Source organism: Equus quagga, chromosome 4 (assembly GCF_021613505.1).
Source record: "Equus quagga isolate Etosha38 chromosome 4, UCLA_HA_Equagga_1.0, whole genome shotgun sequence".
Classification (NCBI taxonomy): Eukaryota; Metazoa; Chordata; class Mammalia; order Perissodactyla; family Equidae; genus Equus; species Equus quagga.
The window spans coordinates 2,905,825-2,977,913 of record NC_060270.1 but is presented as its reverse complement, the minus strand read 5'-3'; the positions used below and the strand labels follow the sequence as shown (position 1 = coordinate 2,977,913).

General features: G+C 37.5%; 2 protein-coding genes across 2 annotated transcripts in view; both read right to left on the bottom strand.

Annotated features, from left to right (window-relative positions):
• Window positions 1-13,258: 13,258 nt before the first annotated feature.
• Window positions 13,259-51,990, bottom strand: ARL6 (ADP ribosylation factor like GTPase 6). The gene is made up of 8 exons (XM_046659602.1): window positions 51,739-51,990; window positions 48,703-48,852; window positions 43,025-43,086; window positions 42,533-42,601; window positions 37,863-37,957; window positions 23,020-23,149; window positions 19,207-19,262; window positions 13,259-14,095 (listed from the first exon to the last, which is right to left on the bottom strand). The coding sequence occupies exons 2-8, from the start codon at window positions 48,823-48,825 to the stop codon at window positions 14,070-14,072; spliced, it is 561 nt and encodes a 186-aa protein (XP_046515558.1). The 5' UTR covers window positions 48,826-48,852; window positions 51,739-51,990; the 3' UTR covers window positions 13,259-14,069.
• A 14,635-nt stretch (window positions 51,991-66,625) lies between these two features.
• EPHA6 (EPH receptor A6) overlaps window positions 66,626-72,089 on the bottom strand; it is a 721,750-nt gene continuing 716,286 nt past the window's right edge. Inside the window, exons 16-17 of the mRNA XM_046658947.1 lie at window positions 67,742-67,891; window positions 66,626-66,740 (exon numbers count right to left, since the gene is read on the bottom strand). Coding sequence (XP_046514903.1) covers window positions 66,626-66,740; window positions 67,742-67,891 — 265 coding nt within the window. The remainder of the gene's footprint in view (window positions 66,741-67,741; window positions 67,892-72,089) is intronic.

Genomic DNA, 72,089 nt, shown 5'->3' with positions numbered 1-72,089 from the left:
CTGCTGATCTGTGTCTCCAAGTTCACTGCTATTTCCTCTGTCATTTTCATTCTACTATGTCTATGCAGTGATTTTTTTAATGTGATATATTTTTCATTTCTAAAGTTTCATTTAGTTTTTTCTATTTTCTATTTTTCTTCTGAAAAGTTCTATCTTTCATTTATTATAAGCATGTTTTCCTGTGCCTCATTGAGCTGAGTAATTATAGCTGCTTTAAAATCCTTATCTGATCCTTCCATTTGAGTCATCTCAGTGATGGCCTCCATTGTCTTTTCCTTTGAAAATGGGTCACCATTTTCTGGTTCTTCATATGTCAAGTAATTTTGGATTGTCGCTTAGATATTTGGAATGCTATGCTGTGGAGACTATGGATTCTATTATATAATTCCAAAGAGTGTTGCCATTTTTGTTTTATAGGGACATTGAATTACTTAAACTCAAACTTCAAACTTGGCCTTGCTTGTTGTGGACATCAGATCAAATCTCAGTTAATTACTTCAGTCTTAGCTGAACGCTGCTTTGAGTCTGCCCTGTTTGTTCCCAGTCTGGGCCTCAGCCAGAGCCTCAGGAAAGCTTATGCTTAGAATGTTAGACTCCCATTCTCTGGATCTCTCCTTACTGAACGCTCCTCCCCTCACACTGCAGTGATTTTAGTTGTCCCATGCACTGTCCTCTTTTCTTTGGGCCAAAAATATAGCAGGTTTTCTGCCAGTATTTTAGCCACCTGTGCTGTAACTGCAGCCTTCCTCAGGCCAAAACGTCCTCAAAATAAGGAACTCAGCCCGTGCCAGTGCCTTCTTCTAAGTTTCAGCTCCCCTCCAAAATATGCCTGCTTCTGTTCATTTTCAAGAACCCTCAGGTGGTTGGACTTTTTGATGTTGCCCAGAGTTTATAGTTATCTGTAGGAGGGTTGGGCTATTAGGAATTTATCCCACCATCCCAGAGGCAGAATTCGGTCTACACTTATTCTTAAAACAATGAAAAGGAACACATACTACTACCTCATGGTTAGAAGCTTAAGAATGTCTTTAGGAATAGAAGTTGAATGAACACATAATAATAGTTAATTACTGAATAATTTAATATTTTATTTAGATTAACACAATCAAATATTAATCTTCACTAAAATTCCAATTTTATTTCTTTAATATGCCCCCAAAATCTGTGGACGGGGGAAAAAATTACATATAAGATTGGCTTACATATTCGTTCATTCATTCAACAAATATGGGCCTAATATGTACCACGCAATGTTCTAGGCACTTGGGATGCAGTGTGTGAATAAATTCCCTGCCCTCATAGGGTTTATATTCCAGTGTGAAAGAGCAACAATCAATACACAAATATACATAATATCAGGTTGTGATAAAATGCAGTAAGAAAAGTATAGCAGGAGAAGAGAACAGGGTAGGAGGGTGAGTTTGCTGGTTTGAATACGATAGTCAGAGATGATAACTCTGAGGAAATGACTTGAGTGAAATGAGGAAGTGAGACATGCAAAGATCCAGGGAAAGGCATTTTGGGTAGAGGAAAGAACAGATGCAATGGTCTTGGCATGAGCAAGGGCTTGGCTCATTTGCAGAATAGTAAGCTGGAGTGCAGTAAGTCAGGGCAACGGTGATGGGGAAGAAGGCTGCAGATGCAGCCAGAACATCTGAGGTAGTGCCTCTTGGAGGCCCTAGTAAAGTTTTGGATTTTATCCTATGTATGATGGGAAGCTAAATGAAAGTTAAGGATAGGAGAGTGATATGTTTTATTTAAAAAAAAAAAATGACACTGCTTGCTGTGTAAGGAGAACATTGCCGTTGGGGGAGAAGGGAGGCAGAGAGACTAACTAGACTAATGAGGAAGTGAGACTAGAGATCCAAACAGAAGTTTATTGTGCTTTTGACCAGAGAAATACTAGTGGAGTGGGTGTGAGGTCACACTCTGGAATTTCTTTTTTGAAATAGGATTTGCTGATGGATCGCAAGAGGGACATGAGAGAAGAAATTATATCTCCTCTTCTTATTTTGTTAGCAATTTGATTATTGATTTTTGGCCCATATGGTATCATTTTGATTATTTTACTTTGCTATCAATGAACCCATTTTTAATCAAAGATCTCTTACTTTGATTGGCTAAATAAACTAATGCAAGTTGGTACATATAAAGACAGGATCTTCTTATTACATTTATTTGCAAAGTGAATGGAGTATTGACTATAATGGATAAGTTTTTTTTTTTTTCAAAGATTTTATTTTTCCTTTTTCTCCCAAAGCCCCCCGGTACATAGTTGTGTATTTTTAGTTGTGGGTCCTTCTAGTTGTGGCATGTGGGATGCCGCCTCAGCGTGGCTTGAAGAGTGATGCCATGTCTGGGCCCAGGATTCGAACCGGCGAAACCCTGGGCCGCCAAAGCAGAGCACGCAAACTTAACCACTCGGCCACGGGCTGGCCCCAATGGATAAGTTCTTTTGATTTTGACATGCTTATATAACCATGAACAGTGTGATTACTCAATTCTCCCACTTTTCTTTACATGCCCTACTGTAAATATTAGGATGGGGTACAACATGATGCCTTTTGACGTTTATTTAACAGCAGGAAATGAAATTATCAGTAGTGTTGAAATATAGCCATCCCAGATTTCCAAAATGTACATCTGTGAAACAAAAAGCACAAAATTTTTAAAATTTTGGAGACCTGAATAACAGTTTAAAACATATTATCTTGATATTTTCAGTGAGTGAATGTTCTATGGAATTTTAGGGTGCCACTCATAGTAAGTTATAATTTCTAAGTGGAAATAAAACATTTTTTAAAATTAATTTTGTAAAAGATCACCTATTTTTTGAGAGTCCTAAATTTGTCTTGATTCAAACACACATACATACATATGCATTTCCATAGGTATCTATACACACCAAGTTGTCAGAAACAGTAGGAGAATAAGAAATAATTCAATGCTGCTGTTTACTATCTAAATCCAGTTCTTACATCTAACTTCTAAATAGTTCATCTTACCATGGCCCGTCAAGGCCCTAGAATGTCCCCCGATCTCCCAAATACTGATTGGATGCCTCACAAAGCTGGTTTTACAATACAGAGCGTCTTCTGTCTCCAGTAGTGATAATTATGTAATAAGTCAGGATCAGCCAACAAGAGAATAAGTGAATCAGAGCAGGTCCATCCAAGGCCTAGAACCCCTTTCAAAGCTATAGCAGTTTTTCTTTTCCAAGTAACCAGCTTTTCCTTTCATTAATTTTCTCTCTCGTTTTCAATTTCATTGGTTTCTGCTCTCATCTTCATGATTCCTTTTCATCTGTTTGCTTTAGGTTTAATTTGCTCCTTTTTCTATTAACATAAAAGCATAATTGTTGACTTGAAACCTTTCTTATTTTTCGAATTTAATGTGATATATTTAATGCTATATATTTCCCTTTGAGTTGTGTTAGCTGCACCCCACAAGTTTTGATATGGTGCATTTCCATTTTTGTGTAATTACAAATATTTTCTAATTTCCCTTGATGCATCCTCTTTGACCTATGGATTATTTATTTTTTGAAGATTGGCCCTGAGCTAACATCTGTTGCCAATCTTTCTCTTTTTTTTTTTTTTTACCTCCCTGAAGCCCCAGTACATAGTTGTATATCCTAGTTGTAAGCTCTTCTGGTTCTTCTATGTGGGGTGTCGCCACAGCATGGCTTGATGCCTGGTGTGTAGGTCCACATGCAGGATCTGAACCAGAGAACCCTGGGCCACCAAAGTGGAATACACAAACTTAACCACTGTGCCACCAGACTGGCCCCTGACCTATGGCTTACTTAGAAGAGGATTGTTTAATTCTAAGTGTTTGGAGAGTTTTTAATTGAGGTAACATTGGTTTATAATATTACATAAATTTCAGGTGTACATCATTATATTTTGATTTTGGTGTTATGTTAAAATTGTTGTCTTCTTGGTGGTTTGTCTCTTTCATCTTTATGTGATGCCTATCTTTATTCCTGGTAATTTTCTTTGCTCTGAAATCTACTTGGTCTGATGTTAACATGGTCCCTCCAGCTTTCTTTTGATTAGTGTTTGCGTAGTAAATCTTTTCCTACCTTTTTACTTACCTATATCATTATATTTGAAGTGAATTACATGTAGTGAGCATATAGGTGGTAATGCTTTTATCCAATCAATTTCTTTCTTTTAATTGGTATGTTTAGGCCATTTATATTTAATAAATTATTGATATGTTTGGATAGGTCTACCATTTTGTTTTGTTTGTTCCCTCCAGTTTTTGTTACACTGCTTCCCCTTTTGTGCCTTCTTTTAGATCATTTGAAAATATTTCAGTATTCCATTTTAACCTATTTATTATGTTCTTGACCATATTTCTTTCTATAGTTTTTTAATGGCTTCTTTAGATATTACAAAAACACACTTTTCACAGTCTACGTAGAAAGAATATTTTTCCACTTTATGTAGAAGGCACCAAATTGGACCCTTTATTTTGTAGTTGTCTTACATATTACACCTGCATAGATTAAACCCCCATAACACAATGTCTCCAACTGTCAAACATGTTTCCAGAACACAAGATGTTCTTCACGTTTCCTTCTGGTATCCTTTCCCTTCTGTTTGAAGAACATCCTTTAGCTTTTAAAGCAGGTTTGGTGGCAATAAATGCTCTTGCTTTTTAATTTCAAGACTGTGTTTATTTCACCTTCATTCTTGAAGGATATTTCTGCTGGATAAAGTATTCTGGGTTGACAGTTCTTTTAACACACTTTAAAAATGGTGTACTTCAAATATTTGTCATGCTCCTTCCTCTCTCCTCTCCTTCTGGAACACTGATTACAGGAACGTGGACTTTCTGATATTATTCCACAGCTCCCTAAGGCTCTCTGCATCTTTCTTATTCAATCTTTCTTTCTGTTATTCAGATTGGATGATTTCTATTCATCTACATTCAAGTTCATGGAGTTTGCCCTCTGTCATTTTCATTCTTTAATTGAACCCATCCAGTGAGTTTTTATTCCAGTTATAGTATTTTTCAGTTTTACATTGTTCATTTCTTTGTCGTACCTTCTAGTTCCATGCTGAGACTTTCTATCTCCCCATTTGTTTCAAGAGTACTCACCCTTACTTTGTGCATTTTTATAGTAGCTGTTTTAAAGTCTTCATTAAATAACTCCAACATCTGTGTCATGTTGGCATTGCATCAGCAGCTTTTGCTTTTCCCATGTGAGTTTTTCCTGGGTTTTGTATACTTAGTAATTTTGGATTGCATCCTGGGCATTTTGAATATTATGTTATGAGAGTCTGAGTCTCATTTAAATTCTGTGAAGACCTGATAATTTTGTTTTAGCAGGCATTCAACTTGGTTGGGCTCAGGCCAAAAGTTCCAACCAGCCTTGTGGGAGTTGTAGTTTCGATGTTATTTCTGTTTTTTCTGTTATTTCTGTTTTCAAAAACCTTTGCAGTTTTATTCAGATCTAGCTCATGTGTGAGCCACCATGGCCAGTCTTGGACTTGGGCCATACTCAGTCCTGTAGTTCAGTTCTCAAAGTCTGTGCACTATTTGCACTCTAACCCACCCTGAGGGTTAGGCTGAGAGTCTATAAAGAACCTTTGGAGTTGCTTTGCCAATCTCCTCCCTCTCCCAATCTCCCCCATACGTTCCAGTTCTCTGGGGCTCCGTTTTTGACCCTCCAGCTAGAAAGCTAGTGTTTTAAGTACCCTAATCTGCCATACACTTCCTGTGACTCTGCCCCTATCTGGGGCCAAGTGGTGGGAAGACACAGAGAACAAAATGAATAGGGGTTTACCACATCCTCTTGGGAGCACAAGTCCTCTGATTATAGAGGAAGTTTCCCTTTCCTCAGAATTTTAGCTGCTTGTAGGTTACCCACAGGTGATGCTGATGCCCTTGGATTGCTTGGGGCTGGTGCACAAACAAATATAGAAAAGAAAAATGGAGTATTTTCCTTAACTTTCACTGATCATTAGGAGACTCCTTTCTCACTCTTTGAGCCAGAATTAGAGGATTTCTCCTGGAGCCCTTTCTGCAGCGGTGCCTACTTCTGGGTTTTAAGCAGCCTTAAGCCCAGGTAGAGGGGATACCAAAGGGGAAAAAATGGGCAAACTCACTGCTGGTCTGATGGCACATTCAGTTTTGGTCTTCTCCAATCTGCCTGCTACTATTTACTGCTCAGAGTCCTTCAGTAGCTGGTCCATGATTCAAACAGTCTATGCAGGTTTTAGTTGCCTTCAGTGGGGAGACAGGGTGGAACGTGCTTACATCAACTTCCCCAAAACCAGAACCCCCAAGGTAGCATTTGATTGACTGATTATCACTATGCTTACTTGAGGTGACTTTTATGTGCTTCAAATCCCAGGGCACTGGGATGTGGATAGTGCGGGAGCCCACGTCTATGTGAGGGTAGGAGGACGTGGGAAATCTCTGTATCTTCTGCTCAATTTTGCTGTGAACTTAAATCTGCTCTAAAATCTATATTAAATCTGCTCTAAAATCTATATTAAAAGTGAAAAAAAGGGGCCAGCCCAGTGGCACAGCAGTTAAGTTCGCACGTTCCACTTCAGCGACCTGGGGTTTGCGAGTTTGCATCCGGGGTGTGGACACTGCACTGCTCAGCAAGCCATGCTGTGGTAGGTGTCCCACATATAAAGTAGAGGAAGATGGGCATGGCCAGCAAAAAGAGGAAGATTGGCAGCAGATGTTAGCTCAGGGCTAATCTTCCTCAAAAAAAGAAAAGAATAGTGAAAAGAAAAAAATCCTAGGAGAGTGCTTCCCAAAATTTAGAGGATGTATTTTACCAGAGGTGATTCTGATAAAAATTTGAGAACAATGTTGGATACAGTTTGGGTTCCTCAGAAAGCACTGCCAAGGCAGAGGGATTGTGCGCTATTACTTTTTTAGGGAATAAAGTATAAAGCAGGTTAGAGAAAAGGCAACACAAAGAGGTGTCACTGAGCTGGCCGCTGTAAAGTATGACTAATTGATGAATTCAGAGGAATCATCCCAGAAGCTATATATAGGGAGTCTCAAGACTGTCCATGATAGATGGGAAACAGAGGGAAGAATTTATTCACGGCTCCCGTCCCCCACTGGCCAATGGTTCCCCTGCTGAGGTGTGTGTGTTTTGGAATGGTAGTGGTGCGGGCCTGGGAACAGAAACAGGAAGCTCCAAAACAGGAAATGAGAGATGTGGGGCACTGTCAGGTTGCACCTACACACAGTTAGCCAGAGCCCACAAGCAGCGGCAGCTGAAAGAAGAGAGGGTGAGCCTGAGACTGAAGTGGCTCATAAAATGTGTCTGAAACAATAACTTAAAAGTTAAGAAATCTCTCAGATTTTTGGCTTAGTTTGAGGCATGGGACTATAAAGTATCGTGGCCAAATTTTTCACCACAGGTTCTTTTGGGGCCTGCTACCTAGGTATTCCCAATTAATTTCTTTGGCCCTTACTGAAGAATTAAGCCATTCATGTTTCCAGGTGATCTCAACTGAACCACATGAAAGAGCTATCATTCAGTCACTTTGGGCCCACAAAATGGCAATGTCATATGTCATATGTCAATGTAGTACATTATGTTACGACTTTCCAGAGGGAATCCCAGGAACTGATACCCCTATTTAGAAAACACTTAAAATAGAAATCAGCAGAGAATAGGATCCTGGACAATGAGTGGATATTCAAAACAAGAGTGACTAGGATGTGCAAAAAAGGAAGATGAAATACATCTGCTTCCTCCATAAAGGAGCATAGTAAAGACTCAAACGTTCAAAGTATAATTGTTGCCCCTGCAAAGCAAGCTCATGCACACCTCTCTAAAATAAATATGAAGTCCAAGTCTGGAATAATTTTGAGGAAAACAATACCATTTTTCTAAACATGATATAGCCTGGGAAGAGCTTTACATCAGTATGCAGAGCTTTGTCATTCCCAATGTGTTCATTCTGGCTTCCGGCCTGTGCCCCGGGCCGACTGGAGTAAGCGAAGGTACTATTAGAGCCGTCTACTCACTGACGGCTGCACAGACTTGGAAGCGACCCGGAATCATGACTTTTCTGAAAGCTGGCCCAGATCAGAGTTTCGTCCAGGGCACCACTGCCCCCTCCCACTCCATACTGTTCTAAGAAGGAAGAGAAGGATTTGGGTTCCTTCTTTAAAATTAGAGTTTACACTTGTAGTTAAACTACTGAATTATTTTTTTCTGATTGCAGTGGCTTAGAGGATTATCTTAATTAATGCAGATACATTATTATTTTAGGCATTTTGAAGAACAATTTGAAGTAGGGTTAAAGAAAAAATTTAAAAAAAAAACCCACAAGTTAACTGAATAGCCTCAGGGTTTCCTTGGAGTGAGACACTCCCAGCATTACGGCTTTTCGTTTTGTTACAAAGTGACCTTAGGATGCAGATACGCTTTCTCAGTTTGCTTCTGGGAAGTAGACAACATAAGACAGATACTTAGATAAATCTAATAAAAATAAGGATGTAATTAAGCTAAATACAGAGTACTGTATAATCTCTAAGCCTAAATAAGGTCGTCTTTGCACTGCTAGTAATTCTGCTGTTATATTAAAAAGAGATATAATTGTAGGCTTCCTAAACAGAGTTGCTGCTTGAATGTTATCCTACTGGAGGGCAAGCCCTATTCATGGAAAGACCAAGAAACTGCCGACTTAGTATGGAGTGGAAGCCTCAGGCTTGTCCTCATCTCTTTTGAGAAAGAACTGTAGTCCATTTCTTAAGTTTATACTCATTTCCCACATAGACAAGTTCTGTGATGAGTATTGAATATCTCTGCTTATTCTATCTGAAGATCTAATTTAATTAACAGCAAAATACTGCCTCTTGCCTTTATAGAGACCAACACCCCCTTTTAATGAGCAAACCTATCATTAACATTTAAAAAACAGTCCTGTGTTAGATGTATCTCATATTAGAAAAACAAATTTTAACATTAACAAGATACTACATTGATATACGGTCTTGGAAATCTTTTTATTTATTCTTTTTTTGTTTTTTGGGTTTTTCTTTTTTTTTTGGTTTTTGAGGAAGATTAGCCCTGAGCTAATCTGCCACCAATCCTCCTCTTTTTGCTGAGAAAGACTGGCCCTGAGCTAACATCTGTGCCCGTCTTCTACTTTATATGTGGGACACCTACCACAGCATGGCTTGCCAAGCGGTGCCATGTTGCCACCCGGGATCCGAACCAGGGAACCCCAGGCTGCTGAAGCAGAATGTGTGAACTTAACCACTGCGCCAGTGGGCCGGCCCCTATTGATTCTTAAAAAATCTTGTCCTATTATGCATAACTGAAATGAAATTATTCACAGTATGGGGGTTTTACAACATTAAAAGGGATAAGTGATATTTTGTGAATCTACTAACTCACTGAATTAGTGGACAGTATTTAAATCATTACTAATCCAGCATCTAAAACAATGCCTTAAAAACTCTATCAAATAGATAATAAAGTTTCCAGAAATGGCAAGAGCTGATGTATCACATTTAAGAGTTACAAACAAAAACAAAATAAAAACCCCAAAACATGGTAAAATAACATATTTGCAAGGTATATCTATAAATCTGCCCAAGAGAGCCCCGGGGAAAAGTTAGTGATCACTGAGTGAGCGCATCCTGACAGACACACTCCACGGAGCCGACGAAGACAGGGTTTAACGTGAAGTTGGCTTCAACTCCAGGGTAATGATCTCATTTAACTGGAAGAAACATAAACCTATTTAGTGATCTTTTACTACAACACTATGGTATTTCGTAAAATTCTTGCAAGAATTTACACACTTGGCCAAGAGAGAATGAGAGAGAGGCTGATTTCTGGGCCTAGTCCTTTATGGAGGACATGCTATTCCACCAGTCAAATGGCACAAATTTAGAACACTGACACATAACCATGAAATGCATGTAATTAAGAGAATGTTTTTAGTTATAGCTGTTACTTGTGGTCTCAACTGAAAATGCAGATCCACAAATTAAATGGTAAATATTTGCACATTTTACCACACACATTTCAAGACTATCAACACTAGTTATCATTACCTCCAAATATTGGTAAAAGTCCCCGGGAAATCGGGAAGTCCAAGCCAGGTGCTTGGGGACAGTATGTGTGTGTGGTCACACCTTAAAATATTAACATGTCTGATGTTTCAGAATCTGCCCCTCTGTTGCCACCCATTTAAAGAAAAGGAGGGAAGAAGACTTCAGAAGGCCAAGACATCAATCTCACTGGGGGAAAAAAAAGGATTTCAAAGAGCATTACTTTTCAGCCATTTGCATCTAACTTTTCATCTTTAATTATTTAAGAAATACGTAATTTCAAATTGTTCTATTCCATTTCAGAATAATCTTTAGTGTCTTGAGAAGCCTGGTAGTGGTTAAGAACACAGATTCTGGGGCCAGAGTGTCTAGATTTAAACTCGAGGGTCCTCTGCTTATTTATAATACGACCGTAGGCAAGTGATGTAACCTTTCTCTCTCCACGTCCATCATCTACAACAGGGGTCAGCGAAGGTTTTACGTGAGGCCCTGACAGTAAATAATTTAATGCTTTGTGAGCCACATACAGTATCTGTTGCTCTTTTTCTTTTTTTTTAAATAACCCTTTAAAAATGTAAAATCATTACTAGCTCAAGGGCCTTACCCAAACAGACTGGCAGTCTGCTGAGCCCTGATCTATACAATGGAGGTAAGAGCATCTTCCCCACGGCGTTAAGGAGGGCCGATGAGCTAACACAGTAAAGTGCTTAGGAGGCGGCTGCACGTTGGCGTTGAGGAGGGCCGATGAGCTAACACAGTAAAGTGCTTAGGAGGCGGCTGCACGTGGAGAAAGCTCTAAGAATGTTTATTACTACTACTGTGTTTCTAACCAAACTTTATTTTCAAAATACCTACTATTCTTCTATGACTTCTAGCATTACTTGTGACTTGAAATTTGGAGAAGGATTTAATTTGTCCTTCCTGGTTTATTTTAAGCCACTAGAAAAAAGTTTAATACTACATGTTGGTGAAGCCTTCAGGTATGGCATCAAATTCGTGTGAGGAGAGGGAAGAGTCAGTAATGGTCCTGAGTCAGTCCTTGCAAACCCCAGCAGGAGCATCACTACGAAAACGTACTAAGTTACCTGAAACATTCAATTAAGCACAACAACCATGTCTCAATCATTATAGTATTTTTCTCCAGCCAGAGAATGGACAAACCTATTTTAACATTCATTTAAGTCAACTTTTAGTATCAATTTTATTTATTTTTTAAACTAAGAAGAGAAAATCATCAGAAAGCAGAAAATATGCACAAAATCAGTTAAAATACTACAGTATTTTAATGTACCAGTTACATGCAGGATGTATTTGCGTTAAGTACTCTCAAGAGTAATTGCATATATTTATGGAAATTACAATGTAGTGTGCCAAAAATTCTAAAGGAAAAATATAACTTAAGCAATCAGGACATAATTCATAATTTTTAGCAGACAACCTGTAAATGAAAAATAAATATATACAACTCAGCCCTTTTGAGATTTACAAGGCACAGGCTGAATAGGGCCACATGTAAATATTTAAATGCAAAACATACAACATTTTATCATGTGTTATAGTGAAAGGTAGAGCTTAATGAATTAAACTTTGTAACACAGTGATGTCTAAACATGAAAAAACACTTGCTTCAGCTTTAATGCAATAAATTCTAATTGCATAATATGTTAATTATGAATGCAATAACTTCAGCGTATACACACTTACACGGTACCGTGGGACCACTACAGCCCGACCTGCTTCTACATGATCTCTGCATGAAAAGGTAGGACAGGAATGGATGTTTATAGACTGTAAACGAGACTTGGAATCACGGACACAAAGGACAAAGTCAGTACGTTTCTCTCTTTTCTTTGCATAGGTATGAGGTACTGTGGTCAATGAGCAGAATACTAGTTAACTTAGTGTCAACACAGCTGTAAGAATTATTGTCATCATACTCATTTATGCCCAGAGTTTAAAGCTTGCAGTGTTACTAGACTTAAAAGAAGCCAAACGACACAAGCAGTAGCCCCGTCTCTGACCTCCTCCCGCCGCCGGCCGGTCGGCACCAGCGAGAGCCTCTTCCGTCCTTTCAGCCACTCTCCCGGCAGACAGCTCCGTGCTTCTACCTGTAAGACTCTGGTCTCGTCAATCATCCGTTTTCAACAGGTTGTTTGATTGTGAATCCCAGCACCACGTTTTACTAGCTCTGTGACCTTCAGCAAATAACTTCTTTAGCCTCAGTTTGCTTGTCTATAAACACCAATAGTAGAACCTACCACATAGGGTTACCCTAAGGATTAAATGATGCAAAATCCCCTATGTGTAATAATATCCTGCTTAAAATACAGTGATCATAGATGACAGCTATTATTATTGTTATGTTCCCAATGGTAGATGAGGATTTGAATTCTCTTAAAACACCCCTTTCTCCATCCTCGTAAAATACAGTATATCAGTTTTTTGTTAAGTTACATTCAGTGCTTTCATCATCATGTTCTTTTTATATCTGAGGCAACTCTGGATTAATGAGCCTCACTTTGTATCCACATCAAAACAATGTATGAGAAGCTGGCAAACTAGCTAAAATGCTGCACCACTGGAATATTCTGGATAACTTTCAATTTGCTAAATTCTAGGGATTTCTGGACTAAGAGAAACTGGATTATATCGAACTTTTACAGTTTTAAAATTATTTTATTCAAATCTTTGTGAAACATTCCACTACTGCAGTTACTATAACACATCTGTATTACTCACTTACCTTTTGCCTTCTGTTTTTATCATTTTCACAGCTAAGGATGTTTAAGATGTTACAGATTGTATATTCCAGGTTTTCTTCATATACAATGTTTTTCAGCATTGACACCATTGCTCTATACACTGCTTCCCAGTGATTAATTTAAAATGAAAGCTTCTGCTTAGAGTTCACAATTAGAAGTGGTCTCTAAGTTGTGGAAAGTAAGATTTGCGTACCGTAAATGCCTGATACATGTCTAAAATTCTAACAGATATTTTTGGAGCAGTTTATGCTCAGGGAAAACACAATTTGGTGAGTCACAACCTATTTTAACAAAGCACTGGAGTTTAGCAAACTTTTGTTAACTTCCACTTAGCAAAACTGGAAATTTCAGTTTACTGGAGGCATTTTAAAGAAGAAAAAAGAAGTGGGTTATAATAATTATTGAAAAATCACACATTAATTCATTTTTATACTTCTTAATCTTAAAATGCAATGTTTTCATTCAGCCAATGAAATAAAATTAGATACTATGTATGAAAATGTTCTAAAATTCTCCCTCATTAACTTTTAAGTTCTCTGAGGATGAGGAATATGTCTTATTTACCTTGTGTCACCACTGCCTAGGACAATGCCAGACTAGTACCAGTATAGAGATGTGCAAGAGTCACTGGGTAAATAAATACAGCTTAACTTGGTGTCAGATAATTTACAAATGCTGGACAGTAAAACACCAAATGCCATATTAACACAGCATTATTCTTTTCAGCATAAATAAAGCACACTAGTTGGTACATTACATTTTATGTTTCATTGATGGTGACACACAGTAAAAATTTAATATATATTAATTACCCATGGTCCCTTATAAATATTTAAGGTTCTTTTTCACAAGCACAATCATACTGCAAGGTCATACCATAAATTTTTAGAAGATAGACAATTTACAAAATAAAACGCATTAAAGATATCACAAGTCATGATGAGACTGAGGTGGCTTATAACTCTAACCTTTAAACATTCTAATTACAAACAAATGTAGACTTTTACCAAGAAGCTGATAATTCTGGGAGCCCTTCTGAGACAAGATTTAGTCTTCATAAAATTAATGGCCACATTAGCATACCTGAAGTCCTATGTTCTTAAAAAAGCTCATTGAGTCCATAAATGCAAGATGATGATTATACAGTATTCTTAAATGCACAGATATCTTTTAAAAAGTTTAAAGTATTTAGTTTGCCTTAAGATATATTCTTTGAATTGAAAATTGCTGAGGTTTCCAAATACTATCTTTTCATGTCTTCACAGCCTGGATCTGATCTGATAACAAAAAACAAACAAACAAAAAGTTATCAGTCTCTACACAGTAAAATCTACGTTCTAAAATAATCCGAGACAAATCTCTAAGAACATGGTAGAAACCTATGCATACACCTGTTTCTTTAAAAGCACAATTCATACTACAGTTTTTACTTTCATCAAGTTGTACATGCACAGTGTTGAGTCAACTAATTCTTGTATGAAAAACAGCAGCAGTCCCTAGCCTTGTCTCCTCTTTCTCCTTTCAGAGGCAACTACTTCCAACTTCCTGTTGGGTGACTACCTCTTTATCTCTAAATAATATACTTTTATTATTACTTTTTTGTTTTTTTGAGGAAGATTAGTCCTGAGCTAACTACCGCCAATCCTCCTCTTTTTGCCAAGGAAGACTGGCCCCGAGCCAACATCCATGCTCATCTTCCTTTACTTTATACGTGGGACGCCGACCACAGCACAGCTTGCCAAGCGGTGCCACATCCGTACCTGGGATCCGAATCGGCAAACCGTGGGCTGTTGATGCGGAATGTGCGAACTTAACCACTGGGCCCCCAGGCCGGCCCCCGATTATTACTTCTTGAAATAGCAGTTCCTTCACTGTAATAGGAGCCTCCAGCTCTCACACTCTCCGCTGCCCATCTGCACCCGCAGAGTGCTCCCACGCTCCCTTTGACAGTTGTCTAGTCATCTGCAACGTGATGGCTCGAGAGCTCTTCACAGCCGAGACAGGTGGGCCGCCCCAGCCACTCCTCCTTCCCTCTACCACATTCTGTTTTCCCTGGAGTTAATAATCGCTCCTCATCCTCAACGCTGCCTCTCTGCTTAGTTTTTTTAATGTACTTAACACTAATTCAACCCCACAACTCCCACATTGTTTAAACCTTTATTATTATGAAGCACATCACATAGTCTATCAACTTCACTTTCTCCTTGGTCTTCCAAATCCGGACCAGTTGTTCTCTGTGCTTGCCCAGTTATTCATGTGAGAACTTCCACGATCATTCCAGGATCTCCATTATCATCCTGGGTATTTCTCCCCCCACTCTCTTGGGCTGGTTTTCGTGTTCCATGCTCCCCTATTTTTTCTTCTTGGTTTATTCTCTTGTTTTTGAGGAGTACGCCTCTCAGTGGCTACCTTAGTAAAAGGTATAGGAAGTAAATTCTTGAGACTTTACATGGTTGAAGGCGTCTTAATTCTGTAGTCACAATACACTGAAACTGCCTAAGAACATAATCCCATTATTTTCTCCTTAGACTTTTCCAGGCATTGCCCAATTATCTTACAGCTTCCAAGTGCTGCCCTTGAGAAGTTTGACACTATTCTGTTTCCTTATCCTCTGCATGAAACCTCTTATTTTCTTCTCAGGAAGCTTGTAGAATCTTCCATTGTCTTCTGTGGTGAATTGTAATAATGATGCCCCTTGGTGTGGCAATATTTTCATCCAATGCATTGGGCCCTCAAGAGGTCTTTCAGCTAAAAGCTCATCATGCAGCTCTGGAAAATACCGTTTGATGATTTATTTGATGATTTTCTCCCCTCTGTTTTCTCTTTCTGAAATTCCTATTCTTTGGAAATTGAGCCTCCTAAACATGACCCTTTTCTTATTTTTTCTTTCCAATTTTCTATTCTTTGTGTTTTTGCTCCACTTTCTGAGAAACTGCATCTATTTTATCATCTTTCTATTGAGTTTTCTATTTCTACTATTCTCTTAATATTTTCCAAGAACTCATTTTCTTATTCTTTCTCTCAAGCCTCTTAACCCTTCTCAAGCAGTACCCTGGTCATACTCATGAAAGTAATGTCTTCTCTTATCTGTTTGAGGATTCTCTAATAGTTGTTTTGAAATGTTACCCTAAATAAATTCTACTTCCTCTAACCTGTTTTTGTTTATGTTCCATAATTCATAATGTTTTGGTCCTCAAACGGCTGGTGATCCTTTGCCATATTCTCATATGTGGTCTTCATTCTAGAGTATCTAGTTAAGCCATTTCCTTGGGAATCTTGGATGTTAATACCTTTAGGTCTTTTCTTAGGTTGAGATCTTGTTCCTCAAAGATGCCTTTCTGTGTCCTGCCTACTGCCAGGGTCTTCTGGGAGAAGTAGAAGAAGGCAGAAGAGGTTACGATATTCAGTATGGAAATTTCCAGTTGTTCCTCATTTTCAATTCAGCACTACCACACACAGTGGTGCCTGGTGTTCTCCAGTTCAGAGAGACACGCTGTTTGACTTTCTGCAGAGAAAGAACCTTGAGTCTTCTTTAGGGGCAAGGATGTGTATGTGTCTTCTCTTAAGCCCCACCTCATTTTTATGTCCAATTTCCATCCATATCTGAGACTTTGAGAGCATGTGCAGTGTGAATGAGGATGATTACCAGCTTTCCACAGCACTAGCTTCGAATTTAGCTTTCTTGGGTCTGTTAAGTCATTTGACATTCATGAGATATCCAGCTTCCAAAATTTGGTTGCCATTTTTGTCACTCCCATTCTTTGCCTTCGTGGGTTAATGTCTTTAAACAAAAGTCCCTTTAACGTTAGTGAGATTTGAGGAGAGGATGAAACTAAACCCTGTGTTCAATTCTCTATCTTTCACTGGAACATCCATTTGTATAATTTATAAGTCTTATATTAAAACCTGGAAGCATTATTAACTTTTTCCATACAGATGAAGTGATGAAATGAATATTTCATTAGTCATGTGGGAGGATTTCTTTTTATAAATATCTCATTTGAAAGTTTCAGAGCTAGATGACAGCTTATACCTCTGTGACGGTTTCTGTATATTCTCTGGTGTTTTAAAGAATACTTCATAGTCTACTCAAGGGTTTTTTCTTGTCTTTGGGCTGTAATACATAGGTAATTGTTGGGAATCCTTCCAAAAGAGAATGGAATCATGGCACAAAATGTGACATTTAATATTTTACCCCAAATTTTTCAACCTTAAAATAATAAGATTAAATTGGTCCGAAAATTTATATAAATAAATAAATGTATTTAAATAAATATTTATATAAATAAAATTGATTTATAGGACTTGTCTCCTATATTTACTGCTACTTATTTTGCAAAATAGGTTTTTACCTCTTTTCAAATCCAGAGACACAGTTTAGGAGCATCAAAATGTAAACTATTTACTATTACACAGGACATACAAAAAAAGGACTTCATATTCAAAACCAAATTGATACATTTTTTAATCTATGTACTAATTTTTCTCCTTTGCCAAATAGAGCAGTTAGGTAAAAGAGTAAATTTAACATTTACTGAGTATTTTCTTATACTAGGCACTTTACCACATACAGTGTTTTATTTAATCTGTACAACAATTTTTGATATTTTATTTAATTAACAAATTAAGAAAATTATCTGCACAAGCTAAGAATAGATGTTGGTTAATGATTAATAAGTAGTGGAATAAATCTGCTGGACTCAAAAGCCCAAGTGCTTTAAACTACCATCCCGTGTTGCCTACATGAAATGGGGTAGTACCACTCACCCTGCAGAGAGCTGCCGTAAAGCTTATGTAAAACAATATGGTAACACAAGGACACAAAAATACTTCCAGTAAGGTATCTCCTTACAAAGACTTGGGAAGTAAGATGCGAAGATAATAGATCAGAAAAGTCAGACACAAAAATTAGGTAACACCAGCGTGGGCAATGGCACTGAGATGCTGGATCATTCCTGACACCTAGTGGCCTCACTGTTACAGACAAAATATAGCCAGAAAAGAAAAAAGGGAAGAGCTACAATTTAAAATCTGGATTAGAAACCTACATCCATGCTGTATCTTCACTGTGAGCAATAACAGGCACTTGTAAAATAGAAAATCAAGGCTGAAAATATGCTTCTAGTGTCTTTCTGGAATGTTCCTTTGTAATCTGTTTTATGTGAAAACCAATCTCATAACTTTGACCACTTCTTCACCACAGTCTAAGAAACTAAGTTGGTGTGTTCACACAAAAATCCCAGCACTAGAGGTTTTCAATTAAGTTTCATTTAATTGTAAAATATGACTAGAATGCTCTTTGCAGTTTAATGATAAATGTCATGATGACTACATAAATACACAGAGAAAGAAATACAATAGTCTGTGCAGTTAACTAAAATACCATATTTTACCAATAACACATACAAATATTTATCAGATGTACATTTAGTGCTTTGAGCCAAAGAAATACTATGTCTCTCTATGTGTGGGCAAGCAGGCTACTCTTAGATCCACCGTGACATGAGGAAGATAAAAAAAATCACACATAACTGGCATTAAAAGGTTAGTGTAGGAGAAATTAAATTTATAGCCACAAGACTACAACTAGAATTTATAATATTTTGTTATTCACTCTTGTTCAGGGCAGGGAGATTCCTAATAGGAATAATTCTCAATTGTTCTGCTCACAAATGAAAATTTTTTGGCCTGACCGTCAGGGTCCTCTAATAAGAAGGACCTATGGAACTTGGGTTCATTCACATCTATTGCTCTTTGTGGGTCATTGTGCTTTAAGCTGTTCCTGTGGCTAGTAGACAATGCATTTAGAGAAAATGACATATCTTAATTTATTCCCTGATATACTAAGCCTGTACCAAGCTAGGATGGCTATTTTGATGAATAACAAAGAGAACTGCAATATACAAAACACCAACAGAATACCAGTATTGATCATACTAGGCTTGAGTGTTAAAAGTTGTGTGAGCATGCTATGTATAAATGGAGCTCGATATGAGTACGGCATGAGTCTTAAGAGACATGCCATGCAGACTTATTTTCAGTTATTGATAGTAAGGCCAAAAATTAGTGCAAAACTTCAAATGTGCTTCTATTACTAGATCTGATAGAAATTTGTTGCCATAAATAAAAATTATTTTCTAGAGTTGTCATATATATTGATTGTAAAGATGCAAACACTTTATTTAAATAAATCCTTTAGAAAAATGTAATAGAAGTAAATGGAGCAAAGTATGGAATACTTACTGTATTGTTTTTTCTGACAGCAGAAATAAATGGAAACAAGAGGAAAAAAGGCAATGATATAACAAAAATAAAATGTTAAAGAGAAAAGAAAAATGTGAATGGAAAGCAAATCAAGGCTGCAGATGCACAGTATTTTGGGATGTACCTTGAAGCCAGTCTACACCTTCTTGCAATCCTTCTCCTTTTAGGGCATCACTAGCACTGAAATAAAATCCATAAGAAATACATCCATTTCATTACATTATAGAACTATAAGAATACATAATTACAATTTTGCCATATGGCAAATTAATATATTCTAGTAACATATCTGAGCAAAACTAGTTACGCACTGAAACTGAATATACACAGGAAATAAAAGTCTGAGTGCTCAGGAGCAAGACTTGAGAAAATTATTCACCGTTTGTATTGACGTTTGTATGGACATAATTTGTAGAACATTTGGAAAAGTCTATCACTAAAAAGTTATTGTTCTAGGAATATTACACAGACCGACATTAAGGAAACATATTGAGTCATCTTCCCAGTGGGGACGTTTTATTGAGTCCACCACCCTACTTTGCCCAGCCCCAATGACTCAATAGCATTTATTTATTAGAAATGGTTGACTTAGGTTGTAATTTAGCCATAGGATGGAGTGACCTTATTTGAAATGGAATTTGATATCGATAGGGTATAAACTGTTAGAATAAAAAATCCCAGTAGATTTCAATTGTAATTTTATATTTATTGGCTTCAGGAACCTGGATAGGTTATTTACCTGTTTTGTCTCTACTTTTAGCAACTGTAAAATGGGGGAATAATACCATTGGTCTCATACGGTTATGTTGAGAATTAAATATTTGAGATATGTATATAAAAAACCTAAAACAGGGTCTTTTCATTGTCTTTCCATTCTTAAGAGAGTAAACTTAACTCCTTATTTTATATTGGTGATATTATTCTATAAATAATCACAACTAAGTTATATAAACTAAAATAATAAAATGCAGAGGATTTCTAGAGTAGCAAATAATCTTTTTCAAAGGTGCAGACTAATAATTTCTTACATGTTACTGATCTAGTCATTTCCTTTCAAAATATAATCACATAATATCAATTAGTACACACACACAGATTTTTCTGATTAGGTTCCTTTTAGTGTGCTCATGCGTGATTTTAAAATGTACTGAATTATCTAAAAGGGTTAATGTGATTCTAACCCAAACAGAAATTACTTCCAAGGAATTACTTATTAGACTAAGAATATGACTTACCACAGTAATTTAAAACAGTAAGACAGAAACAAACAGGATGAGATATACAATTATTCAAAGCAAACTATGGATTATCCTTATCAATAGCAAAACATCAGTAACTGAAATACTTAAATCAGGAAAGTTCAATGTATTGATTTGATCACACACCTATAATCCCAAGCAAGTACCACAATGAAGGAATCCTTGCCCTTTGGTGGAGGTGTCACTACCCTACTCAAAACCCTTTACCTTTTCCTAATAATTCCCAAGTGTTTGCATCCTACCTTTCCTTTCATAAGACCTGTAACTAGAATAAAAGCCTATGTGATAATAGCCCCTGTTATTCCTCAGTGGCCTCCTCTCCTGCAATTTCCCCCTACGTGTCTCTGCTCCGGCCAGCCTGGACTGCTCGCTCTTCCTGGAACACAACCAGGCACTTGCTGGTCTGTCTATCCGGAAAGCTATCCCTCCAAACCTTAGCCTGAATGGCTCCCTGACTTCAGCCAGAGCTCAGAGAGGAAGCACCTCTCCTTATTCTTTCTCTTATTACCCTACTTTATTTTCTTCATCCTCCCAGTTGACATTTTATACATCTATTTACCTGTTTTATTATGTGTCTCCCTCACAAGACAGTAAATAAGCAAACAGATATACTTATCACGCCAGAGACCGAGTCAAAAAACACACAGGAGGAACAAGAACACAGACCCTGAAAATCAGAGTTGACTATATGTTTAGTACAATGGTCAAAGACAAACCACAAAAATTTTCCTTTAATTTTCCAGACTATACTTCTCTATGATCTTTTCCTTATTGCCCAGTAAATTTACTTGTACCTAAGCCAAGAGAGATGCAGTATTTTATCTCTGTATCACTGAGCACTACGTTTATCTCTAACACAGGAAAAGAAGGATAATGTATTTTCAATTTTATAGACGCTTTAAAGAACATTGTGAAAAATAAAGAACAAATGTAACAAATGAAACACTAACTGGAACTCAGTGAGATGTCCAGTTTGAATTAAGGAGAAGTCAAAATTACAGACAAATTTAAAACAAATACTTGGTGTTCTTCTATAAGTTACACAGAAAATACAGAAACTGGCAATATAATATTCCATATCCTCATATGTCACAACTGAATAAATAAAGCTGTTAAAATTCAATTGCTAATTATTTTAAGTGGAAAGACTTTGACATTTGCAAAATTAATTTCTACTACAAAATTAAAAGCAGGACTGCATCTTTTACTAATTAGACCCATGTTTTGTGTGTTGTATATCCTTAGTCACGATACTTAATACAGTGCAAAAATTAAAAATTATCCTACTTTAGACATCAATTTAGATATGATTTAGAGAAATACAAAAGCACTAACTTAAGATATTTCTCTACCCAAAATCCCTCCTATCTTTACCAACCAAATACAGAACCTCAAATTTCAACTCAAGAACCATTTAGTAAACACTGACTTTTCCTCTGATTCCAAAGTCAGGAGGGTTTTACTTGACATGTGCCATGTTTCACTCCTGAGCAGAGGTGCTGCAGGCCTTGAGGACCGAGTTTCAGGGCTTCCTCAGGCGTGCTTCTATTACTCTTTCAGCACCAAGGGGAGCTCCTAAAGTTCTTTTCTGAGTCCTACTATTTCCTTCATTCTCTGTTTCTCCGTCCAGAGACACTGGATTTCTCTGCCTGTGTTGAGCTTTTCTCCACAGATACCTTCTTATAAAAAGGGGAAAACTGGCAGGAGAAGGACAGCTTGCAGCAGGGGAGGTGGGTGGGTGGATAGAAGGGAGCTTAATATGAGGTAGTCGTAGGCACTAAAATAGTGCCTAATATATAACTTCTGGTTATCCTTGCTAGAACATTTTGGTAGAAAGGAATCCTGGAGTTAAGGATATTAGTAAGAAACTGCTTTTGGAATAAACAATGTGTAATGATTTCAGACAGTAATTATTTAAGAGTTCAACCTTATTAGTATGTTCAAATAAGATTAATATTTCAATTTCTATTTATTCATATGAACAAATATTTATTGTGTACCTACTGAGGACCAGGTACTATTACTATTCCAGGGGTACAGAGTGAACAAAACCACTAAAATCCCAGCTCTCATGGCGCTAATGCATTAGTCTAGGAAGACAGACTATAAAACAAAAAAACAGAGAAAAGAAGAGGGCACATGGCAAGAGAAAAATAAAGCAAAGTAAGGAAAAAACAAGAGACGGGGGTAAGATACAGCGATACTTTAGAGAGCTCTCAGGAAAGGTCTCTCTCCTAAAGGAAGAGCAAGAGGAAGCCAGGAGAATTATTTTGGAGAACGATTCGGATGAAGGGAGTAAGACATGCAAATGCCCTGTGAGGGATCATGGCTGGTGATGCGATCAACACGCAGAAGGAAATCAGCGAGGCTGGAGTGAGGTGAGTGTGTACACTAAGTTACTCTTTTAAAGAGTAGCTTTAAAACTAAACTACTAAACTACAAAACTAAACTAACTAAACTTTAAAATTACTTTTTAAACTTTTTGCCCAAAAAGATTTGAGAAGGTTTTACCAGTAATATATTCATGAATACCCATATTGCTGCAATTCTATAAAACAAAATCTTTAGCTTACATCCTGCCATGTTAGGTCACTTATAAAATGAGCTTGAAAAAGAAAAACTGAAGTTTGGAGATTTTTTCCAGAATGATAAAATGAAAAGTAAATATAAAACTTTACCAAATATGCCATGGTTTATCTTTGATGTTCTCTAAACACAGCAATTGAGACACTTTTACAGATGTCACTGCATCTCTAAGATCCATTTTGTTTGCAAAGAATAAGATTGGTATTCGGCGGTGCTTAATATCTAGAAGAGAAAATAAGACTATCATCACACTTCTAGCTTTTTGGGTCATTTTCCCTTAAATCCTTAAAATTGAAATTCACTGTTTTCCAATCATTTCTTTCTATGTCACGCATACATACACATTTAAAGACATACACATTTAAAGACATACACTGTCAGGCATGTATTTGAGCCAGAAGAGAATTTAAAAAATCCCTCTTCCTAAGACTGTCCTTTGGCTGGAGCTTTACAGTGAAGACGAGTGAGGTGGGAGTGGGGTCCTCAGGAAGTAGTTACTGAACGGCACCTATCAAAGGGTCAAATATTCTGTTTGTTTCCCTTTTCCTGTCAAAACGAAGGAGGCAAACTTCAAACAGAAGGAGAAGGAAGATAAACTGGATCCTGAATGTACATGTTAGTCGCAGTATTGTTAGTGACAAGCTAGAAATTTTAACGGGATATTTTTACCTTGTAACAATTTTGGAAACATTTTTCACTGTTTTGAATACATAATACATTTAAATAGTTCAAAATTCAGAAGACACAACATGGCATAGAATAAAAGAATCTCCCTCCCATCTTTGTCCCAGGCCATCCACTCGTCTTCCCTAGAAGCAGCAACCCATATCATCCATTTCTTAGCATCTTTTTAGAAGTATTTTACATATTTGCAAACAATTATTACATATTATTCTTTATATAAATAGTAGCAGACTATTCTCTCTATTTTATCTTTTGCTTTTTAATTTCATATCTTGGAGATTGTCTCATATCAGTAAATATAGAGCAGTTTCTTCATTATGTCAACAGTTCTGGAAGATTCTTTTAGTACTACGTACCGTAATTTAACCTGTACCCAACTGAGTTACAACTATAAACAGTGCTATAATGAATACACTTGTACATGGGCCAGTATATCTGTAGGATAAATTTGAGAAGTGGAATTGCTAGTCAAAAGTTACATAAATTGCTATTTTGATAGACAGTGATTACCAAACTGCCTTCCCTTAAAAATTGTATCAATTTAACTCAATAACAATGCAAAAGAATGAGTGTTTCCACTGCTCTTGCCAAAAGTATAATCAAACTTTTTGATCTTTTCTGTACGATAGGCGATAAGTAAAAAGTACTATCAGAAAGTGTTTACTTACGTTGTTTTGAGAAAGGTCAAAAATCTTTCTGTATATTCAAAAGATGCTTATATTTCTTTTTTTTCTGAACTATCTGGTCATATCCTTTCCCCATGTCTCTATTAAGTTTTTATTTTTTTATTGACTTGTAGGAACACATTAAGTAGTAAGGAAATATGTCCAGTAGCTATGATATGAACTGCAAATATTTTGCTTTGCTTGTCACTTATCTTTGACTGCTCATGGTTTGCCTGCCATTCAAAAACTTTATGTAGTTACATTCATCAGTCTTTTCTTTTAGGAATCTGGGTTTTGTGTTATAGTTAGAAAGGCCTCCTCTTGCCCCAAGATTATTTTAAAATTTTTCCCATACTTTTTTCTATTGCTCTAATGGTGTAATTTTTATATTTAAATATTTAGTCCAGCTGGAATTTATCCTGGAGCAGAGAATGTCGAGTAGATAAAAAGGCAACACATAACTACATGATGTTTACAAGAAACACACTTTGAACATAAGGACACAAATAAGCTGAAAGTAAAAGGATGGAAAAACCTATCGGTGCATACATCAAAGTGTAAGAAAGCTGGCAGGGCTACACTAACATCAGACAAGGCGTACCCAAGATGAAAGGTAATCAAAGAAAAGAAAGGCATTTAAAAACTATAAAAGGGCCAATCAAGCAAGAAAACAAAACAATTTTAAGTGTGTATGTAGCTAAAAAATAAGCTTCCAAATACATGAACCAAAACTTGACAGTATTAAAGAGAAATACAAACAATTCCACATTCACAGGTGGATACTTCAACACCCCGCTCTCAGAAACTGATAGAACAAGAAGATAAAAAATCAGTAGTAATGTGGAAGATGTGGGCAACACTATCAACTGACATTTATAGAACTCTTCACCCAAAAACAGCAAAATACACATTCTATGTAATTGCTGATGGAATATTCACCAAGCTAGACCATATATGTTGGGCCATATATTTCTAAGGATGAAATCATACAGAATACGTTCTTTGATCACATGGAATTAAATCAGAAGTAAAGAACAAAAAGATACCTAGAAAATTCTCAAATATGTGGGAAATTAAATAACACACTACTAAATAATCCAAGGATCAAAGAAGAATTGACAAGGTAAGTCAGAAAATGCTTTGAGCCAAATAATAAAGAAAACAAACAGATCAAAATTTGTGAGATATGCTAAATCTTTAGAGAATATGTATTGCTCTAAATGCTTATATAAGAAAAGGGAGATGCAAAATCAATGATTTCCACTTCTATCTGAAAAAGATAAGAGACAACGAAATACAGTATAAGTGCAGAAAGTTCACAATAAAAACAAGAGCAGAAATTAATGAAATTAACAAAAGACAAACCAATGGAGGAAATTAACAAAGCCAGAAGTTGGTTCTTGGAAAATTAATAAAACTAATAAACTCTTTAAAAGATTGATCAGGAAAAATGGAGGAAACATAAATTACCAATATCATGAATGAAAAAAGATATACAGATCTTACAGACATTACAAGGATAATGAGAGGATGCTGAACAATTTTATGCCAATAAATTTGACAACTTAGATAAATCATTAAATTTGGTTATAAATTACCAAAAGTAGCCAATAAGAAATACAAAACTTCGGGGCTGGCTCCATGGCTGAGGGGTTAAGTTCGTGCGCTCTGCTGCGGCGGCCCAGGGTTCGGATCCCAGGTGCAGACATGGCACCGCTTGTCAGGCCACGTTGAGGTGGCATCCCACATCCCACAACTAGAAGGACCTGCAACTAATATATACAACTATGTACCGGGGTTGGGGGGCGGGGAGGGTGGCGGGGGTTTGGGAAATAAAGCAGAAAAAAAAAAAAAGATTGGCAACAGTTGTTAGCTCAGGTGCCAATCATTAAAAAAAAAGGAAGATTGGCAACAGTTGTTAGCTCAGGTGCCAATCATTAAAAAAAAAAAAGGAAGATTGGCAACAGTTGTTAGCCTAGGTGCCAAACTTTAAAAAAAAAAAAAAAGAAATACAAAACTTCAATAGCCTTATATCATTTAAGGAAACTGAATTCATAATTCACCACCCCCCCCACACACACACACACACAAAATCCCAACCCAGATGGCTCCACAGGTATGTTCTATCTAATGGTTAAGTAAGAAATAATACCAATTCTACACAAATCCAAAAAATAAAAAGAGGAGAAATAAATATTCCCCAAGTCATTTTATGAGGCCTCTATAACCCTGATACAAAATCAGATAAGGACATTACAGAAAAGAAAACAATAAATTAAAAAGCCTCATGAACACAAAAACAGAAATCTTTAACAGAACTTTTCAGCAAATCCAATTCAATAATATATGACAAAGGTGAACATTCTGTGGTCAAATGAGGCTTAACCCAGGAATGTAAGATTGGCTTAATATATGAGATCAATAATATAATTCATATGTGAATCATATTATCATTTTAATAGATGTAGAAAAAGCATTTGACAAAATATAACATTAGTTTATGATGAAAGCTTTTGGAAAATTAGAAATAAAAGGAAATTTCCCTGACCTAATAAAGATGTATAGGAAAACCCTACAGGTAACATCATACTTAATGGTAAAATGTTAAATGTAAAGAATGGGAACAAGTCAAGACTTACCACTTCTCCTCAACAATGTACTGGAGGTCCTAGCCAGTACAACGAGACAAGAAAAAGAATAAAACACATAAAGACTGAAAAGGATGCAGTAGAATGTTTTTTGTTGTTGTTGCAGAAAATATCACTTTATACACAGAAAATTCTAAAAATCTGCAGAAAAATTATTGGAAAAATACATTTAACGATGTCACAGAATACAAAGTCAATATTTTCACATACTAACAATGAATTATTAGAATATAAAATAAAACATATGATTTACAATAGCTTAAAAAATAGAGAAGGGGCCAGCCTGGTGGCATAGTGGTTAAGTTTGCACATTCTGCTTCAGTGGCCCAGGGTTCGCTGGTTTGAATCCTGGGTGCAGACCTATGCACTGCTTACCAAGCCATGCTGTGGCAGGTGTCCCGCATATAAAATAGAGGAAGGTGGGCACGGATGTTGGCTCAGGGCCAGTCTTCCTCAGCAAAAAGAGGAGGATTGGTGGCAGATGTTAACTCCGGGCTAATCTTCCTCAAAACAAATAAACAAACAAACAAATAGACAATGTAGGAATGAGCTGAATGAAAGATGTGCAGGCCCTCTACACAGAAAATTGTGAAAGATAACTTAGAGAAATTTAGAAAGGCATAAATAAATGATGTGACATACCATGTTCATGAGCTGGAATATTCAATATTAAGTCCAATGTTAAGATGTCAATTATCCTCAAACACAATCAAAATAAAATCTCAGCAGGTGATTTTTAAAAAATTAACAAGCTGATTTAAAAAATTATTTAAAAATATGGAGGACTAGGGGGCTGGCCCCGTGGCCGAGTGGTTAAGTTGGCGCGCTCCACTGCAGGCGGCCCAGTGTTTCATTGCTTCAAATCCTGGGTGCGGACATGGCACTGCTCATCAAACCACGCTGAGGCAGCGTCCCATATGCCACAACTAGAAGGACCCACAACGAAGAATATACAACTATGTACTGGGGGGCTTTGGGGAGAAAAAGGAAAAAATAAAATCTTTTAAAAAAAATATGGAGGACTAGAACTACCAAAACAATCTTGAAAAAGTGATTCAGGGTTGGAGGATTTATCCTGTCTGACTTCAAGATTTATCATAAATCCGTAGTAATCAAGACAGCATGAAAGGACATGAAAGAGATCACTGGAACAGAACACAGACTTCAAAACGGACCCACACATATACAGTCAAGGGCTAGTCAATACAGATGAAAATCAAATGATTTTTACAAGTCATTCAGTGGAAAAGAACATTTTTTTCAACAAATGAATTCTGGGACAATTAGATATCTATATGAAAAAAAGCATAAAAATTAATTCAAGAAGTATCCCAGACCTAAACATAAAAGCTAAAGCTATAAAGCTAAAGAAAACACAGGAGAATATCTTAGCAATCTTAGGTTAAGTCAAGAATTCTTAGTACATAGAAAGCTTGTATATAAAAGAAAAAATTGACATGTTCGACTTCAAAATTAGATACATCTGTTCATTAAAAGATACCATGAAGAAAATAAACAGGCAAGCCACAGACTGGTAAAAGAAATCTTCAAAACACATATATTTGACAAGGCTTTGTATATATCATATAAAAAGAAATCTTACATTTTCAGTAATAAGATGACAAACAAATCAGACAAATGGGCAAAAGATTTAAGAAGGCGTTTTACAAGAGAATGTATAAGATTGACCAATAAAACATGAAAAAGTGTTCAACATTATTAGTCATTAGGAAAATACAAATTAAAAACATAATCAGATCCCACTACATACTCAGTAGAAAGGCTTAAATGGAAAAAGCTAAAACTTCGATTGTTGGAGAGGATGTGGAGCAACTAGAACTCTGATACACTGCTGCTAAGAATGTAAAATAAAATAGTATAGCCACTTCGGAAACTGACTGGTAGTTTCTTAAAACATTACCCATACATCTATCCTATGAACCAGCAATATCATTCCTAGACATTTTTCCAAAGAAGACATACAGATGAAATGGTGCTCAACATCACTAATCATGCAAATCAAAACCACAATGCAAATCAAAACCACGAGACATCACACCCGTTAGAATGGCTATTATCAAAAAAACAAGAAATAATACTCGTTGGTGAGGATGTAGAGAAAAGGGAACCCTCGTGCACTGTTGGTGGAAATGGAAACTGGTGCAGCAGCTATGGAAAACAGTATGGAGGTTCCTCAAAAAATTAAAAATAGAAATACCATATGACCCAGCAATTCCACTTCTGGGCATTTATCTGAAGGAAACAAAAACACTAACTTGAAAAGATATCTGCAGCCCCACGTTCACTGCAGCATTATCTACAACAGCCAAGACAGGGAAGCAACACAAGTGTCCATCAGCAGATGAGTGAATAAAGAAATTGTGGTGTGCATACACAATGGAATATTATTCAGCCATAAAAAAGAAGAAATCTTGCCATTTGTGGCAACATAGATGGATCTTGAGGGCATTATGCTAAGTGAAATAAGTCAGACAGAGAAAGACAAATACCATTTGATCTCACTTGTTTGTGGAATCTGAAAAAAATTAAAAAATAACCAAATCCATAGATACAGAGAACAGATTGTGGTTGCCAGAGGTAGGGGGTGGGGATGGGGTTTGAGGGGGTCAAAATATACAAATTTCCAGCTATAAAATAATTAAGACATGACAGGGCTGGCCCCGTGGCCAAGTGGTTGAGTTCATGCACTCTACTCAGAGGCCCAGGTTTCGCCGCTTTGGCTCCTGCGTGCGGACATGGCACCATTCGTCAGGCCACACTGAGGCGGCGTCCCACAGGCCACAACTAAAGGTACTCATAACTAGAATATACAACTATGTACTGGGGGGCTTTGGAGAGAAGAAGGGAAAAAAAAGAAGATGACTGGCAACAGATGTTAGCGCAGGTGCCAATCTTTCAAAAAAAGAAAAGACCTGACATGTATAGCACGGTGACTATAGTTAATATAACTGTATTATGTATTTGAAAGTTGCTAAAAGAGTAGATCTTAAAAGTTCTCATCACACACGCAAAAAATTTGCAACTGTGTGGCGAGGGATGTTAACTAGTCTTACTGTGGTGATCATTTCACAATATATACAAATATCAGATCACTTTGTTGTACACCTGAAACTGATATAATGTTAGATCAATAATATCTCAATTAAAAAAAAGAATGTTCTTAGAAGCTTTATTCATAATTGCCCTAAACTAGAAATAGCCCAGATGTCAATCAGTGGGAGAGTGGATAAACAAACTGTGGTATATTCACGTAACAGAATATTACATAGCAATTAAAAGGAGTATATAAGTGATACATACAACACCACGGGTGACTCTGCAAAACATTACACTGAATGAAAACACCTAGGCACAAAAATGTATGTACTTTCCCCCCTATTTATATGAAACTATAGAAGAGGCAAAATGAATCTGGTGATAGAAATCAGATTAGTATTCCTGGGCAATAAGTGTGCATGCTGATTGGGAAGGGGCGTGAGAGAACTTTCTGGGGTGATGAAAATGTCCTGTTTCTTGATAGGGAGTGTAGTTACATGAGTGCATGCATTTGTCAAAATTACTGAACGACATACTTAAGATTTGAGCATTTCATTGTATACAACTTATACTTCAGTCTTAAAAACAGTTCATATACACTGCAGCTGAGAAATCCCTCCTTTGGGAATCTATTCTACAAAATAAATGCATCAGTACATAAAGATACATGGACAAGGCTTCAGTTGAGGAAACCAAAGTTCTCACTGTGTATGAAACTGGAAAGGAACGGTTTCATCCTGTTGGTCAATATTACAACACTTTTTGGGGAGAAAGAGGAAAGATTAACATAAAGGGAATGAAGAATCAAAAATGTATTCTCGACTAAGATAAATGACCGATAACTTTTTAAAAGGGAAAAAGTCACATAAAACATACAGGCTGGATAATTTTCCCCCATGAATATTTGAATAAGCTTGATGTTGTCCGAGAAAAATACAAAAAACATTGTGGTTAAGCAGCAAGAATTGTTAGAAAGCCCAATGCTATTCCTGTTCCATTTCTAACAAATTCATATTTCTCTTAAATCACCATCTTTTTCTAAAAGTCCTAGCACAAAGACCACTTAAAATCTTTTGGGGAGCAAAATGGTGGGGTGAGTTGACCCTCCAAAATACAACAAAGGATTAGAAAAACTGAATTTCAGAGAATAAATCTAATGCCAACACGTGAGAGACGTACAATACCAAGAAGGCGGAGAACACAGACCTTGCTGACAGCCTCCGAGGCGCCGGAACGGTAGGAGAGAACATCGCTCCCTCCCCTAGAGTCTGCCATCGCTGCGGCATGGGTCGGGAAGGAGCGGGGGAGGGGCCGCGCGACCGGGGATCATCCAGGACTCCTGCCGCTGATTCAGTGGAAACCCGCTGACAGGGGGAAAGCTTCCGTCCGCGGGGACCCCATAAATCAAGGGCCTTGGGAGACCAGAGAACAGAACTGATCTGAACCCAGACCGGCGTGTGAGTAACAGCCCCTCCCCCCCAGCAAAGCCAGTGGGCGCAGCCATCTTGCCCCAAGGCGGAGAGCTAACACGCCGCTCTCGACCCCCATCTAGTGGCAACAGGCTGTAACTGCAACTGAATTCTACCACCATGAGAAAAAACCGCTCCTCTACCATCCAGCAATTTATAAAAGCCCCAGACCAGAAGGAAAACAATAAAAACACAGAATTAAGTCCTGAGGACTTGGAATTAGGTAAACTAAGTGATAATGAATTCAGAGCAGCTATAATCAAAAAACTCAATGAGATAGAGAGAAAGAGAGAAACAAGCCAATGAGTTCTGGAGTTACTTCACAAAAGAGACTGAAATTATAAAGAAGAATCAAACAGAATTACTAGAGATGAAAAACACAATGGACCAGATAAAACAGAATATGGATTCCCTGAATGCCTGTGTAGACACCATAGAAGAGCAAATTAACATAATTGAAGATAGACAGGCTGAATGGCTCCAGACAGAGGAAGAAAGAGAACTAAGAATTAAAAACAATGAGGAAAATCTCCGAGAGATAGTGGATTCAATGAGGAGTAAGAACTTAAGGATCATAGGAATTCCTGAGAACGTGGAAAAGGAAAATGGAGCAGAAAGTGTGCTTAATGAAATTATAGAAAAGAACTTACCAAATCCAGGGATTGACGGAGAAATGTGTGTTGAGGAAGCTTTCAGATTTCCTAGATTTGTCAACGTAAAAAGACCTACCGCAAGGCACATAGTAGTACAAATGGCAAGAAGGAAACATAAAGGAAGAATACTCAGGGAAGCAAGAAAAAAGAAGAGAATAAGCTACAAAGGAACTCCTATCAGACTTTCAGCAGATTTCTCTACAGAAACCTTACAAGTTAGGAGAGAATGGAGTGACATATTCAAAGCTTTAAAAGATAAAAATCTTCAGCCAAGAATACTCTATCCAGCAAGAATTTCCTTCAGATATGACGGAGAAATTAAATCTTTTCCAGACAAACAGAAGTTAAGGCAATTTGTAACTAAAAGCCCTCCACTACAAGAAACCCTCAAGAAGGTTCTCATACCTGAAAAAAGAAAAAAGGGAGAAAGGGGTCACAAACCACAGACTAGGGAGACCGATGGATAGAACCAGAACAGGATAGCAAATATTCAACTATAGCATTAGGGTAAAGGTAAGGAAACTACCAAAACAGGGATGATCTTAGCACTCTAACTACAAATTCATAAGACGAGTTGGAATAAAAAATGAAAATAATTATTTAGGAGGGGAAGAGCAAAGGGTCTAAATCAGTATTGGTAAAGCAGGTAAGAGACCACCAGAGAATAGACTATATTATACACGAGATTCTAAATGCAAACTTCAGGGTAGCCACTAACCTAAAAAACAGAACAGAGTCACAAAACATAAATAAGCAAAAATCTAAGAAACCCAGCATAAGAAATTGCAGTATTAAATGGATAGGCTAAAGCACACAGGAAAAGAAACACAAGAAAACAAGATAATGAGCGACAGATTGACAGCATTAAGTCCACATGCATCAATAATCACTCTCAATGTAAACGGATTGAACTCTCCAATAAAAAGACACAGAGTGGCAAAATGGATTAAAGAACAAGATCCAACAATTTGTTGCCTCCAGGAAACACACCTCAGCCCCAAGGACAAACACAGGCTCAGAGTGAAGGGGTGGAGGACCATACTTCAAGCTAATAGCAAGCAAAAAAGGGCAGGTGTTGCAATTCTTATATCAGACAAAGTGGATTTCAAAATAAGACAGGTAAAGAGAGACAAAGAGGGACAATATAATGATCAAAAGGACACTTCATCAAGAAGAAATAGCGCTTATAAATATCTATGCACCCAACACAGGAGCAGCAAGATTCATAAAGCAACTATTAACAGACCTAAAGGAAGATGTTAAAAACAACACAATAATAGTAGGGGACCTCAACACCCCACTCACATCAATTGACAAATCATGCAGACAGAAAATCAACAAGGAAATAGTGGAGCTAAATGAAAAACTAAAACAATTGGGCTTAATAGACACGTATAGATCACTTCATCCTAAAACAGCTGAATACACATTCTTCTCAAGTGCACATGGAACATTCTCAAGGATAGACCATATGTTGGGAAACAAGGCAAGCCTTTACAAATTTAAAAAAAATTGAAATAATAACAAGCATCTTCTCCGATCATAATGCTATAAGGCTAGAAATTAATTACAAGAAAAAATCTGAGAAAGGCACAAAGATGTGGAGACTAAACAACACACTACTGAACAAGCAATGGATCATTGAAGAAATTAAAGAAGAAATCAAAAAGTACCTGGAAACAAATGAAAATGATAACATGCCATACCAACTCATATCGGATACAGCAAAAGCTGTATTAAGAGGAAAATTCATCACAATACAGGCACATCTTAACAAACAAGAAAAATCCCAAATAAGCAATCTTAAACTACACTTAACTGAACTAGAGAAAAAAGAACAAATAAAGCCCAAAGTCAGCAGAAGGAGAGAAATAATAAAAATCACAGCAGAAATAAATATTATTGAAACGAAAAAGGCAGTAGAAAGGATCAATGAAACAAAGAGCTGGTTTTTTGAGAAGACAAATAAAATTGACAAACCCCTAGCCAGACTTACAAAGAAAAAAAGGGAGAAAGCTCAAATAAACAAAATCAGAAATGAAAGAGGAGAAATAACAACAGACTCTGCAGAAATACAACGGATTATAAGAGAATACTACTAAAAACTATATGCCAACAGAATGGATAACCTAGAGGAAATGGATAAATTCTTGGACTCCTACAATCTCCCAAAGCTCACTTAAGAAGAGGCAGACAATTTGAACAGACAAATCACAAGGAAAGAGATTGAAACAGCAATCAAAAACATACCAAAGAATAAAACCCCAGGACCAGATGGCTTTCCTGGGGAATTCTACCAAACTTTCAGAGAGGATTTAATACCTATCCTTTTCAAGCTATTCCAAAAAATTAGGGAAGATGGAACACTTCCTAACACATTCTATGAGGCCAACATCACGCTGATACCAAAACCTGACAAGGACACCATGAAAAAAGAGAACTACAGGCCAATATCACTGATGAACATAGATGCAAAAATTCTAAACAAAATTTTGGCAACCAGAATTCAGCAATTCATCAAAAGGATCATACATCATGATTAGGTGGGATTCACACCAGGGACACAGGGATGGTTCAACATCCGCAAATCAATCAACGTGATACACCACATCAACAAACTGAGGAATAAAAACCACATGATCATCTCAGTAGATGCAGAGAAGGCATTTGACAAGATCCAACAGCCATTTATGATAAAAACTCTGAACAAAATGGGCATAGAAGGAAACTCCCTAACAAAATAAAGGCCATATACGACAAACCCATAGCCAACATCATACTTAATGGGCCAAAACTGAACCCCATCCCCCTGAAAACAGGAACGAGACAAGGATGCCCTCTATCACCACTCTTATTTAACATAGTACTGGAGGTCCTGGCCAGAGCAATCAGGCAAGAAAAAGGAATAAAAGGAATCCAAATAGGGAGGGAAGAAGCGAAACTCTCGCTGTTTGCAGATGACATGATCTGATATATAGAAAACCCCAAAGAATCCATTGGAAAACTCTTAGAAGTATTCAACAACTACAGCAAAGTTGCAGGGTATAAAATCAATTTGCATAAATTAGTAGCATTTCTATATTCTAATAATGAACTAACAGAAAAAGAACTCAAGAACACAATACCATTCACAATCGCAACAAAAAGAATAAAATACCTTGGGGTAAATTTAACTAAGGAAGTGAAGGACCTATATAATGAAAATTACAAGGCCTTTCTGAGAGAATTGGATGACGACATAAGGAGATGGAAAGACATTCCATGTACACGGATTGGAAGAATAAACATAGTTAAAATGTGCCTTCTACCTAAAGCAATCTACAGATTCAACGCCATCCCAATCAGAATCCCAATGACATTCTTTACAGAATTAGAACAAAGAATCCTAAAATTCACATGGGGCAACAAAAGACCCCGAATTTCTAAAGCAGTCCTGAGAAAAAAAAACAAAACAGGAGGCATCACAATCCCTGACTTCAAAACGTACTACAAAGCTACAGTAATCAAAACAGCATGGTACTGTACAAAAACAGGTGCACAGATCAATGGAACAGAATTGAAAGCCCAGAAATAAAACCACACATCTATGGACAGCTTATCTTCGACAAAGGAGCTGAGGGCATACAATGGAGAAAAGAAAGTCTTTTCAACAAACGGTGCTGGGAAAACTGGAAAGCCACATGTCAAAGAATGAAAATTGACCATTCTTTTTCACCATTCACCAAAATAAACTCAAAATGGATCAAAGACCTAAAGGTGAGACCTGAAACCATAAGGTTCCTAAAAGAAAATGTAGGCAGTACACTCTTTGACATCAGTATTAAAAGGATCTTTTCGGACACCATGTCTTCTCAGAGAAGGGAAACAATAGAAAGAATAAACAAATGGGACTTCATCAGACTAAAGAGCTTCTTCAAGCCAAAGGAAAACAGGATTGAAACAAAAAAACAACCCACCAACTGGGAAGAAATATTTGCAAGTCATATATCTGACAAAGGCTTAATATCCTTAATATATAAAGAACTCTCACAACTCAACAACAAAAAATCAAACAACCCAATCAAAAAATGGGCTGGAGACATGAACAGACATTTCTCCAAAGAAGATATATGGATGGCCAACAGGCACATGAAAAGATGCTCATCATCGCTGATCATCAGGGAAATGCAAATCAAAACTACACTAAGATATCACCTTACACCCATTAGAATGACAAAAATATCTAAAACTAATACTAACAAATGTTGGAGAGGTTGTGGAGAAAAAGGAACCCTCATACACTGCTGGTGGGAATGCAAACTGGTGCAGCCACTATGGAAAACAGTATGGAGATTCCTCAAACAATTAAAAATAGAACTATCATACAATCCAGCCATCCCACTACTGGGTATTTATCCAAAGAACTTGGAGTCAACAATCCCAAAAGTCCTATGTACCCCAATGTTCATTGCAGCATTATTTACAATAGCCAAGACATGGAAGCAACCTAAGTGCCCATCAACAGATGAATGGATAAAGAAGATGTGGTATATATATACAATGGAATACTACTCAGCTGCAAAACAGAACAAAATCATTCCATTTGCAATAACATGGATGGACCTTGAGGGAATTATGTTAAGTAAAATAAGCCAGCTAGAGAAGGATAATCTGTGTATGACTCCACTCATATGAGGAATTTAAAAATTCGGACTAAGAGAACAGTTTAGTGGATACCAGGGGAAAGGTGGGGTGGGGGGTGGGCATAAAGGGTGAAGTGGTGCACCTACAACACGAATGACAAACAGTAATGTACAACTGAAATCACACAGGATTGTAACCTATCATTAACTCAATTAAAAAAAAATTCTTTTGGCTTGAGTAAGGCCAGAAATGCAGAGTTCCACAATACTTACTGGAGCATTGTTTGTAGTGTGGAAAAATAAAAAGAGTATCTATCAGTAGGTGAATGATTGAATGAATGGTGATACACTCACAGTATGGCATATCAGGCACCATTAAAAAGAATAATTACATATATGCAGTCGGACTTAAAGGATTTCATGCAGTGTTATTTGAAGGTAGGAAGATGCAGAAGAGCATATAGAATATGATCCCATTATAGTCAATAACATTGACAGTCCTCATAGCCCCCAACCCCATATATACCTTTAGTACCTGTATATGTATGTATGCAAGGATGCACATATGTATGCGTGTGTGTGTGTGCATATATATATGTGAATGCTATGGTATATATAAAGGTATGAGAGAAAAAAACACCAAACTGTTAATACTGGTATCTTGAAAGGGGTGGGGCTGACAGTTGGAATTTAAAAACAGAAAAGATTTGTTTTAAAAGAATTCCCACAATAAATCTGTAAGAAATACTGTGATTACACATACATACATGCACATGTAAAGATGGTAACCAAAAAAACCTAATGAGAGTTGAAAGACATGGCTTTTTACTTTTTTCCTTACTTGTTTTCTGTCTGCATTTTTTGCTATTGACACATAGTCTTTATGTAATCTTAAGAAAAAGGCATTTTTATTTTTGGAAAGCATTGCAAATAGCTTTGAAATTTAAAAGATACACAGTGCTATAGGTAAAAATATTATGAATTCTGCATTATGAATATGTTTTAAAGTTCAAAAATTTTAAACAAAAGATAATTACATTGTGTAAGCAACACTTTTTGCCAACACCCAAGAACAAAACATGCTATGTAAACAGACGCCAAAGCAACAGATCTCACAGACTGAAAGACACAACATACCTGGATGGTTGAGAAGGGTATCGAGTTCCTCCTTGGCCACAACCATTCTTAGTCTATCACTACTGTCAATGACAAAAATAATGGCTTGTCCTTCTCTGTATAATACAAAGAATGAGAAAAATTAAGATAAACCTACATATTTCTCCATGTTTGGTATTCATCTGCATTTCCTAACCTGTATATTATCTCCTCATATCTTATGTCCACTTATGATTACAGGCTTTGGTGCTGTTTCTTATTAGATTATATAAGTGATTAATATAGTAACTATTAGTCATATTTCATGTAACAATTTCTTTTTATTTGGATGATAATATGATAAATTTAATGATTTATTTCATAATTTTAAAAAATTACAAGAAAAACCATAACCATATTACACAGATACAATGATTAATATTTTCGTGTAAATCAATTTTGACATTTCCTTTGTGTACACTGACATATGAATATCTACATCTGTATTTAAATGGGACCCTGCTTTTCCACACCCTGCCTTTCTAATATACATGAACATTTCCTTGATCTTTTTGTGCAGTATAGTTTGATCTACTTTCATATGAAACATTAAAGCTCTACACCAGTGTTTCCTGAATATTTTTACCATAACCACAGTAAGAAATACCTTTTACTTTAAGATGCAGTAGACACCTAAGTATATGTAAATATATTTGAAATAAGTCTCCTGAAACAATACTTACAAACAGCTTTTACTTTATTCTATTTGATTTTTCTAAGCTGATCACCAGCCAGTGAACCGGCTTAAGAATTCAATTATAGGGCCGGCCCCATTGCCGAGTGGTTAAGTTTGTGCACTCCACTTTGGCGGCCCAGGGTTTGCTGGTTCAGATCCTGAGGGGCGTGGACTTATACACTGCTCATCAAGCTGTGCTGTGGCAGCGTCCCACATAAAAGAACTAGAATGACACACAATTACATATCAGGGCTTTGGAGAAGGAAAAAAAAAAAGAGGAAGATTGTCAACAGATGTTAGCTCAGGACCAATCTTCCTCACCAAAAAAAAAGCATACTTAAAAAAGAAAAGGAATTCACTTATAGATCCCACTGGCACTTCAAAAATCACTGATTCTCTCTGTGCCTTTCTTTTAATGGTGATGAGGTATGACATTGCATGGGTGTGTCATCAAATATTGTGCCAAACTTCTATTGTTTGACTTACAGGTTATTTCCAATTTTCATTATTATGAAAAATTTGGGGATAAACATCCTCCTAAACACATTTTTAAAATTTCTTGATACTTTAAGATTTGTGCTAAGGAATAAAATTTCTAGGAATACATACAAAATTTAAAGTTTCAGATAAACACTGACAAATTGTCCTCCAGAAACACTGTATCAATTCATACTACTACCAGTGCTTTTCCCACCCCCTTGCCAGCACAGTTATCATTCTTTTCCATTTTTGCCATTCTAATAGCACATTATCTTACTTGGTTTTCATTAATTGCTAGTGAAGTTCAATATATTTTCATATATTTATTGGACATTTATACCTTTTTGTGAATCACTTATTCCGGCCATAAATTAAGACTTTGAAGTTCAATGTCATTAGTAATCAATGAATATAAAAATCGAACAACTTTTTAATACTGTTTTCTCCCATCATTTAAAAAAAATGCAGATCATCACAGTCACACAGTACCAGGAGATACAGAAACTGATACAGCTGGAAATATCTATTAAGAGCTTTAAAAATGTTCAATCGCTTTGAGCCAGTAACTTTTATTTCTGGAATTTATTCTAAGGAAACATGAACTATGACAAAGATTTATGCAACAAGATGTTACACGAAGGTTTGTTTATAATGTTCAAAAACTGAGAATAGCCTTTATGTCCCAAAATAGAGAAATGATTAAGCAAATTTTGGCACAGGCACATGAAAAAATATTGGGCAGCCGTTAGACTTGTATTCTTTGCCTGTTTTTTTTGATTTACTCTTACCATAGAATGTTAATTGGAAAAGCAGGATAAAAATCTATCTATGGTACATAATTTAGAGGGTTCCTTTCTCAATTACGTAAAGTACAAAACATATATTTCAAAAAAGAGGAAACATATCAAAGAGATTAACAATGGTAAATTTATTAATAGTGAGATTTATGGAAAACAATTTTTTATATTCTTTTCTATATTTTCCAAACATTACAAAACGCGCACTCCTTATATTTTATACTTTATTTCTTTTTTAATGGTAAGACTAATATGCAAAAGTTATATAACAATTAACATCACAGAATCATATAAATGCCAAAATAAACTTCCTTTATAATATTATCATTCCAAAAACAAATGCCATTAATGGTGTGGTGCACATTCCACTGATAAATTTTCTTCTCTCTCTATATACTAAGCACATATTTTTATTAAGAATATTTTTCTTTATATAATTGAGATATTAAAAATGTCAGTACAAATAATGCTCAACACATATTCTTCTCTGTATCTTTGCCCACTAGTCCTAGAGATACTGTACTTTTCACAAAGCAAAAATGATGGCTGGGGCATGAACATTTTTCATTTTAACAGATATTGATAAATTACCCTGAAGAGGATGTTACATTTCCACTGTAAGAGTGGCCTGTTTTGCCAACAGTAGACTTAATCTTTTTAACCCCTTTCAGTCTAACAGATTAAAATGTACTTGTTCTTTCATAATTGTTAAAGTATAGAGATACAGGAAATAAGTTTACTATTATTGTAGACTTCTCAATAGTAGCCATATTAACCAATCTACAATCTATCTATAATATTCCTGAATTCATTAACTTCTTCCAAAAAGATTTTGAAGAAAAAGGAGTTAAAATCAGAAAAAGTTTCCTCTTGTTGAAGTACTATTTTCTATGTTTTTGTTCCCTGTAATTAAAATAAATGTTATGTTTAAAATAGTAGCTGAAGTAAATACATTTTTAAAAAAGGGAATCATTTATCAACTAATTAGAGGAGGAATAAAAACAATTCTATACTAAAAACTCAAGTTACCTGAAAAAACACCCCAAACAAAACAAAACCAAAAAAACAGTCACATTTCCCCAGGGAATTTAATGCAGGATACCACCAAGATGCCTCTTTTCCTTGTTCAAATGGATCCTCAAATCTAAAGCACTCTTTTCTCTGTACTTCAGAGCTCCTCTGCATCTCCGTGATTTAAAGAGGCCTTCAATCTATTAGTACTCACTGAAAAGAATACCTGGAACACGTCTCCTCTGGTTCACATCCGAGGAATACACTGTCCTGTGTTTCCACGTTAAAGGAAAGAATCAATCACTCAAAATTAAAATCTGATCTGGCAGTCATCACATACCATTTCAAGGCAAGAGTTACAGACAGTGACAAGAGGGCATTTCCTCAAAGGCTGCTGTTTGTAAGTTTCAGACTCCAAAAGTGAGCCACATGCTGTCTACGGAAGGGAGGAGCCTGGCAGCACTGCAGGTTAACGAATTCACGTTAACACCACGGTGAACCTCAAGAGGGTACAACACACCGGGATCCCAGCACCTTGCAGCTGCTAATATGAAGTAATTAGTGAGAGCTTGATTTGCATATGCTGAAAAATATCTTGTTTAGAATGCTTGTAGAACAAATAGGTCAACCATTAGACAGCACTGTTATTTCAACTAAATTTATTCTATAAATATTTACTATCCAGCATCATACTTGGCCTTGAAAAAATAATCTGAATTAGAAATAATCCCTGGCCTTAAGTTCACAATCCCATTAGGGAGGCAGCTGTGGTACACAATGATGACAGACACGTGAACGGAGTACTGTGTGGACATGGGGGGCACCATGACTGGGCAAAACAGTGAAACTTCTGTGGAAACTGATAAAGAAACCTTAGCCAAACTGGACAGGGAAGGCCTGTGGGGGGCTCTCACACCCCAGGCAGTTACCCCAAACAGGAAGACATGGACTCTGGCATCTGGACCAGAAGCACAGCTGCCTAACTACTGAAGGAAGGTTTCTCTCCCTCCTGGCAACAGCCCAGCCAATCAGAAACGCTGCAGCTCAGCCAATGAGAAATGCTGCATGTCAGCCAATGAGAAACCACAGTTCAGCCAATGAGAAACTCCACGGCTCAGCCAATCAGAAACACCGCAGCTCAGCCAATGGGAAGCTGTTGCTGCCCTGAACTGTCACTCTCCCCCAATGGGCTTTCCTTTAGAGCAGCCCCTCCCTCTCTCCCTTTTCCTCTACAAAAGCAGCGCCCTTGGTTTGTTTTCTGGATTTGCCTAGGGTTTGCCATAGTGTGCACATCCCAAATTGCAGTTCTTTTGGCTATTCCTGAGTGAACTCATTTTGAGGGTAAAATAGATGAATTTCCTTTTAAGTTGACACTTTACAGAGGAGGTGAATTTTGAGCTAGTCTTTAAAGCATTAAGATATGAACCTTGAGCTGCAGAGAAATAGGGGAGAACAGAGTGTTAAAAACAGAAACAGTACCTGCAAAGGCCCAAGGTCATGAAGGATATGAAGCATTTGAGAAATAATGTCAAGTATGACTGTACTTTTTTTAAAATTAGGAAATGTGCTTAAATTATAGGAAAAAAAACAAACATTGCAACCCAGCCCATGTAATCTTTTAGATTTCTGATCATTTCTGTTATTAAAATACAACCATATAGTTAAGTAATATTCACAAATATACTTACTTATAATAGTGTTCCCAGAGATTTCTGTATCTTCCTTGACCTGACATATCAAACACTGTAAAAGACAAACTACAAAAAAAGAAAAACAAACAACAACAAAAACAGGACATTATAAGCTACTAACTTAAAATGTAACTTTTACTTAAAATTGTAAATTGTTTTCAATCAAAGAAACCACCCTTGAATACACAATATTCAACTTGGGCCAATCTTCAAGTGCCATAAAATGAATTTATTGAATATAAATATGATTTTGCAATGGATAACATATAAAAAGAGATGTTTTCTTTGCTAGCGACATTATCAGAGTTTGTCTAAACTCTAAATTCTGAAAAAAAAAATCCAGAGGCAGTGGTACAAATATTTTAATGCCTACAGGCTTCTGAAACAACAAATTTCTTTTTCTAAGCGTAGGAGGAATGAGTAGGTAGATCTAATATTATCATTTTTCACCCACAACTTCTTAGTCACAAGTATAATAAAGTGAATTACCTGGATGATTTAAATTTCTCTATGCTGAATCCTATCGTTGGAACTATATCTTGAGATTGAGCCTTTAAGAGAAAACATAAAGTTTAGAAATTTGCAATTGCCAAAGAAAAATTTTTCGTCAAGTTAAAAGAAAGCATCCAGATTTCCAATTCTAAAATCTGCCACTGAGGATTAAACAAAATTACAATTTTTGCAACGGGATAACTGTGTGAATTCTTTAAAGTTTAAGATTTACTAATAAGGAATCTGCATAACATGTGTGTCTTAATTCACGTTTTGTGGCTTGCTGAAGTTGCCAAGGACTTCACGTGGTTTGGTGAGTCACCCTGAGTTCGTTCACACACAGGACTTTCTAATCTTCCATCACATACTTATTGAGTTTATACACGCTATGGAGGCCAGTCCTCATGTCTAGATGGTGCATATACACGGGCCCTGCTCTCCCGGAGCTGAAGATGCAGAGGAGGTGAACAGCAATAAATAACTAGGTTACGAATGAACACAACTTCTGGCAGTGATGCGGGCAATGAAAGGTGACCGGGTGGGAGGCCACCGGGAAGAGGAGGTTGGCCTGGGGCATGGAGGAAGGGTGCCCAGGAAAAGCCTCTCTGAGGAGGCAACATCTGACCCAGGAGTGAATATCAAGACAGGGAAAAGCTACGACAAGATCCTGGCAAACAACATTCCAGTCAGAGGGATTAGCCAGCACAATGACCCCAAGACATGAAGGAACATACCCCCCAGGAAGCCTGTCTGTCTCAGGTGCCCTGAGGAAGGGAGAGGGCTGTCTGCAACCAAGCAGGAGAGTCAGGGCCCGAGGCTGTGGTGGGGAACGTGTGTGGAGAAAAGACTGCCGGGGCAAGGGAACAGCAGGAGACCTGCCGCCAAGTCCCGCAGGCAGTGACAAGCCTCACAGTGACCACCTACCTCATCAAATGCCTCCTTCTGAACAAAACCCTAGGAGTCATTCTTGACTCCTCCCTTCCCACGCCCCCCACAGAACACCACCCCCTCAGCTCACTCACTATTCAGGCCTCCCCGTTTCCTGCTGTGAGCGACTACAACAGTCTCCTAATGACTCCTACCCAATCACGTGCTCCCTTAGACAAGTTACGCAACTTCTCTAAGCCTTAGTCTTCTCAAATGTGAAACACATTATTATTACCCTTAACTCATAAAGTTATCATGAGAATTAAATGAGTTAACTGATGCCAAACACTCAACACAGTGTCTGGCCCACTGTACATACTCCACAAATATTTGCTGTTATTATAATTATACTCCCTGATTTCAGTCTCGCCCCCAATTTTCTCCACACTCCCACAAGTGTAACTTAAAAAATAACCCCTTCAGTTCACCTTGCTGCTTTCATGTGAAAACAGGAGGAGGAGAGGGGAAACTGCTGCCCCACAGCATATGTTCACTTTGGTAGTCTACTTCTGGAAACTCAAAACTCAGATGGAAAGGCAGAAGCTGAAAGCCCTGGTGCTAGTCACCTCAGCAGCGATGTGCCGGGGAGAAGGCCTCTGCAGAGCGGCCCTGGGTGGCCTTCTGACGGCTGTTTATTCCGCTTTCCTCCCATCCTACGAGCTGCCTAGTGTTCTTCTGTTTATGGTAGACAGAATTTACTCCCTGCAATTCAGATTCCTGCCTCGTACCTTAGGGTTCCTTCAATACACAACAAACTTTGGAATAAAGAGTTTCCTAATTTTTGTTGTCCCAAAATGCTCCACTGTTCTGATTTTAAGGGTTTTCATGTGCCAATCATGTGATAAAAGTATCCGCTATTATTATTAGGAAAACATACGAAAAATAAAAAAGTGAGGAAGTCAAAAGTTTAAAGACAGCTCAGAAAGTATGCCTCAAGATAGCAGGCTTGTCTCCCCCATTGCAATGAGAACATTCACCTAGCCCTCCAACATCACCCGGCTGCTTCGCAAACTCTTTGTTTCCAGAGAATCTCCCTTTAACTTGCTGTTTTGCTTAAGAGGGATAAAATTAACCAACTTTCTTTTCTTCCCCTCACTTCTAAAGTTCTAATGTAAGATAATTAGAAAGTAGAAACTGCACAAATTAATCAGGATAGGACAAGATATGTGACCTGGGACTTCCAGATTCAAGTGGTATTCATTTTCTTCTAAGGAATTGCAAAAGATAGTCTCCAACATTCATCTGTCCCTGCTCTATCCAGGAATAAAACATTTAGTCATTCTCTAAATCAGACAGTGAATGGTGCAAAGCAAGCAAAAAGTGTAGGAATTACAACCTAAGTGGAGCAAACCATCTGAGACAGCCCAGGGATAGACAAACATCAACAAAAATAGAACAAGATTCCTGAGAGAGACCCTATTTGATTAGTGTCATTAAGTGCTGAAAATGACATCCTTGGTGCCATCAGTCATCATTCCCTGCCGAAAAATGAAAATAAAGAAATCACCCATCAGTCCATTCATCCAAAAATATACTTAAGTATCAAGCAATATTCTAGGTAATCAGGACGCAGTGTTGAATAACAAAAGATCTGTGCTCTTGTGGAATTTAAATTTACTATGAGGAAAAATTTAATAAACAAGTTACCAACTGAATATACAACATAATTTCAAATTGTTTCAAATGCTGAGAATGTATAACTGGATGATCTGACAGAATAAGAGCATTTATGTCGGGGAATGGGGGGAAAATGGGAATTTTAACAGAAAGGTGTTCATAAAGTACATCTCTAAGAAAATAACAGCTAAGACCAGATTCTTGAAAAGAGTGAACAGGTTAAAATGTTCCCCCTCTCTCCCTATTCATCAGTTTAAAAGACACCAGCAACCTCAATATATTGACAATAAACAAACATTAAGATAGCTTAATATTAAAATCCAGTTTGGGTCCAGTAAGTATTAATTATATAGAAAATGATTTTAATCTCAAAAAAATAAGAGATTACTATAAATAAGATTTGCAATTTTTTTTACAAGACATTCCCTAAGAGCATTGTAGATTTCTATAATTCACTTAATTCATTAGGAATAATGTTTCTAATAGTAGACATAAGCTCACCAGAGGCTCTTTTTAGGTTTGAAGGCAGGGAGGAAGCGAGTGTTACATCTCTACCTGAGTGACAGAGGTTTTGGGGCCTAAGTCCCATTTCAAGCGGCCTCTTGTCTATTATCACCAAGTTAAAAAAAAAAAAACAAAGACACTTACTCTGCTCTCAGGATCTAGAGGTGAATCGTTACGAGGAGACAGGATATTTGCCCAAAGATTAAGGCTCAGGAAGTGGTGTCAGCAATTAGGTGATCCCCTTAAAATAGCCCAGGAGCTGTTGAGGCTGGTTCCATAACTGACCAGATGTAGCAGAGAGGCAGGGATGTTGGAAGGCAGTAGAAGATTAATTAAAAAGCCTCAGTTATTAGCTCTGTACCAGGGTTTTCCTGGGGCTCTCCCTGACCAATGTGGTAAGTTAGGCAGGGTCAATACGTCCTTCACAAGACCAGTCTGAAACAGGGTATTAAAATATTTCAAGATGACAGACTGAGCACAGGCTGTCTCCTTCCCTTTCTGCCTCAATTCCCTAGAAATGACAGAAATTATGAAAAAAAATCCATAACTAAGTTAAAAAATAAGAGCAAGAGTCTTCAAAAGACCAACCCTGTTTAGGGGAAAAAGTTGTTCCCATCCATAGCAAAGATTATTCCTATGGTAATAACCATGTCTGGGACAGAAGGTCACTACACTGTTGGGGACGACAAAAGAGGAGACTATAATTTCTATTTTGTTCTTTGAAAGTTATTTCTGACAGTGCGAGTATAGTAGGCACTGAGGGGCCGGTCTATTTTGGGGCTATTAACTGTGGCTCTGGATTCAATAACTTTGCACTTATTTGAGACTACTTTTACCGCCCCCCCCCCAAAAAGTTACTTTTGAGACTATTCTTTGATGTGGAGAAAATGGAAAGGCCTCCTGTAGAACAGGCCCTTACCTAAGGACACTCCCTTGTAATCTTGCGCACCTACGGCTCCTGTGCAGATAGAGCTCACAGTCACTGCAGCCCAGGTGGATCTAGTGACAGCCAGTCCACAGCATGATTACGCACCCAGGCACAGGCAGGTAGGGTCCTACTTCACCAGACATCTGTGGTTCTCTAAATTCACTTCTGGACCCCATCCAGCTGGGTAGGATGCTATATCTTCCTCTTAAGGACTGATAAAGAAATTTCTTGTAATCACCTAGGTCAGGAGACAGACTCCAATGTATCTGGGCCTTTTTCCTTATTGAGGAAGAATGTCTTTTTCTCTGTCTACCTTTAATTACCATATCGAACAGCAACATTTCCCACTCTCCAAGAGTACTTAAGAGTACCAGCTTCCTGGGGCTGGCTGGGTGGCACAGTGGTTAAGTTCATACATTCTGCTTCAGCGGCCCAGGATTCACCAGTTCGGATCCCAGGTGCGGACCTAGCACGGATGGTCAAGCCACGCTGTGGCAGGCATCCCACATATCAAGGAGAGGAAGATGGGCAGGGATGTTAGCTCAGGGACAGTCTTCCTCAGCAAAAAGAGGAGGATTGGCAGTAGATGTTAGCTCAGGGCTAATCTTCCTCAAAAATTAAAAAAATATAAAAAAATAAACAAAAACAGTACCAGCTTCCCAATTTTTGCCCTATCTGTATGCAGTCTATATTATCTTTTATTCAACAATTGTCATTAAGTGATTAATGGTTTTTACCTAAATAAATGTATTTATAACTGTAAATGCTAGTTTCCTACCCAATATTCATTCTTCCTGTCTTACTTACAGGACCCCTATTATTTCTGCTCTGAAAATAAAAATTCCAGCCTCACGGAGAGATAGGGGTGGCCAGTGAGCTGTAAGTAAGAGTCATTAGTGGGGCTTCTGGGTCGGCTCTTTCAAGAGGGCTTATTTAGCAAGAAGGCCTATTCTGTTGCCCTCTTCTTTTCTCCTTCTTGAGACTTAAGACTACAGACATGATAGTTAACCAAGGTGACCATGTGGAGATCCTGAGGGTGGAGATCAGGCACTAAGGATAGCAGAGTGGAAAGACAGAGGATGCCTGGATCTCTTGGGACCACATAGCTGCTATACCAGCCCTGGAATCCCTCCTCTGGCTTATTTAGATGATAGAAAAAGAGGCCTCTCTCTTATTTAGTCCAGTGTCATGTGGGTTTTCTTTACATGAGGCAGAATCTAACTTTAACTTCTGCATCATGTATAGAATGTACTAGCTTATACACTGTCCAGCTATTAAAACAATATGTTCACCTACTTATTACTTAAATGGCTTAAAATCACCTTGCTCACTGCTGACGGGGAGCACATCACACTGTCAGGAACCTATAAAAATGAGTCACTTTCCCTTTGTTTTGCTCCTCTTGTGAGGAAGGAGCCAAAAAGAAGGCAATGCTACCTGAAAACAAACTCAGCAAATCTGTGAAGATATTTTGAGAAAAAAAGGCATTTGGAAAATATTCAAGTTTAAATAATCAAAATGTACCTGTATACCCACATAAAGGGTACACTGCAAACTACGGCTGACCGATACATACCACTTTAGGCTACTACAAGGATTTCATAATATGATTACATGAAGTTATAATGGCAAACAAACTATTCTTCACAGTAACTTTCTATAGCAGAAAACAAGAAAAGCATCTAACAAAGATACTCACATTTGAAGGTTTCAGTTTGTTAATGATTGTTGTTTTGCCACTATTATCCAGTCCAAGGCACAAAACATGAACCTCCTTCTTCTTCAGGCCAAGCAACACTGAGAGTCTGTCTAGCAATCCCATAATGTGACTCCAACATTGACAAACCAGCTGCAAGTCAGGCAAAAGAAAGATATATTACCCACAGGCACCGTGAGTCTGGAAAATATGAGCATCCGTATCAAAAATTTTAATCATTTACAGACACAATGATGTTGTGAAAACTATGTCAATGTAGCTTTGCGTTAGTAAACCGAGTTTAAGCTGATTACTGGAAAGGAGCCTTAACTGAAATGCAGTTTGGCAGCTTATAACCCCTGGCAACACAGAATAATGCCCTTGAAATACCTGTACATTTCTCATTGTAATTTATAATATTTAAGAAGAAAATGTCATTAAACTCAGTATGATGTGGAGTCTGCCATTCATGATACTTGAAAATATCTGCTGCTTTTTCTGGAAATCTGGAACAATGTCTGGGCAACGGCGTTCATGGAGAGCCTGATGCTGAAGCTTAGAAAATAGAAGGCAGACCAAAAAAATAGAGAAAAATTAGATTTTGGCTACATTATTTGAGCCACTAGCTAAATCTTTTTCTGAAGCCAGCCCATTGCTATATTTTGCAATAATATGAAGTACTAAGTATTAAAGTCACTCTTTTTGTTTGTTTGCTTGATTACATCCAGCTCAGGCTGTGTTTTCTATCAGTAGAAACAAAGAATCCTAACTGATATATTTACCTTAATTTTCCCTTAGTCCTTATATACATCTTTGTGAGTCACCACAAACCCATTTAGGAAGAAGGTTATGTATAAAATACACACAATTTAATCGAACCTTAATAAATGTGTTTTGTTAAAACTTATCTGAAATATCCTGTTAAGTATTATTTTAAAAGAACTTTAAAAGGTATACTAATAAAGAATAAGAAAGTAAGTACTAATCTTAGCTTTTACTCTAGTTTTTTCAAATACTATAAAAGTTTCTTTGTTAACTTGTCCCGGAAGTGTTTATTTATTTGTGTATTAATTCTCTCTTTGGAAAACAAAAATCCTACCAATGCCAACTTAAAAAAAAAACTCCATCAGCAACCCAAACACAGAAGTACTCTGAAGTCAGACACAACTGCTGATGACACACTGGTGCTATATGGCAATTTTCTGGCTGTTCATATTTTTCTAAGGTGTCCATATGGAACTCTCCATAGGGCTCCCTTTGGGCCCGTCACCTCCCAGAACACTACCATGCGGTGGGAGAAGAGAGACGCCCCTTTTGCCAGCCCTCAGGTGCTACAGGGACGAGTACAGTAGCAACCACCATACACCTGTGTTCCAACTACTTCCTATTACTCTCTGGACCATCATTTCCAAAGCTCTCGGAATATTAATCTCATCTCATTTATTTATTCTCATCTCCATCTAAGCTTCTGGAAGCCTGCCATCTCACAGCTCCTTCAGAACTTTTTATCCCATATCATCCCAGGCCAGGCCAGACCCTGAAGGATGTGAGGCTGCAGCAACTTAGACCATAAGTCTTCCAAGACAACTCCATCTGAAAGGAGGCTGCATCGTCGACTTGCTTGGGCCCCTTGGGAGATCATTATGGATGGAAATTTCAAAACTGAATTCCAATGACGCGCAGAAAAGAGCAGGTCAGTGCCCCATCCAAGCATGGGGCCTGAGACAGAGCCACACTGTCTTACCCAACGGATGAGTTTGATCTCAGGTCCTCCATTTGGGTCACTCGAATCAACTTTTCTCCTTGTGTTGGACATTAAAATCTCACTCAACCCATTCCTTTAAATCTCAGCTTAAGGATAGGCATTTGCGGAATCTACTTTAAGTTAGCCTTCTGATATCATGAAACAGTTCACACAGACCATTTTAATTCAAAGTAAATTTGCTGTTACTCACTTTGTTATTTACTGTACTAAATATATTGTTATAAAAGCTTCTGTTTCCCATACAATTTTGAACAGATTTTTAAAAATATGACTACTTCTCATATAATCCCCCTGTGGGCATCTACTCTAAGGCATCAACTGTCAAAAGCTTGATACCTCAATATTCATTTTTCGTAGAACCTCGAATTGTGTCCGTTCCTTTTTCATAGTTTATCAAAGACCTAATGCTTATTACTGAAAAAGTTGGGGACATACAATTTAAAAGAGAAATCAGTTGTTCTAAAAGATGTAATTACATTTACTGATTATAAACAACTATCATACAGCCTCATACGTCCTTCTATTCCTTAGTAATTATACACTCTGTAAGTTTACTTTTTGCATGTGTGAAAGAAGGAAATAAAAGATAATTCAAGCCACTCAAGATTTATTTATCATGTCCTAGGTTCACAGTGGGAGATATAATTAAAGTTTCCTGTAGCTCTACTCCTACAGCCATGATTCTCAACCCTGGCTGCACACTGGAATCAACTCTTGGATTAGTACTTCTGAAGATGGGATCAGGGCATCTGTTTTTAAAAAGCTACACAGTGTGTCTGATGTACAGTCACTATCGAGAACTACCGGCTTCCAGAATTAAGTCCAAACCCTATGCGCATCTTTTAAGGTTGTTCACCGTCTGGCTCCCCTCTATCTTCCCAATTTCTTATCTGACCGCTTTCGTCTCTCTGCACACCAGCCAATCCCAATCTCCCGGCTGTTATCTCAGAAACTGTTTTCTAAAGGATTAACTGGTCGCCAGCAGTCCTCAAGACGCAGGATGCTATCCAGTTAAGAGCTTGGACCCTAAGCTGCAGAGAGCGGGTGGTCGGGCCTAGAAAGCCGCCTGCAGGGCGCTCGGGAAACTTGTAAACGTTTCTAGAGTGCATTATAGCACACCCTTCCCACCCCAAATACACATGTTGACTCGGCTTTCCGTTTTGATGGTGACATTTCAATGACACTTCCCACACACCAAATACAAACGCCCACACTGGGCAGCGTTAAAACCAACCAAGCACGCACGCACCCCCCCTCGGCCCGCGCCGGCTCACCGCGCACGCCCGCTGCTCCCGCCCAGCCCTCGGTCTTCGGGAACCACCGCCCGGCGGAAACGCGGCGACAGCCGGGGCGCGGCGCGGGAGGGATCGCTCGCTCGGCGCGCCTCCGGGCCGGAGTCTGGTGCGGGCGTCCCGGCCCTGCTCTCGGTGCTCCCACGGGACGGAGCCCGGGTCCGAGCACAGCCGCCCCACGAGCCGCCAACCGGCGGCCGGAGCATCGGGGGCGGGCCGGGCGCGCGGCGCTGCCCTGGCAACCGGAGGGCCTTCCGGTCCGAGGCCACGCCCCCCGGGGCTCCGCGAGTCGGCGCGGAGCTCCGGCGGACTGACGAAGAGCTCCCGGAAGCGCCCGAGGCTCGCCAAGGGGGACCGAAGGGCGTGCGAGCCGGGTGCGGGGGACTGCTGCCTCCCGCGAGAGGCCGAGGGCCCCGCGGGGGCGCACGGCCTGTCGGGAGTGCCGCCGCCTCAGGACCCGACACCGGCAAGGGCGGGACGGTCGCGGAGTCGCCCGGGGTCCCACAGCCCCGGGCCCGGAGTCGGGAGAAGCCGAGCGGCGAACGTGGCGGGGAGGAAGGGCCCGGGCGTCCGTGGGGAAGGGGGCGTGCCGGGCCGCGAGGACAAGTCCCCGAGGTGGGGTCTCCGGGGACGGAGGACGGCCGCAGAATCCCCGGCGGGGTCGGGAGGGGGTCGATGGCCGGGGGCTTCGAGCATCCTCTCGCCCCGGGGGTGCTGCGATCGCGCCTCCGCGGAGCACACTGCGACCGCGCGTTTCTCCGCCTTTTGCCCCGACGCTTTCCGGCGGACGGACGCGGCCGGAGTTGTGAACGTCCAGGAACCTTGTCCACCTTCAGTCGGCCTCGCCCGCCAGCCCCGCCCGCGGAGAGTGGCGTGCGCGGCTCGGCCGTCTTCGCAGCGGGGTTTCATCCCCTGTCCCCACGCCCCGCGCGGGGACCCCCTCCGCCGCCCCCTCCTTGTCCTGCTGGTTGAGGCGGCCCATTCGGGGTGAGGGAAGCGTGGAAGGCGTGCACGGCATGGTCAGGGGGTGCCGTTCCTGTTACTTCTCCAAGTCTCAGATATGGTTAACTTGGAAAGTTGATCTTGGAAACTTAATTTTGGAAAATTTTCCAGATTTTCAAATGTGGTTACATTATTTTTACAATGGGGAAAAGTGTGATCTGAGCCAGTGAATCTGCCGAGAGGCAAAACCTAACAAAACAAAACCCCTACAGTGGCGTGTCCAAAAGAACTGGCTTACACGTGTGCCTGTGAAAGTGGAGTCTGGAACTAGGCTCTGCCTTAGTGTGTGGCCGCGGCCAGGTGACCCTTCTCTGCGCTGCGGCTTTCTCCCACCTGGTGGTTTTGAGGACTAGCTAACGGAAGCGTACACTGTGCGTGTTTGCGCCCAGTGGGTGTTAGTGAGCACTTTCCTGTCTTCCTCTTCTGAACTCCTTATTACATGGGTAGGATGTTTCAGTGCTGTCCTTGCACTTCTGACTCGGAATGCATCTACAGGGAGGTCTTGATTAATTTCTGTGTGACTCACTTTGATAAGAGATGGAAGCTAATTTGCTTATAGTCATAACTTGACACATTTTTTTTCTTTAAATAAGCAGAAATCTTGTGTTTCGGAAAACTTTAGCAGACAGACTTAATTTTTCCTGTTTGGAGTTGCTTTTTTCTGCCCCTAGGTTGAGTTCTATATTTGCTTAGTACAAAACATTTGATGAAAATGGAAATGTAATGGGGAGATTGGGTATCCAACTTTTCAGGAAATTTAGGCGGATACATAATTGTTTTACAAAAAAAAATCAGCTAAGTAAATAGGTAAGTGTAGATGATGTCATGGCTTATTATTGTCAGAGATGAAATAGTGGTCATGAAACTTACTCTACTTATCTACTCAATAATGTAGAAAATGCCGGTTTTGAAAATATCAATCTTAAAAAACCATAAATATTTCATATCGTTGAATCTGCTATTTTGGTGCTTTGCCAACTGAAACAGCTCTCAGGAGTGCACTCAGGCTCAGCATAAAAATTGTTCCACTTGATTTAAGAAGATAGTGTGGCTCTCTTCATTTTATTATGAGAATAAGAAGCTTTAGAAATGATAGGTGATTTTCTGAAGGCTTCTTAAGATACCTGTATAAGAGAAGAAAGTTTCAGATACTTTATTACTAGGTTTGATTTCATACTGGCTTTTGGAAATGTAGTAAAAGAATTATAAAAGAAATGAGAGATATCTATTCTGATTAATTCAGGATACTTTTATGTTTTTTAAAAGAATGTAGAAAATCCCTGATTTGTGATTTATGGGAAGTTTTTGGAATGAATATTGATAGTCTAAAGCTGTTTGAACAGTTGGACATTATGTGTATCTTTTGGTCATCTGCAATTTGTGTAGAATATTATCTCTGCAATGAACGATTTAATTTCCTGGAGTCTCAGAAAGTATTTTGCTGATATAAAATCACTACAAAAATATGTGCCAACTATTTATAGTGATTTATGTGAATTTATGTCTTGACCTCAATGACGTTATTTTGAAAAATTAGCTATGATTTTGTATCCAGAATTACTAATGTATCTAATGAACATCTAGATTCAATAGACTGAAAAATAAATTATATTAAATACGCATCAATACAACAATACAAAAAAGTCACAAATTCAACCACCAGAACTGTAACTTTTATTTGCTAATAGATATTTTAATAAACAGGCTTACTCCATCTGTAAGACCCTGATAATGCCTCTTAGGAAATCATAGAAAAATAAAATACAATAATTAGTAATTTGTACTTTGTACAAAAATCTTATTATGTTGCTCAGCAGGTAGTTTTGCTAAACACCATATTCTTTCAGCACGTCGATAGATGACATATGTAATGCAGTTCACGAACAATCCCTCACTGAGCGCGAGCATTCTATCACACTATTAACTTGTAGGCATGCCAGCACATGAAAATTTACATGGAACATCAGAATATTACAGCAGATTTTTATAAGATGAAAACTATACCACCTTCAAGTGAGTCTGGATACTTCACTGTTAGAGTAAAGCAGATAATAGGTAGGATTGCAGTTTTATTGTTAACACCCTTTTACTGTGTTTCTCTCTCTATCCTATGGTGATACAACCAGAAAAGAGGACATAGCTGTGAGGAACCTGAGTGGAAGGCCTGTGCTGAAGCTCTAAATAGTGATGGAACGCCAGAGGAAAAAATACGGTGCCGCACGTCCCTCTTCTCACAAAGAGATCTTCCCCCTTTTGCAAGAGTTGATAGGTACAGTCCTAAATCCATAATTGATGGTAAGTAACCTTATGACAGGTTACAAAGAGATACATTTTAAAAATCATTCATACTTAGAGGAAGAGAAAATGTTTTCAGCTGCAGTTTTTCATGAGTCAGATACTGCTCTCTGAAGGATTAAGCGTCTCAACCTAGACACGTATTCTCTGGGTATTTTATATTAATGTACCATTTAGTATTAAATTAGTAAACTTTTTAGGATTTGTGCTACAAATTTTTTTTTTTAAAGATTTTATTTTTCCTTTTTCTCTCAAAAGCCCCCTGGTACATAGTTGTATATTTTTAGTTTGGGTCCTTCTAGTTGTGGCATGTGGGATGCCGCCTCAGCATGGCTTGATGAGCGGTGCCATGTCCGCACAGGCAAAACCCTGGGCTGCTAAAGCTGAGAGTACGAACTTAACCACTCGGGCACGGGCCAACCCCAAGATTTTTATAACTATTATTTTGAATATGCTGCAACTGTTGCCATCTACCATTTAATATTTGACATGGTCATTTAAATATTGTGTTTAATCAAATAAATATTTATATGTACATATATATTTATGTTTTTGGCTGTGCTAAAACAGCAAAAAATGGAGAGCAATCTTGTTCCGTTATTCACAATCTGATTGTACATCAAATCCAAGGAATAGGTATGCGCCTATAAATGCCAGCACGTTGAATTAGATACAGCCTACCCAGAAATAAAGCTCCCAGCACAACAACAAGATCACATCCTTCCTGCGGGACAAGGAGGGCACAGTGAACAAAACCACCATGTTGCCTGTGTATTTCTCCTAAATGATAGATGGTACTGATGTTTTTCATATGAAAACAAAACAATATAAAAGTATTGTTTTACTAAACGATTAGAGCCTGTTTGTTTATTTTTTTAATTCAGATGGGGGCTCAAAACCCTCCAAAACAGTATTTTGAAGAAGCTGACAGCTTGAGTATACAGTACACATCTTTCAGGATTAAAGTAATTTTAATTTTCATAGGCTTTGAATTAGAATAGCTACAAAATGTTTCTGCCTTTTACACTGTAATAGACAAAAATAAGTAACAAAACATGAGAAGTATCTATGATATTGAGATTTCCTCAATCCACGCCATGGAAAAGAGGATTCTGTTATCAGAGTCATTGGAAAGCAGAGAATTCAGTTGCAGTTCTTTCAAATAAGATGTCTCAAAAATATTTAGTAAAAATGGCTTTAAAATAATATATACAATAGGTCTTTTTCCTATGGTGTATTACATACACACAAATGCCCTTTGACTGCATGTAAGTATATATACATGTATTTGTATCTATGTTCTCTTTCCCAACTATTTACACCTCTCTCCTCCAACCTATACTCCTTTCCCACTCCCCATATTGATTTTCATCTCATCTTGGTAAAATAAAACTACTCACCTGTTAACATCCTACCACAGCTTTCTACCACAAATCTACCAGCCTACCTGCATGTTGCACGCTCTGCCTTCCCTCCCGTGGCAGTTCTGTTTCCTCTCATCGAAACTAACCTCCCTGCTTATACTATGAATCCTAACCGTTTACCTCGCAAGGCCTTTTCTATAATTATATTCTCTTTTGGATAATCAGTTTCCCCCTTTCTACCAGGTCATTCTCATCAGCATATAAATATGCTCTAGCATCCTTTCTCTAGAAACACACACACACAAAACCAAAACCTCTCTTGACCCCACGTCTCCCTCCAGCTACTGCCCTATTTCTCTTGCTTCCTTTGCAGTAAAACTTCTTGAAAGAGTTGTTTATAGATACTGACTCCACCTTCTTTCCTAAAATATCTTCTTAATCCACTTCATTCAGGCTTTGACTTCACTACTTCATAGAGACTCCTCTTGTCGAGGTCATTAATAGCTTCCATGTTGCCAAACCCTATGGCCATTTCTTAGTTCTGATCTTGACTTCTTAAAAGCATTTAATCCAGATGACCAATTGTATTTCCTTTTTCTCTACCTTACCTTATACTCAGTGTTCTCTGTTGGCTTCTAATTCTCTGCCTAACTTCTAAATATTGGAATGTCCTGGACCTCAATCCAGGCCTACTTCTCTATCTTGTAGCCTTTTCCTAGGTGATTTCAAAACTTTAAATACCATGTATATATTGATGACTTCCAAATCTTGATGCTTAGCCCTGATTGCTCCTTGGAACTCTCCTATACTGCTGTCTACTCGATACCTCCATTTGAATATCTAACAGGCATCTCAGGCATTGCATGGCTAAAACTAAACTCTTGACTTTTCCCTCCAAACCCGTTTCTTCACCACCATCAACTCAGTTTCTCATTCCCCAAATGTAGAATTTACCTTTGATTTTTCTCTTCTTCATCCCTCATACCCAATTCATTAGCAAGCCCTGTCTTCAATCATACCTCAAATCCATCCGCTTGTCTCCATCATCACTACTTCCACTTGAACAAAAGTCACCATTTCTTTGCTTGAACTATTGCCGTAGCCTCATAAATGTCCTTTGACCGTGTCTCATCTTTGTCTCTCTCTGGCTCATCTGCTGTGTACCAAGCACACTGTTGTCTCCACCCTCGAACACTCCAAACTCGCACACATTAAGCCGTTCCCTCTGCCGCAGTGTGCTTCCCCCAGATCTTCTCATGACCAGTGCCTTCATGCTGTTCAGTTATCAACTTAAATATCACATCCTCAGAGAAGATTTCCCTTACCACTTAATATAAAGAAGCCACAGTCCTGCTGTGTGACATTATTAATGTAATTATCAGCATAACTCGCATCACTATTTCTTTATTGTGTCTTTACCACTAGAAGGTCAAATCCATGAGACGGGGGCTTTTGCTTTTCTTGGTCAACCGTATCCTCAGTTCTTAGAACAGGACATGGTACATGATAGTGTGCAATAAACGGTTAATGGAATGAATGCACTTCTGATAAATATGTTTAAATCATTCTATATGTATACACAGTAATTTAGGAATTATATAATTTAGGACCAGCAAACAGGCACGACTTCCTTTGATTTTTGTTTGTTTGCTTGTTATATCTGGTCCCCATAGTGTAAAGAGCTTTGACTGGACAAATGATGATTTGTTGTTGTTCTTCATATTAAACTATAGATACCCAACTATTTCATTCATCAAAGTTGTAAGGTGGGAAAGGGGAATTCTTTGCTTCCTCAAAGAGATTTTTGGAAACTCTAAAGAAAATAAGCTGTTTATAGAAAAATGGAATGACTTTTCACTTTTGTTTGAAGCATCCCTTTTGGTGAAATTTTAAAAACTGAATAAACAGTAAGCAGTGAAAAGTAACTAAAAATATATGCTCACTATTTTGAATACACAAAGTCCAGTGGAGGATTTTTGTTGTATTTCCATTCATGAGAAAGTAGCAGTTTGCCTTCTCTAGCAGACTTTATGAGATATCTGGCCAATATTAAGTAAAAGAAGAGTAACTTCAAAAATAATAACTTCTAGCCACTATGTTATGGCATTTGGCTTCAACTTTGAGAATTGGAAAGTTACAAGCATTATGAGACTGACTGGAAATATAAAATATAAAGCAGCTCATTTGTTTAATACTTAAAACAACTGAAAAGAGAGACAATCTCGAAAGAATATAAACATTTAGAGATCATAAGATATAACAGAAATTAATATATAGGTACCATATGTTTTAAACATTTAGACTATGTGTTGGATTTATGTAACTGTATAAAAGCATAAATTGATTCTAAGACTACTCTTTCCACTCCATTCTTTTTATCTACAATTGATATTGACTGTTTTTACATTTAATAATAGAAGGAAAGACTCAATTACTAATGAGAGTGATTAATATGTATAAAGTGCTTTGACAGTCCAGTATTCGATGTATTTTTTTTTTTGGCAAATTCTTTGATTATATACATCTTAGAAATCAAAAGAACTAGTAGTATGGAATGTTAATAATTGTAATCATTTGGTCTATTAATACAATTTTTTAAAATAAATTTCTATTTTTGATATTTTGGTAAGAGTTCTTTGTAATTTTATATACCAATATATATTTTAACAAATATTAGTGAACTTGTTTATTTTAGAGATTCCCATCCTCAAAATGAATTTTAGTTTCAAAATTATCAGTAAGAGTAACATGACATAATTTTCTCTAATTTCTAATAGTTTTCTTTTAATGAGGTCATAGTTTTAACATAATCCCCTTTTTATATTACCTTTTTGTCTTTTCCTCAATTTTAATGGAACTTGGTCTGTTTCCATGTTCTGCATCCATGCTCTGCCTCTGATTTTTTAAAAATAAGCTTATTATAGGAGGTATAACATGACTAACATTTTAGGAAACATAGACTGTTAATTTACAATTATTCCTTCAAAATTCGAAATTAAGTTTTCAAAGTTTGCACTACATAAAAAATTAAGCCCAAGTATAGTTTGTGAAAAATGCCAAAGACATTTATATCCTGTAGTTATTCAAATTTTCAGTGACACAATCTAAGATGGAGTGTGAGTAACAAAATGATTAATGTATCAGAAATAAAGCACATATGGTAATCTTTAAAATCAAGCTACACATATTCATATTTGTTAAGACTGCTCAGGTATTGTGCACTACACAAAAAAAATGCTCCCATTTCACATTTTGGGTTTTTTCCCTGGGAGACCTAAAAACCTAAAATTATATCAAAACTCCATACTTGTAAGAAGAAAATGAGATTTTTGCATAGTATAGATATATTAATACAATATTCTTTGAATACATATATATGGCAATGGGTAAAAACATCACATTAAACATTAAAGCATCACATTGAAAACTTCAATGACAAACATTTGTCCACATTAAACCTTATTTTCCAAGGAGTGCTGAAATTTAAAAAAGCCCCAGTCATTGTTTATCATATTTTCCATGAAATTCTGTTTTGTTTTAAAGACTTTTGAAGATATTGCACTAATGCCTGTGGATAACATACCAATGGATATTCAAACACGTTAAATTTAACAAGGCTCCCATCAATCACACCGACAGAGGAAACAGTTGGTTAGCAAATGAGTGGCCACTGATTTTGTCATAGAGTTCTAAAGACCATAGTTTTACACAGATTTATTTTAAAGGCAAAAATAATATGTGGCAATAAATAAAGTATGTAAAGTCAAAGAAAAACTTCATTACCACCAATGGTATTACTGGGTAGATAATTCTAAAGAGAGCAAAAGTTATTACTTTGTATGAAAAATGAGCTAATAGAATTAATTATATCCTGGCTTCTCTCTGACTAAGGATATGTGTAAATAAAAATTTAACAAAAGCAATTTCTATCTAAATGCATACTTTAATTCTACAAATTACTAAATGTAGAAGAGAGACTTTTAATTGGTTATAAAAGCAATAGAAGAGTACATTTTAAATTAGGTAAAAATCTTGAAAGTGTATTGTTTACTCATCTTTATGATTTAGCACTATTCACATCTATCCTGGTTTCAAAAAGTTAAACGATGTTTAGTCTTTACAGAACAGAGGCGAATTAAGACTGTTAAGAATGATGGTCTGCAAATGTGGAAAAACTTGTATAGAAGCATTCACATCAATATTGCTTGTCATCTAAGCCCCTATTTAACCCATGAAAACAAGGACATCTATCTTCAAAGTTAATAATGCCTAAATATAAAATTTGAATTACATATATGAAAAATGAAGGTTCTCATGTCCTTGGAGTCTTCTTGATATTACTGTATTATTGTGGAATAAAGATGGTTCTCCCTTCAGGGAGGGCTAATGAGATGGAGACTGAGGCTAAATAGGAATCCTGGAGCAGGGTTGGCCTCACTTTGTTATCTTGTAAAACACTTTAAAGCCACATCTCAGTTTTTCTGATTCATTATTTGAATTGATAACTTAACCAAAAGTGAGTTTATTATGACAGCTGAAGACAGCCGGAGATTACAAATATTGGAGAAATATGGACGAGAACAGAGCTTTACTTGAGAAGATTTTCACTAACTCTGACACTTTTCTAATTTACAACTCCTGGGAAATTGTGTTGTTAATCTGTACTTTATTTTCTAATCAACAGTAGAAACCACATCCTTATATTACAGTTCAGAGCTATCTTTCATCCTCATCTGTCACGTAATTTTTCTTTAACATCTTTGTTATTCTTAAGGATGAATTAGGTGTATCTAGAGGTAGTGGAATTCTTTGAGATTTTTCCCTTTAAATGAAACAAATCAAAAGTTCTCTTAATGATAGAGATTCAGTACTCTAATTAACCAAATTCAAGCAAGAACCTTCCTTTGTTTTGTTTAGAAAGAAACTTTACTTTCAATGGCAAAGTGCAAAAATATAACAAAATGGAGGTGACTTGGTATCATTAGGAGATACACAAAACTTCGTATTTGCCAGATTCTTTTTTAAAAGATGAAGTTGATTCTTTTTTAATAGTGCTTTGCTACCTTTAGTAATTGAAAAGTTTTCTTTTAATTTTTTGTTTCATTTTAAAATACAGTAATTTTGAATCAACACTCATAAGCTAAAGGTAGACTTTCAAATCTATTCTAAAATCCTAAAAAAGTAAATGCCAATTGAACAAAAAACTCTTTCGAATTAAGAGCAAAGAACCCAAGTCTTTCAATTAGATGTAAATATCCTTTATTGTACATTTTATATAAGTCCATCATTAATTTGAAATTTGAACCTAATTATTAGTCAGAAGAAAGAGAATTAGTTAAAACCACATTTTGATGACCTGTATCGTCTGGATCTTGACCTTTTCCCAGAAGACATGTATATCATGTCACATCCCCTTATAATATAAAAAATATATTTTTATCCTGAGAAATCTTTGAAATACCTGCCTAATACTTGGCTTTTTAAGGGAACAGTAAGAGAAAGATGTGGTATTTACTTTTCTGCAATATAAGATTTTTCTTTTCCTTTGTTTCACCTAGTAATACATCAGATCTAGTAACAAGTAATTGTCCCCTTCCACTGTTAAATGTACCATGTTTGAAAGAATTTTATGCAGCCATTGCAGGTTCATACTGTTATTCCTTTTACTACGACCAGTGAATTGGCTCGGGCAAGAGATTACTCCAGAATTGTTTTTGAGAAATGGCTAATGTTTTCGAATTGGAGGCACCTTTGAGATAGTGAGCTTCACAGGAACTGAAAAGCTTGCCACCTGTGACTCCTGAGGCGTCAACTGTTAACAAGGGAGATTGTCTTAGAGAATCCAGCAAGCATGCTCCCCACTGTCTGGAGGAAATGTGGACTGTTCTAGGAGATCTGAGGTCCAACATAATTTCTTTCCATAGGGATTGAAAATCCGATTCCCACTGGGCAAGGTTTTATTTATTTGTTTAGTGTATGTTTGTCCTATGGAAGGAGCTGACCCTTAGGGACATGGCAATCACAGCAGCCACAGCAAATAGGCTCTGACCACTGAGCTGTAAGCTCAAGAGTCACTTGAAGGTAAGAACAGTACAGCCAAACTCATTTTTGCCATAAAATTTTATGCGTGTAGGAGACATCTCATAGATATTTGTTAAACTGAACTAAATCAAGTTTACACTCCCTTTATTGAACATAATAAAGTTTGGAAATTTGTTGAAAATGTTGATCATAAAAACCAAAAGTTAGGTGACATGAGTGCCTGGCGTCCTAATGGAAGAACACCATCAGTTTGATGCAGCGTATGCCTCTCTCTTTTGGAATCTTCATATAGAAAGCAGTAAAATCTTTTTGGATTGAACATGAAGAAATATTGAGTCTCTTCTACTTAAATGAATTTGAGCTTGGAAAAGTTAAGGTGATCCTACTAAAAGAAGTGATACATCAGCTTCTTAACTCTTTGTTACATAAAGACATGGACACCAACTGTGAACTGATAATAAAAGTTTTTGATTCTTAGAATACTAATACCTTTAAAAATAATAATAAATTTCCTTATATAAAGATACAGAAAAGGATCATCACCAACCATTTTGAAATTATTTTCCAAAGCAATTAATTTCTAGCTGATGCAAAGCCAGGACTCGTACCCTCTGCGAGTGCAAATGCTCCCATTTATGTGGGCTGACCCAAAACACAGAAGGATGACCTGTGCAGCATTCCCTGTCCCTCCACCCTCAGCCTTCTCTGAAGAGATCTGGAAGTTCTTTTCAGATTTGCTGAGACAAGAAGAGAGGTGGGATGGGGGAATAAAGAGAGAAGAGAGCGGGCTGAGAAAGGAAGTTTTAGAAAATTTAATAAAGGAATAGAAAAAAGATATCTGGTATTAGTGACAATTTTGAGAAGAGATTTACTTACTGCTTTACAGAGCAGAAGTTTGGTAGGGAATGATATAAATATGGATATTTTAGGAAATGTGGTTGGGAGATAGTGTAATTCACTCTTCACCACCTCTTCAGAAGAATTTCTGTCAAGACTTTGATTCTCAAGCACTGGATTTGGATTTGTTTTCCATTCATGGGTGAGACCGCCCTTAAAGCTGTAGCTGGAGGGCTGTTTTATTCAGGTGATAGTCAGATAGATTTTAAAGAGTAATACAGAGGGGAAACACGATAAATCTTTTTTGACTATGGCATGCATAACTTATTTACCAAAAGTTATGTCAGTGTAAAAGTTCTGTAATTCTTGATTCTTGTTAAGCCAACAGCTCTGCAACTTCGGACTGCCTCTTCAGTTTAATGATTTACAGACCTAATCTCTCTTCTTGATCATGCACTTTCACATTTTTCCCAGTATGCCTTATGCTATGAAACAATGAGCTGACCATAGACTGGAGATTGACCACTCAGAAGATAAAATGAAAATGGTTTCTTCAACTCTCTGATTTTCAAAATCCGCAAAGCCCCTCAGTAGTATAAATTAAGAAATTTAAAATAAAGCAGGTACATGAATGTATATGCATAGTTTTGTTATCAAAGATTATTCCTGAAGGCTTGTGACTTATGGAAGCAACTCATTTTCTTTCTATAATTAAGTTCTCTGCTTATGCATGTTAAACAGTTTTAATTACTCAATATGTGCATTAGTAAATCTCAAATATTTCAAGTAAAATTTCCAAATGAATTTGGCAATTTAACTGTTAGTATTCCTGAACATTATAACTCCCTTGGGATCATGGAGTACATGGTTTGTAGGCAGTAAAGAAATAGAGATCTTTTGATAAAATGTTTTTGTTTAATCTTGCACACACATTTCAACCTTGCTCTAGCCATGATGAGGCTGAAAATTACACTTGAGATTATCATGCTTACAGTTCTGAAAATATAAATGTAAACTTAAAGAAATTTTAAAGAAGATTTGGGGTAAGAGACAAAGTGTAAAGGTAGTTTTGTAATACTAGAAAAAGATGTTAGGCAAGAAAAAAAAAGTACAAGTTAACCACATATAGAATAAAATCACTGGACTTCTTTAAGAAAAAAATTTTTAACAGAGAACTTTAATCTTGCAAAGCACTGAATGCCCATCCCAAAGAAGTTTAAATACTTTATAGAATTTATTTCATCAAAGTATACAGATGTTGCTGACAGAGACCTATGGAAGACCATAATTATTCTATTCCTTATTTTTCTAAATACCTTTTCTGTTATAAAAATAAATATATATGATTAATAAATTTAATCTGTTTTATATCTGTTCTTATTTAATATATATTTGAAGACAGATAAATATGGAAATTTTATATTTCCTCTAAATGTATCCAGGTTTGTGTAAATGCATCAAGCAAACTGCAGAGTCTATGAGTGAGGCATGACCATGCAGGGGACGGCTGGAAAACGTTGCTAGCTATTTCTCACACACTTACTCAAACAGTGATGGATTTCCCACTTTTTTCATTTTTAGTATACTTTAAGGAATATTTTAAAGACTGTTCCTTGTAGCTCTATACACTTTGTTTTTGAAATGGGGAAAATTTAGCTGTGGTAGGCTAAAATCAGGAGATAAATCAGCAAAAGAAAATATGTGGAAGGGTCTAGTCTAATGGGATGATTGACAAGGCGTAAAATAAGGAAAAAAGAAAAAATGAGGCTCCTTTAATAGCAAGAAAGCTACTATCACCCAAAAATATAATTTAGGTAGGAATTTGAGAATGTGGGTAGAGCACCTTTATCTCTGAGATCAAATAAAAACCGATTTAGTAAATCAGTATCTTTAGACAACCTGCTCTCTTTTTCTCTAACATATGCTCCCCACTCTTCCACCTAGCACACCAGTCATTTTTTTAGTTTCACAGGGAACAGCTGATTTTATAATTGAATTTGTTCTTAAGATAGCACTACTTTGAGAAGCTGACTCAGCTGAACTCACTGAAAAGTATATCTGTCTTTTTTGCAGCATCTGAGAAGGTTATGACAACACATCTAGCTGTGTTCACGTTTTTATGTTACTGTAGTAGGGACCCAGGTTGACACACATTTTATATATGCTCTTGTGTCGGATCTGTTTATAGCCTCTTTGGAGTATGCAATGGCATACTCGTCTCTTGGAAGGTTTGGAAAACAGCTCAGCATGTTCATGTAACCTATTTTGACGGAAAAAATATAAAGTTCTTAAACTTGCAAAATGCACCTAAATCAGACAGTCAGCTAGCTGTGTTTATTTTCTTGGACCTCCATATAGCTATCATAAAATTCTGCTTAAATTAATTAATCTTTTTATATTAAATCTAAGGGTATAATCTTAGATCTATTATTCAACGTAATTCTGAGAGTAACTAATTTTCTCAGCGCTTTGATAATTACTTTTGCAAACTTGTGAAGATGAACAAGGGAACGGCCACGGTTTTACTCCATGCTTCACTCTACGGAAGCCTTTAGAGCACTGGACTCATTCTTGGTGTTTCAGGCGTGACCTCCACAAGGTCGTGGAGAAACATACCATAGTTAGCAAAAGGTTAGAGCAGAAACCTCTCAATTACCACCTACTATGAAAGATGTAGGAGACCATAAAGCTAATTAAAAAAAAAACAAACTCAGCCTTGGAAGATTTAAAAGCCCAGGGTGTTTCTCCCTCCCCGATGACCCCCTTCTCACCACAGTCACACCGGACAAGAATTCACTACATGAAATCGTCAGTCATTTCTGCAAATCTATCAACATCAGGCATCAACAGTTAAACTATTATAAAATAAACCAACAAAACGACCCATAGAGTTGAATATAATTATCTAAAAAATAAATTTCATGTCAATTTGGAAGCTACTTGATCACAAAACATGAAAGAAAGATCGACTCTCTCTTTTTCATCTACCATCAAACTCTGAACACACCCTGAAGGCAGCCGCATCCGGGCGGACTCCAGGGTGAGGCGCGGGCACGTCCCCAGCACTGCTGGACCGAGCTACACACCCGTGCCGAGCATTCACCATCGCGCAGCGCGGCACTGCAGGGGCCGCGGTTTTATCTGCAGGTTATACAGCAAGGACCTGTGAAGCACGATTTTAAAAGCCGGGTTGGAAGCATAAACAAAAGGTGCGCTCGTAGTCTGAACAGGAGACTGCGGTTTGTGAAGCGATGTTCGGAGAATCAGCAGAGAGGGTATCTTTCGTTTTAGAAATGCTGAGGCACGAAACGCAGGTGCTTGCAGTAGTTTCATACGTGAAACCCCTTCTCCTGTATGTGCGTCATGTGTAAACGCAAAGTCTGTATGCTGCTGACTATTCGTCTCTGGTGTCCAATGAGGATGACTCCGATTCTTCTGACGTCCCTGAGAGACAGAGAGAATGTGGCGTTTAGATCCGGTAAGGATGAGAGAGGAGAAACGAACGTTTAGATGTGGTAAATAGGCACCATGTCAGATTTGCTCTAGGAATTTGCCAAAAATTGGATAGCTGGTAAAATGAGAGTTTAAGCAGAGACATAAATGAACGTCAAGAGTCTGTTACTTTTTTCTTCTTCCTGGTGCCAGAAAATACATCAAATTAACTTCGAATTTAAGGGTACAAGGAAAAATTTCAAATTCAGGTACCTATGTATGTTTAGACACTTCACAGACCTAAAGGTTATATAATTTAGGTGATTATATAAATTTTCAACAGTGTGGGCAAAACGGTCAGTATGTAGGGTAGAGCTATAATGTGGACTCCATTTGAGTTCTCATGGTCTTTCAATAATCTGAAAAAGAACGCCATTGTATTATGTTGAACCACATGCAATTGCCACTACCATTTTAAAACAATGGGAATTTCATATGGCTTAACCTACTAGTGTTATTCCCTAGTCTTTTAAGCACATCTTGAGCATTTTTATTGCAGGCAGCAAAGGAAAATCTTTGAGACAGTGAACAAATGCCCGACCATTATAACAGAGAGAGGGAGCTCTGAAATGAGAGGATTACAGTTACTACATTGCTGAAGATAACAGGAATTGATTATACAAGATAGTAAATGTGCATCATAAATAATATGCTCAGGTAAAACTATGTTGACGTAAAGTCTATGAGGTGAACAAGAGTGGGATGCATTTTGGAAAGCATGTTTTTTAAAAAATAGCTATTTGAATTAAACATATTCCTTCAAAGAATAGAAGTTAAAGGTGTTATGTCCAATTTTCACTAGAACGATAGTCAGAAATGGTGAGGAAAGACGTCGAAATGCCAAAGTAGCCTTAGGAAAAATAGTTTAACTATGGGATTCTTGACATAGTATTTGAATTTATAGTCTCCTGAGTGGAGCATCTAAAGACAGTAATAACCCTAGCACCACTTACTCGATGCTCATTCTTGAAATCAGGTCAAAAGTGGTAAAGCCTGCGGCCATGAAGTTATTCTTATATTGCCCCATTTTTATAGAATCCAGCCAGTCACCGACTGTGACAAACAAAGGATATTCGGGAACTTCACCAGGGGACTCTGGCATTCTGCAAGGAAAAAAACCATGGAGATCACTTAAAAGCTGGATAAAGCAAAAAATCCCCCACTTTCTTTTTTCCTTTTACAATATTCTTACATCTGATGTTTACATCCTTCATTTAAAAAAATCTGTAATTTTCCATCATATTCAAATCAGCCACTTTTATCTGGTGAGTTTTACTTGTCGGTTTCTTTTGTCTTTTTCTGCTTTTTGTCACTACTGGATCTTATCCTTGATATGTCTTGACAAAGCCCGCTTCTTGCTGACTTCTCTTTACTCTTTTCTCTTGCGTAAAATTGTGTTTTCACACCTGAGGAAAAGCCCCCACCTTATGGCAGGCAGTTCACTCCAGCAGTTTCTCACCTGCAACCAAGCCAGCGCCCTTTTCCCGTTGTCACAGTCACATTCGCTATGCTAGTGCCTTCTCGTTTTTATGGAGAATTCATTGATCGAGACTCCGTTTATTTGTTCTCAAACATTCAACAAGAATTTATTATTTATTATGAAGGAATTTCTGCTGTCATAGAGCTCAAGTGCATGAATAAGATTTACACACATCCTAGCAGAGGGCAATACAGCCCGAAGCACAGACATTAATAAGGCACAAAACAAGGCCAAATCCACAAGAAGAAGGAGTCCAGCACCAACGAGTCTGAGAGCAAGTGATACGGAAATCTCTATTTGTGTTCCTAAGATCTGAGGCAAAGGACATTTCAGTTGGGGATATTTTTGTAGTTTTAATATAAAAATAATAAAAAGGTATTACTTTGGAAAGGCTAGTGGATGTGTGTGTATACATACATACCTATGTATACACAAAATAGTTTTATATAAACTAAAGTCAGAGAGAATAAAAATGGAATTAACCTTAGAAATTATAGTAAAAACACCTCAGAATTGTGTATTTAAGCCTTTCTGGCAACTAATGATATTATTCTCCTTACAGATAGACATGAAAATTAATGTTAATAATATTTTCTCTGGTTGTAAAAAGTACTTGGCAGTAAAAGTGCATCTCTAGTAACAAGCGTGTCATTAGCCCTCTGGGATGATAAATATATCATTTGAAAAATTATTAGGTCTAGGGTTCATGTTAAATAGTAAAGCAGTAACTGTCTTTTTATATGTTTGATGTTTGAGCTAAATCAGTATTTTCTAGGTAATGAAAAGCTTCCCCATTAGACATGAACAACTGAATTATTTTTATTAGAATATTGAAGGTTAATCCAACTTTCATTTACTTTGTTTTTAATTTTTAAAGAGTTAAAGAATTCAAAGAGACTTAACTAGCCATAGATTTTAACATTCATATTTGGAATATTTCATCATAATATTCTTACCATTCACATTTGAACCATTTCAGCTTTAACCAGAAACTGATAGTATATGAGCACATCTGATTAAACCACGTGAAATAAGCATTTCTCCACCATGAAGCAGAGTGGGATATGCACGCTATATAACCCTGGTAATGTTCTGTTAAAAACACATGGGAGTGGGAGCTAGGTTGTAAGGTCAGTGCATAGGTAAAAATTGAAAACCTCTAACAATTGAAATTACCCTTAAAAATCCTTTAAGTTACACCTAATCACCAGGACCTGGGTCTTTAGGAGCACACAAGCCAGAGACGTTATGCATGGCCATACAGGCTATACACTGTGCGGTCCCACAGACTTTGAAAGATGCCCCTTGGAACAGTCCAGGGCAGAATCTCTGCTAATAGCCTAGAATTCATTTCTTAGGTTTTTCTTTGATTGCTGCCTTGACTTCCCTTTTTCTAAAGTGGGGTCCAGTTGAAGGTGGGGATGGGGGTGTCGAGAGATGATGGGGAAACCCAGGGGTTTTTGCTCTTTACATATAATTGGAATTTGAATAAACTAAATGCTTGTATCTTGTGGCTCCACTGTTGTGCATACTGAGTCTGGTTACCCTTAACAGTGACAAGGGTCCCTTTACCACTTCTCAATTCTGTTCCCATCCTTCCTATTTGGAGGCTGTGAAGCCACATTCTCTCCTCCTGTGTTACAAATTGCAATGCTATTTGATTGTGGGCTGTTTCATTCTAATTGATATCAGAATAATTTATGATTTGACCCTAAACAAAGATTAGTCATATCATAGCATCTAACAATAAATACTTTAATTGTTGCTATATTTCTTTGTTTCCTAGAAGTGTTTATATTAATCAGTATTATCAAAAAAATAAAAATTCATATGTAAATACAAAATAATAAAGGTCTCCATGGCAAACAGAGTTAAACAGGGTTTTTAATTGTGGCATTTCTCAGAGTCTTCACAATTCTAATGGGCAGTGTGAGTATATAAGAGGATTGAGAATGGCCTCTACGTCATCTTCCTAAATTATCTGCCCAGTTTCTATGGAAGGCACGTTAAGGAAAAGCTGCCGTAGGAAGTGCGCTAAGTCTAAATATCAAAATGACCTGGGTACCCTTATTGCTTATCAACATAAATAAAACCATACATGTTAGAAAACTGAATGTCCTATTTTAAAACAGTGTGGCTTTTCTATCTTTTAGTTACTTGTAAAAGAAGTTTGTTGAAACTGAACAAAATTAAAAGAATGTACTTGGTAACTTCCCTCCGTGCCCCTCTGCCACTCTTGAAGCAGATACAGTCAGGCCACTCCCACCTCTCTCTCCTGAGATAACGCTGGAATAACTCTGGAGCTTTCACAATTTCCTATAATTGGTGAGTGGAAATGTAATGTGCTAATTTTCTGTCCTTAGTATAGAAAGGTCATGGAAGGGCATTCTGTATAGTAAATGACTTAAATGGCCGATTTCTCTGTTGAAAAGCATCCACTGTTTGCTCCCAGAATGTTTCAATACCGCAACTCCCTTTCCCTCCGCGCATCTTTAGTGACCTAGTTACTCTTTGGCCGTTCTACTGCTGCCCTGGCAGTTGATTTAGAAAGGTCAGGGTCCCCTCATTGTTCACAGCCACTGTGCAATAACTTTTCTTTCACCACATCTTATAACGAAGCTGAAAAATGCTGCTATTCTCTGCCTGAGGGCTGAGTACCATCACCCTCACATGAATTCTCTGGAATATCATCTAATAAACAATAAATGCCCTTTCTTATCAACCATGTACAATGATAAATTCAGCCTGCTATTTGCTGAGCACATAGAAATTTCTGCTATTTGGTGATGAGTGGGAGCTGCCCACGTGAGAAACGTCTTTGCAGCAAGACCTGCAGCTCACACGAGACAAAGCCCATATTGTAGAACGGAAGACTGTGGGTCAGCTGGTGTCCTCGGAACAATGTGGAGGGGACAGAACTGTGGCTCCAGTAGGAATCATGGTCAGTTGAGATCAGAGAAGGGCTGGAGTCTAGCCAGAAGACAAAATGATCCAGTCTCCAAGGCAATGAATGCACACATCCAAATACGAAAAAATGCACAGCACTGATGGGTTATTCTAACGAGCCTTCGGAGTTCTCAGTAGAACTAGTTTTAATTTAGAAAGTTCTTAGATAGGTTGTCAACAGGGATCAAAACTGCCGTTAAAGAGCAAGAAGGTTTTTATCCTTAAAAGTTTTCCATGTTTAATATTTATCATGTAAATATACTAGTAATAGATCTATTAAAAATGATCAGAGAAAGGTTAGAATTTGAGAAACACTAGTGCAGGTAAGATCATGTTTTAATATGAACCCTGACATGTTTGAAGCTCTTCTCCTCTTACTATCTACTCATGCTTTTACCCCAGCTCTTACATTATATATGGTCAGCGGGACTGCACAGATAGTGTCCGTTCTATTTCATATTGCCCTTATTTTACATATTTATGAATATTTTCCACGTTTCAACAGTCTTCATAACTACTATTCAATTGCGTGTATAATATTCTATATCTTGATGCTTAATAACTTGTTAATCTCCTGAAGTTAGACTCTTAGATTGCTAATAACATTCTTTTATTGTAGAAGATTATGCAGTCTTACAGCATGTATCTTTTTGCTCCAGTTGAATTACTTCCTTGGGAAAAATCCATAAGACAGAATTTTCTTCTTTTAAAGAGTAAGTTAAAACTCCCTGATGGCAGGAACCATATCTCACATATCTTTCTATTTTCTGTACGCCTTAGCACAATGCTGAAAGCATTACAGGAACTCTTTAAATAAGTGATGATTTAGACGTGAATATTCTTTACAGAAAAGTCTAGTCTATGACCTAATGGCT

Bases quoted from the DNA above. Each gene is read 5' to 3' on its own strand.
- ARL6 (XM_046659602.1), bottom strand. From the start codon at position 48,825: ATGGGATTGCTAGACAGACTCTCAGTGTTGCTTGGCCTGAAGAAGAAG. The intron at 42,602-43,024 runs GTAATTCACTTT...CTTTTTTTGTAG, and splicing joins GAGAAATTTAAATCATCCAG to TTTGTCTTTTACAGTGTTTG. The intron at 23,150-37,862 runs GTATGTTGTGTC...TTTCTCTTCTAG, and splicing joins TACCCTTCTCAACCATCCAG to ATATTAAGCACCGCCGAATA.